The 72,089-nt window shown below is 38.9% G+C and overlaps 1 protein-coding gene across 1 annotated transcript; it reads left to right on the top strand.

Annotated features, from left to right (window-relative positions):
- Window positions 1–11,427: 11,427 nt before the first annotated feature.
- Window positions 11,428–68,380, top strand: LOC122752764 (phosphatidylcholine transfer protein). Its single transcript, XM_043999660.1, has 6 exons — window positions 11,428–11,682; window positions 40,587–40,704; window positions 51,714–51,793; window positions 56,790–56,961; window positions 64,722–64,789; window positions 67,468–68,380. Exons 1-6 carry the CDS (start codon window positions 11,545–11,547, stop codon window positions 67,531–67,533), a joined length of 642 nt encoding a protein of 213 aa, XP_043855595.1. The 5' UTR covers window positions 11,428–11,544; the 3' UTR covers window positions 67,534–68,380.
- The last annotated feature ends 3,709 nt before the right edge of the window (window positions 68,381–72,089 follow it).

Genomic DNA, 72,089 nt, shown 5'->3' with positions numbered 1-72,089 from the left:
TATTCTATATCTGATAAATCCTTTTGCTCATTCCCCTCGGGTCCCTCCTTCTTACCTGCAACCTCTGATGAAGAGGAAAAAATTAAACAGGCTCTGCCACCTAGGAGCTTATATTCTTTTGGAGGAAATGTACATATTTAAGTATGCACAAGATTTGCACAAAATAAGTAGAACATATTTGGGGGGGATGTGAGGAAAGACCTCATGTAGAAGGTGGCATTTAGGTGAAAGTTTAAGAAAACTGGGGATTCTAAGAAATAGGGATGAGGAAAGAGTGAATTCCTGGCATGGGGAATGGCCTGTCCAAAGGCAAAGTGATGAAACAGAGTATAAAATGTAAGGAAATGGGATAGTTTGGCTGGACCATAGAGTATGTGAAAGGAAGGAATCATATTATATTACTATTATTCAATTCAATTTAGTGGACACTTATTAAGCTCATATTATGGTGCCAGGCTCTGTGCTAAGTTCTTGGGACATAAATAAGAAAAAGAAAGACAGTCCCTCAAGGAGCTTACAATCTAATGGAAAAAGACAGCACACCAAAGGAAGCTGAAAAGAGTGAAGGTGATGGAAGGGGATTAGAGAGTACCTGGCTCAGGAGCATGATATGCTGTAGAGTCAAAACCAAGCAGGACTGCTGATGGATAATGGAGCGTTTCCTGGAAAGTTCTGAAAGTTCTGTTGTTCAGTCATTTTTCAATTATGTCTAACTCTTCATAACCCTATTTAGGGTTTTCTTGGCAAAGATACTGGGGTGGTTTGCCATTTCCTTTTCCAGATCATTTTACAACTGAGGAAACTGGAGCAAACAGGGTTAATTAATTTATTTGCCCTGGAGCACACAGCTAGTAAGTGTCTGGGGCCAGACTTGAACTCAGGAAGATGAGTCTTCCTGATTCTAATGCCTGTTACTCCATCCACTGTGCCATCTAGCTGAAAATTCTGAGTCATTTATAAAGGGAAGTTTTGAGAGGGGTTTATTGATTTACCCTCTAGCCTTCTGATCATAAGGGAGAGAAATTGAGGGAGATAAGAAGGTTTTAAGTATCAAAAACAGAATCAGTCTACATAGTAATGAAATTTCAGGCAATGAATGTATCCTGGAGGAGGCAGGATGTTCCCTAGAGAGAAGCTCATGGAAATTAGAGATTTCATGCCAGAAAGGTACTTGTAGATAGGTAAATATATAACTATGTGGGGTGCCAATTCAGAGATTCTGTAATCTATGATCTGAAAAGCAGTCAGCTCCTTGCAGAGAGCAAGAAGAATTACAGATAGACAACTTGATTGTACTTGTATGCATAAAGTATGATAAGGATTAAAGACCTCAAGTGGATTTTATGGATCCTACATGAAGAATTTATGGGAGGGTGTGGGCAAGAACCAGACAGGATAAGAAGGCACAATGAGTCACAACCTGTACTGCTAGATAATATCATGAATCCAAAAAAGTATAAAAGTATGATCATTAACCACTCTTCCCTTAAAATCTCTAAAATGTAGACTCATGAAGTCACCTTTAAAACACTATCTTTTAAAATTAAAATTTGATGTCCTTTGTAAAATGCTCTTGTAATATTGGAGGGAATATGGGAAAAATAAGACATTAATACACTGTTGGTAGAGTTGTGAACCGATCCAACCATTCTATAGAGCAATTTGGAACTATGCCCAAAGGGCTATAAAGCCATACATATCCTTTGATCTAGCAATATACCTAGGTCTGTATCTGAGAAGAGATTTTTTAAAAAGTCATGAAGGGGTTTCAATATTTAATAACTATTTTTTGTTTTTAATTTAAGGAAATTAATTTATATTACATGCAAAAAATCAAATCTTGTAAATGGAAAAAATAAAGAAAAAATAATTTTCAAGAAGTTATCAAAACATAGTGACTTTTGGCCCACCCTGAACAAAAACATTTATAGCAATCTTTTCTAGTGGAAAAAAAGTGGAAATGGTGGGGATGCTCATCAGTTGGGGAATGGCTGAACAAATTGTGGTATGTGATTATGGAACACTATTGTGCTATAAGAAATGATGAGCAGGATGCTTTTAGAAAAATGTGGAAAGATTTATATGAGCTGATACAAAGTGAAATGTACTGTATACAAAGTAACAGCAATATTGTAAGATGATCAGCTGTGAATGACTTAGCTATTCTCAGCAATACAATGATTCAAGATGACTCTGAAGTACTTATGATGAAAAATGCTCTCCATCCCTTTGGATTGAAGCATACTTTTTTTTAAAAAACTTTATTTTCCTTCAGTTCTTTTTGTCTGTATTTCCTTTTACAACATGACTAATATAGAAATGTTTTGCCTGATTACACATGTATAACCTATATCAAATTGCCTGCCTTCTCAATGGGAAGGGGGAGAGAAGGGAGAGAATTTGGAATTCAAAGCTTTAAAAATGAATATTAAAATCGTTTTTATATGTAATGGGGAAAAACAGAATACTAAATAAATAAAATGCTCTTGTAAAATCCTATGATCTCATAAATGGGTCCTCTAATGGTGTAACTTACAACCCATACATACCTGTTCATGCTGGGGCACTGCTGTGGGAGTTAAAGTTTTAAGTATAAAGAACTGAATCAGTCTACATAGTAATGAAGTTTCAGGTGATCAGCTTATCCTGGAGGAGGCAGGATGTTCCCTACAGAGAAGCTGATGGAAATTAGGGGCTTAATGCTATAAAGGTGTTTTGGAGATAGTTAAGTATGTGACTGTGTGGGGTGACAATTCAGAGATTCTGTAATCCATGATCTGAAAAGGAGTCAGCTCCTTGCAGATATCAAGAAGAATTACAGATAGACAACTTGAATATATAAATGTCTTTCTATATTCATCACAGCAGCTCGTCCAATGTGCCAATCTATCAATTTACCTTTATAAAAGCACCTACTGTGTGCTAGGTACTGTGCTAAGTGCTGGGGATCCCAAAAGAGACAAAAGATAGTCCCTGCTTTCAAGAAGCTGACAATGTCATGGGTGAGACAACATGCAAATAGATACATATACAAAATAAGATTTATACAGGATAAATAGGAAATAATTAAAAGAGGGAGAACATTGGAATAAAGAATAGTTAGGGAAAGCTTCCTATAGATGATAGGATTTTAGTTGCAATTTAAGGGAAGCCAGGGCAGTCAGTAGTCAGAGTGGAGGAGGAAGAACATTTTAGACAGTCAGAAAAAAAAGTTCAGAGCCTCAAAATGAAGTGTCTTGTTTGTGGAACAGCTAGCAGGCCAGTGTCACTGGATCAAAGAGTACAATGTATTGGGGAGTAAGATGCAAGAATAGTGGAAAGGTAGAAGGGGCTAGGTTAGGAAGGACTTTGAATATCAAACAGAGAATTTTATATTTGCTCCTGGAGGCAACAGAAAGACGTTGGGGTTTATTGAGTGGGGAGTGTGGGCGGGGTGGTAACATGATCAGATTTGAGTGTTAGAGGCAGCTAGTTGGTGCAGTGGATAAAGCACCAGCCCTGGATTCAGGAGGACCTGAGTTCAAATGAGGCCTCAGACACTTAACACTTACTATTTGTGTGACCCTGGGCAAGTCACTTAACCCCAATTGCCTCACCAAAAAACAAAAACAAAAAACAAAACAAAAACAACAAAAAGACTTGAGTGTTAGGAAAATCACTTTAGTGGCTGCATGGAAGATGGATTGGAGTGGGCAGTCTTGAAGCATACAGACCCACCAGCAAGTTATTGCAATAATCAAGGCATGAGGTGCTGAGGGCCTGCACTAGAATGGTGACAGTGTCAGAGAAGAGAAGGGGGCATATTGGAGAGATGTTGCAAAGCTGAAATCCAAAGGCCTTGGCAATAGTTTGGATATGGAGGGTGAGAAATAGTGAGGAATCCAGGATGACTCCTAGGTTGCAAGGCTGAGGGATTGATAAGATGTTGCTGCCTTCTACAGTAAAAGAGAAGTGTTTAGGGGGGAAAATACTAAGTTCTGTTTTGGACAATTTAAGATATCTACTGGAATCCAGTTTGAGTTGTCTGAAAGGCAGTTGGAGATGTGAGATTGGAGATAAGCAGAGAGATTGGGGCAAGCAAGATAGACTTGAGAATCATCAACATAGAGATGGTAATTAAATCCATGGGAGCTGATTGGATGAAGTAGTAAAGAGTGATAAAAGAAGAGGACAGAGGACAGAACCCCGAGGAACGTCTAGGGTTAGAGGGCATGGTCTGGAAGAGGAGCCAGCAAAGGAGACAGAGAAAGAGCAGTCAGATAGGTAGAAAGAAAACCAGGAGAGGGTGGTGTCCCAAAAACCTAGAGAGTATCAAAGAGGAAAGAGTGATCAACAGTGTCAAAGGTTGCAGAGAGATCATGGAGAATGAGGACTGAGAAAAGGCCACTGGATTTGGCAACTTAGAAATCATTAGTAACTTTGGAGAGAGTAGTTTCCATATAATGATATGGTTGGAAACCAGATTATAATGGGCTGAGAGTGAGAGGAAAAAAAAAGTGGAGGCATCTATTGTAAATGGTCTTTCTGAGGAGTTTAGCTTAGGAGATATAGGATGATAGTTAGTAGAGATGGAAAGATCAAGTGAAGTTTTTTTTCCTAGCATAGGGAAGACATGGGCATGTTTGTAAGCAGTAAGAAATGTTCAGTCAAGAGGGAAAGATCGAAAATAAGTGAAAAAGTGTTGGAAGAGATGGAATGGAATGAGATCCCTTGAACAAGTAGAGAGGTTAGCCTTGATAAGGAGTAAGGCCACTTCTTCATGTGATACAGGGGTAAAGGAAGAAAAAGTGGCAGAAAGCATCTGAATGATAGGACATGAAGAAGAAAAGAGGGAGGTCATGGGGAATAGCTTCATTTTTTCTGTAAAAGTGGAGGCAAGGTTCTTAGCTGAGAGAATGGGAAGGGGTGGTGGGAGGAGGAACTACCAGGGTCCTTGAATTATCTTCACATGGTAAGAAATAACAATGGAAAATCCAAATTATCCACTGGTCATCCCTCACTCATCATGTGATCAACCCATCCTTTTTTTCATTTCTAATAGTACATTCCTTAGATGACATCCTTCTCATGAATTCTTAGTAATTTCTTTCTTTTTTTTTTTAAATTTTTGAAGGGCAATGAGGGTTAAGTGACTTGCCCAGGGTCACACAGCTAAGTGTCAAGTGTCTGAGGCTGGATTTGAACTCAGGTCCTCATGAATCCAAGGCCAGTGCTTTATCCATTGTGCCACCTAGCTGCCCCAGTAATTTCTTATTTGTAATATGTTGCAACCTCTTCATGCTCCCCTTATCCTTTGCATTTTAGGCATATAATCAAACACTCCAATCTGATCTATTTAAAGAAGTTATTGTTACCAAGCAATGGTAAGTAGGTAGATGGAAGAAATGACAAAGTCCTACTTTTATACCACATCAGTGGTGTGAAGGTTGGCTTTTGAAAACTATGTAACTGGAGCATAAGTTCTATCATACTGGAAAAACTTTGGATACAAGCTTGTTAAGACATTGGTTCTTCATTTTTTTAGGACCAGCCTAGGTAAGGATAGAGAACTCCATCATCAGGAGGCTAGACATTTGGATGATAAACCTTTTGGCCATAGCAACTCATGAAGCAGAGAAAAAAATAGAAAATGGCTCTTAAGTCATGTTTGATCTCCTTCTGTTTCTCCTTCTGATGGTAGTAGAGTGGTAGGGAAAAGAGGGAAGAGGGTATAAAGAATCATATGGGTTTTAGGCTATCTAGAAACATTAACTTAACTATGTATATGTACCGTAAATGTGAATATCTTGTCAAATAACCAACAAGCATACATGTGATTGGAGGAGCAAAGTTGCATCAGTTGACATTTTTGCTCATTTAACCACTAGATGGTGCTGATAACTACTCAAAGGAAAGTCCAAGGCTCTCTCCAGTGGCTTGCTCATCTCCACCCCCCCCCCCCCCCCCCGCGGCCATGGGTCATATGTGCTGAGTAAGAGTCAAGTTATTCTTGGTTATACCTCATCTCCTCATCTCCTCCTCTTTCTGTGGGACAGCACCACTGCTGTCTAGAGAGTTTGTGGATTTTTGTATCTATCCAACCCAAACTATCTCTGAGCCACATCCAGTTGCTAAGCATTATATGTTCGGTATGACAGCTAGGGGGTGTAGTGGGTAGAGTGCCAGGCCTGGAGTCAGGAAGACTTATCTTCCTGAGTTCAAATCTAGCCTCAGTAATGACCATGGGCAAATCACTTAACCTTATTTACCTCAGTTTTCTTATCTGTAAAATGAGCTGGAGAATATGAATAGTAAACCATTCTAGTATCTCTGTAAAGAAAACCTCAAATGGCATGGTCATGAAGAGTCAGAAATGACTAAAAAAAATTTACTGAAATGTGTTAGAAACTGTTAGTATTGACAATACAAATGCAAACAGAAAGACAATCCTTACACTCAAAGAGCTTACATTCTAATAAAGAAAGAAAATACATAAAAAGAAGCTGAAAAGTCATGGAGGGGAATGATAGAGAAAATCCTGAAGAGTCAAGAGCGCAGCCAGAAGGGGAGTGACAACTTGGTTGTTGTGGGTGTCCTTCTTAAAATGGAAACTCTAAGAGGAACCAGACAATCAGAGGGAGAGACTGGAGGGTTGGAGGCACGGAGTGAGCTTCCAGGTTGAAGAGGTTACAGAGGCATTGTAAGGAAAGTTTGAGAGTCAGAAGCACAACTTGGAGAGGAATAAAGACATGCTGCCAATATCCCCCCAAAACTTCTCCCATGGCTGTCAGTGCCAAAGGACTCTCCGTAGAAATCTGCTTTTCTTCTGGTAATCATTATAGACTTAGAGTTAGTCACTTTATTTCTCGGTGTGTTTGTTCCATAGCACATGGAACAAATTAAAAATTATCTGGTACTTTTGATCTTTTTTTTTATTTTTAAAGTTAAAAAAAGGTTCTGTGCTCATTCCTTCAGTTTATATAAAACTCTTCATTGAAGAAGATGGGAGTTCTCAGGAAATAAATATCATGAAATGCAGGAATGTAACAATAACTAGGCAGAGAAAGACTCTTTGCAGATAGGACAGGCCCACCCCCAACCAAATGCTGATACTTTTTAGTTCTCTTTCTAATCTCTTTAATCCATTCCTTATCTTGTGACTCCCTTTTTAGCAAAGGCTCAGAGATCCTGAGCATTTCCACCTCCCCAGAGGCATGTACTGGTTTATTTGTTTTCTTAGACAATTAAAATGACTTTTTTGGTCATTTTAAATACTGCATTGACACTTTTTTTAAAACTACTTTCATGTCCAAATATAACTATCTTTCCTTCTGTACTTAGTGATCTGGGGTATATGAGGGTATTCCGGAAGACTAGGACTTTTGAAATGAGAACTTGCAAAGCCCTTTACAAGGCTTCTCATCCACCTTTGGTGACCATTTGATTCATCCAATTCTCACCTGGGGCTCCTAGAAGCTATAGTATGCACTGTGGCCTCACCCCAGTAAAACCATTTTTGCAAATAGCCTAAACCAGGTGGAGAGTAACCCAGAGGCATCAAACCTGTTGGTGAGTTAGAGGGATGTCTACCCCTGTAGAATGGGTGGATGAGAACAATTTGTTCCAATAGCCATGAAGGTGGCTAAAGCAGTCATTGTGGAGCTCCTAAAGCTTGGTCAGACATTGAAGATGCTAAGATCATCCACTGCATACCAGGCCATTGCCAATCACCCTGACTTTTGTTTTGCCACTGGACTTCAATGACTCTGGAAGAGAGAGTGAAGCTGATAACATTGTGCAGGTTTGCTTCACTTAAATCCAATTCACACATTAGTTAAGACATCACCCAGTGGTGACATCGATCCTCTTCTAAAATGAAGGACAAACAACAATTTAGTAATCTATACTTTGTAATAATGATTTAATTTTTTCAAATGTATTTTATTGGTGCCTTTTGTTTTTACATCAGAGTTATTTCCACATATCCCCTCTCACAATTGATGTCTCAGGTTTTTTTTGTTGTTGTTGTTGTTTTTTTGTGTTTTTTTTTTTTTTCAGGACAATGAGGGTTAAGTGACTTGCCTATGGTTACACAGCTAGTAAGTGTCAAGTGTCTGAGGCTAGATTTGAACTCAGGTCCTCCTGAATCCAGGGCCAGTGTTTTATCCCCTGTGCCACCTAGCTGCCTCCCTGATGTCTCAGTTTTAACAAAGAAAAATAATTAAGCAATGAAAAGTGTCTACATCTGACAATGCATGTCTATATCTCTTTTTATCAGTTCATGCTTTTACCATGCTTCTCTAAAGCCTGTACAATCATTATTTCTTTATAGTGTCAAAATATTCAATTATATCTATGTACCATAGTTTGTCAAGCTATTTTGTTTCAGTTCTTTTCTACTGAAAAAAATAGTATTTTGCTGTACATGTGGCCTTTCTTTTATATTTTTTGGGGGAGATCAACCTCTGGGTCAAAGCAAATGAACAGTTAGTAACATTCTTTTTTTTCTTTTCTTTTTACTTTATGGAATAAAATAAGCATTTCCATAGCATAGTACAATTAAAAAAGATGATTATACATGAAACTGCAAATATACTATACACAACTTGCTATTCCTTTCAAATATATGACAAAATTATCATGTAAATTTCTTTTGTTCTTCCTTCCCTCTCCCACCCTAGAGATGGTTACCATTAGACACAAATAGGGATACACAGATATATAATATGTTAACTTATTCTAGATACACTTCCATTTATTAGTTCTTTCTCTGGATGCACATAGCATCTTTCTTTATATGTCTTTTATAGTTAATTTGGGTATTTATAATAGACAAAATAATTTATTTGTTCAACCTTCTCAAAACAATATTGCTGTTAATGTATACAATGTTCTCTTGGTTCTGCTCATTTCAGTCTTCATTATTTTGTGCAAGTCTTTCTTTTTTTCATCCCTGCCAATTAGGTGGGTATTAAATATAACCTCAGAATCTTTATTTACTTTTCTCTTATAAGTAATGTGGAGCAATCTTTCATGTGGTGATCAAGGGTTTTTGTTTTGCATGTGTGGTGTTTTTTTTTTTGGTGAGGCAATTAGGGCTAAATGACTTGCCCAGGGTCACACAGTTCTAAGTGTTAAGTGTCTAAAGCCATATTTTAACTCAGGTCCTCCTGAATCCAGGGCCGGTGCTCGATCCACTGCACCACCTAGCTGCCCCCTGCATGTTTTTTTTTTTTTGAGAACTTTTTGTTCATATCCTGTTGAGTACTTCTCCATTGAGGAATTAGACACACACACATTTGTGCTAGTTCCCAATATATCTTAGACATTCTAACATTATCAGAGATCATAGAATGATAGCTTTAGAACTACAAAGGAGTTCAGAGACCATCTAGTCAAACCCTTTCATTTTATTGAGACCCAAGTAGGTTAAGTTGGATTGTCCACACAGGTAATAAGTTTTAGAGATAGAATTGGAATTCAGTCTTCTGACTTAAAACTTCAGAGGTCTTCTTACTTTAGAGACAATGCTCTTTCTTTGTTTTGTTTAAGTGACTTGTCCAGAGTCACACAGCTAGTAAGTGTCAAGTGTCCGAGGTCGAATTTGAACTCAGGTCCTCCTGAATCTAGGGCCAGTGCTTTATCCACTGTGCCACCTAGCTGTCCCAAGACAGTGTTCTTTCTACTCTACCATACTGAGATATCTGATGCAAAGATTGATCCCACCCTATCTAATATACTCTGGGACCTTCCCTATCTACTCCTCCCATTCTACCATCAATACATGAATAGGGAAGAAAGAGAAGGATGCAAAGGAGGGGTTATTGCCTGGTTTTCTCATTATCTACTCATCCTTCTAGACCTCTTCATTTTCTCCTTCCTTCTTTTGGGTCCTCTTCTCTCTAGACTTTCCTCTTCTCCTTGCTAGTCTTCCCACTCAACCACTTTCCATCCTCCTGTATTGATTCCTCACTTCTCTAATGTTCTCTCAGTACACACTCTCTTCTCCCTCCTACTGTCTCTCTTCTCCTCTTTGTATCCATTCCTTTTCTCGAGTTCTCTTTCCTCTTCCTTTCTCAAACCATACTTGCCTTTCCTCTAACCCTTTCTTTCTTCCTGCCCCTTCTCCTTCCCTTTCTCTAAACCTCCCCATTCTCACTCCTTCATTATCCCTCTTTCCCTCCATTATTTTCTTTATCTCTCTTTCCCATCCCTCTATTCTCCCTTTTTATCTATTCCCTCTTTCTCCATTCATCATCCTATCCCTCCTTTCTCCCTTGTTCATTCTTTACTTTTACTCCCTCTATGTCTCACATTCATTTTCTTTCTCACTCTCCCTTTCCTTCCTCTCCCCAACACTTGGTCTCCTTATTTCTCTCTCCTGTCTCTGATCCTTCCATTCTCTTTTTCTGCCCCACCTCCTTCTACTTGGTTCCTTTCTCTTTCAACCCTCCCCTTTCTCCTTTGTCACAGCTCCTCTCTCTGGGTCCTCCTCCTTTTTCTGTTTTACTTTCTACTCTGCTATCCTTTCTTTCCTTCTCTTCTTCCTTAGTTGCCTCTTCCTCTACCTCCAACCTAGCTCTCTATCCCTCTTTTTCCCTGTCCCTTCCCTCTCCTTCCCTTTATTCTTTTTTCTCTGACCTTGATTCCCCCATTTCCCATTCTCTCTCTGGTCTTCCTTCCACTTTCTCAATTTCTTCCCTTCCTTTTTTTTTTGAGGGCCAATGAGGGTTAAGTGACTTGCCCAAGGTTACACAGCTACTGTCAAGTGTCTGAGGTCGCATTTGAACTCAAGTCCTCCTGAATCCAGGGCTGGTGTTTTATCTATTTTGGCACCTAGCTGCCCTCCATCTCTTCCCTTTTAGTACGTCCTCTCCTCTATCCCTAGTTTCATCCCCTATCTCCTTCTTCTTTCTCTGTCTCTTCTCTTTTTCTGTCTCATATTTCTTCTTCCTCTTTTGGTCTTTTTGTTGTTCCCTCTAGACTTCTCCCTCTCTCTGTCTCTCCATTCCTTTTTTCCTATCCATGGCGTAATGGATAGAGCACTAGACTTAAAATCAGAAAGACCTGAGTTCAAATATCGCCTCAGACACTAGCTGAGTGTGACTATGCACAACTCAGCCTCTAACTACTTCAATTTTCTCATCTGCAAAATGAAGATAATAATAATCCTACCTCCCAGGGTAATTATGAGTATAAAATGAGATAATATTTGTAAAATGTTTTGCAAACCTAAAAACACTATATAAATGCAAGCTGTTTATTATTATTGTTGTTGTTGTTGTTAATTACCACCCCTCTCTCTAGGTAATTTCCTCATCTCTGTCCCTCCCACTTCTTTTCTACTCAAGGCCCTTCCTTTCCGTACTCTTTAACCCTCCCCTTGGCCTTTTCGGTCCCTCCCAGGTTTTCCCCCAGGCCCTCCCCCTTCCCTTCTTCTCCCATAGCTCCTTCTCAGCCCCGCCCCTCAGAGGCTGAGGTCTGCTCATCTCTCTACTTCCCTCCCTCTCCCTCTCTCTCCCGCCCGCTTCCCTCCCACCTGGGCCTCAGTGATACACTGACAGGATGGAGAAAGCGGATGACTTCTTGGAGGAGGAGTTCCGGAAGGCCTGCGCTGAGCTGGAGGCCCCGGCTCCTGCAGGCAAGGTCTGGGAGTCATTGGTGGAGTCAGAGGGCTTCAGCATCTACGGGCTGCTAGACGAGGTAGGGACTGGGGCGGGGTGAATCTGAGACCCTAACTGTGGATCCGGTAGGGAAGAGGAGGGCGGGCGCTGATTGGTCAGGGAGACAAGCCTTAGCTGCTACCCTGAGGGGGGCCGGCTTCACCAAGGGGGTGTGCGTGTACGAGCATGATAAAGGACTGACAGGAACTGGCTGGGCAGGGAGATATGTCATTTATATATAGATATGTCATATATTGTGTAAGAGAAAGAGGTCAAGACTCAGAGTCCTCTGTGACTCAAGTGGGGGAGGGCAGCAGGAGAGTTATCTAGGGACTGGTTGTGGATAGAGATTGAATTCTGTGCGTGTGCGTCTGTGAGCGCGCGTGCATTGGAGTGGAGACTACGATGAAAAATGAAATTAGAGGTGTAGAGGAAGAGGTCAGGGACTGGGGGCTGGGTTATAGCCGGTTCCTTTCTCCTGACAAAGGTCATTACTAGCCATCTTTGTGACCTTAAGCAAACCACTTCCCTTCCCTGAGCTGCAGTTTCCTCTTCTATAAAATGAAAGAAACCAAGTCCTTCAGGATCTTAAAGGTCCCTTCTGACTGTAGTAGTCTGTGGTTCTGTGACTTGGTTTGTTCGCTAATTGACCATCATAGGTGCTTATAGGCATTTTCCGTGTTGGTTGTATTTCCGAAGTTTAGATGGAGAGATTAGCTGATGAAATGGGCACGGTAGAATTGGGAAAGGCAGAGTGATGTAGTGGAGAGAGTCAAAAGACTTGGGTCTCAGCTTTGCTAATCATTTATTTGTGACCTTAGGTAAGACATCTCTCATCTATTCTTCCTAATTTCTCCTTCTATAAAAGTAGAGACTTGAATTAGATGATTTCCAAGATCCTTTGCAATTCAAAACAATAGATGTTGTAGGGGCTTGGGAAAACAGGTACCCTAGCAAGTGCATTGTTAATGAAGCCCTGAATTGGACCAGCCCTACTCTAAAGCAATTTGGAATTAAGCCCAGAAAGTTACAACTGTGTGTATACTTTGACCCAACTACAATAGAACAGTGATAGACTTTTGCCGCCAAGAGAAAGAGATCAAAGAAAGCGAAAAGGGATCTATATGTTAAAAACATTTATAGTGATTAACTAAAATTGAAAAGAAAGAGGGTGGCCTCCTTTGGAGAACAGTTAGGCAATTTGAATGTAATGAAATATTATTGTGCCTTAATTAATGATGACATGTGAAGTTTCAGAGGAAAAAGATTTTTATGAATTGATGCAAAGCAAAATGAGCAGAACTTGGAGAACAATTTACATAATGATAACAATATTAGAGAGAAAAACACCTTTGAAAAACTTTAGAAAGTTGATCAATGCAATGATAAACCACAAGTGCAAAAGAATGAAGATGAAACATACTACTGATTTACTAGGTGTTGACTTATCATCATCATCATCACCACCACCACCACCATCATCATTTTTTGTGCAGGGCAATGAGGGTTAAGTGACTTGTCCGGGGTCACACAGCTAGTAAGTGTCAAGTGTCTGAGGCCAGATTTGAACTGAGGTCCTCCTGAATCCAGGGCCTGTGCTTTATCCACTGCGCTAACTAGCTGCCCCCTGGAGTTAACATTATTGATTATGACTAATATGGGATTTTATCTTTCTAGACTATGTTGATATGTGTGAGCAATTTGATCTTCTGTGTTTTTCTTTTTAAAAATTTGATCAATTAAGAGAGGAAATACTAAAAGGAAGATTAATTTTTAAAAAATTACTTGAAAAATAAAAATAATAAACTAAAAACAAAGATCCTTCTGAATTCTACCATTCTATGGTCACACAGGTTTTAGTAAATATTTTGTTTATTTGACCTGACATCTAATTTGGTATTAATAACTAGGTCACAGGGTGGTCCTGAGCAACAAATGAGATAACATATTTTAAGAACTTTTCAGATGCCAAATACAAATGAGAGGCATGGTGTGATGGAGCATGGTGTATGGAACATCTTGTTATTGTTATTTAGTTTTCAAATAGGACCATGACAGATGTCATGACTTGAAATTAATTGGATTTATGTGAGAAAGGTCTGTGCAAAATCACTATCCTCACTTTCTCTTCTGGATACATCTGGGTCCAGTGGCAAGATATATTATCAGGACAGCTGGAGATGGCCCAGAATGTTTAAAGGCAATTGGAGTTAAGTGACTTGCCCAGGGTCACACAGCTAGTAAGTGTCTGAGGTTGATTTGAATTCAGGTCCTCCCAACTTCAGGGCCAGTGCTTTTATCCTGTGCCACCTAGCAACCCCTATGGAACATGATGTATGGTGTAATAAAACATGAATGAAACTTGGTGTCAGGAGAACTGTATTTAAATCCAGGTGCAGATACCTACTAGTATATATAAATGTTGTTGCTAAAATTTCTAAGGCTTATGAAGGAAAAGAAACAGCAAAGTCTCCAAGCCATAGAAAATAGCTTTATTGAGAGAGTCTGTCTCACAATAAAGCCAGTCAGTCAAAGATAGGACCTGAAAGACCCTGAGCTCTACAGGTCTCTGACTTTTATACCCCTAGGTGGCTTAAATGCTTATATATCTTACTACATATCTTTTTTTTTTTTTCTGGGGCAATGAAGGTTAAGTGATTTGCCCAGGGTCACACAGCTAGTAAGTATCAAATGTCTTAATCTGGATTTGAATTTAGGTCCTCCTGAATCCAGGGCCAGTGCTTTATCCACTGTGTCACTTAGCTGCCCCCATACCTTACTATTTTAAGACATTAACACCTCCCATTTTATCTACATCACAAGGTCAAATGGTACAGGTCATACATTCAGTTGAGATTCTGACATTCTTACAGATGTTCTTTAATGTTAATGGACAGGGAGGTCCTCAGTTTTGGACAGAAAGGTCATGTCCTTTCAGCTGATTGGTTGACCATCTAGGACATCAGTTTAGGAACCATATACATGATGAGGCGTCCTGGTCAGTCATGATCTCAAATGAACTGATTGGTCCACTTCAGATTGAGGAATACTATCTTTAGAAGTTGTGGTTAACCACAAGGTACCACCATGAATACAGTAAAAGGGATTTAGTTATTCAGAACATGAGCAAGTTCATAATTCATTGATACCTGAAAACACATTACTGCATGAGCTTAAGCTACTAAGAGTATATAAAGAATAATTATATAATACCTATGTTCTAAGCTCTAAGTAACTAAAGAACAGTAAATTTAGAGTAAATCACTATTTGTAGTTTATTATACTGATTGCTATCACAGTTAAATCTCTTATATTTAAGGGGTGGGGAAAATCTCACTCACATTACTATGGGCAAACCTCAGTGTCTACATCTGCAAAATGGTAATATTATCATATGAAAGCTATTCAAAGCTTTGATTTAAGGGTTATTAAAGATGTTATTATTTGGGGACTTTTAAAATTTTATGCCATTAAACAACTCAGAGACAACCATTTGCTATAAGAGGCATAGTTATCTCAGCTAGCAATCATAATCTAATCCAGGGGGCCGCTAGGTGGTGCAGTGGATAAAGCACTGGCCCTGGATTCAGGAGTACCTGAGTTCAAATCCAGCCTCAGACACTTGACACTTACTAGCTGTGTGACCCTGGGCAAGTCACTTAACCCCCATTGCCCTGCAAAAAAAAAAAATTAAAATTAAATTAAAATCATAATCTAATCCATCTGTTTAAATTACAGAACACCTATATTTAAATGCATTAATTCCAGTTCCAAACAGGGTAAAAGTAATATTCATCGGTTTATACTAATCACCAATTTTTAGCAACATTAATGCCCTAGAGTTGCAAACAGGGTAAAAGAAATACCCAAGAGATCAACGAAAAAGCTTTAAAGCCCATTTTCAGGACCCCACCATCCTGAGACTACCGGGCCTCAACAAAACCCCCACATTCATAGCTAGACTGCAACTCACATAGTGCTCTAAAGAATAACTCTCCAAACAATACTTGAGAAACGCAGGGCAGCCATTATGTTAATTTTCTAGATGATTTTCTAGCTTTAGCTCAGCAATGGGGGGAGGGGCGGGTTGAATTCTAATTGCTTACTACTTGTATTACAATTCCACTGGGCCTCAGTTTCCTCGTCTGTAAAATGAGGTAGAAGGAAAATAGCCTCTGAGGTTGCTTCCAGCTTTAGACCTATGATCTAGTTAATCTTAAGGGTATTAGAAAGAGAATGTTTTTTCTTCTAGAAGTATTTTGAATGCTTTGGTAAAAACTCTGGTTGTTACCAGAGTGCAGAATTACTTTACTGGAATCTTAGAGGATATTTTCACCACTTTGAACTGATATCCTAGAGGGCTCTGATTAAAACTGATTTTCCTTTATCAATTATTTGATTTTTCTACAGATAGATGTTTCATTTTTCAGCCTCAAGAAAATTTAATTCAACATGCATTTATCAATTGTCTACTTAAAGGCACATTCCTTGGAGTTAGGGACTATTTTATCTATCTATCTATCTATCTATCTATCTATCTATCTATCTATCTATCTATCCATCTATTCATTCATCCATTTATGTATTTATTTGTTCATTCATCCATCCATTTGTTTGTTGGTTTATTTGTTTATTGTGTCCCCAGCTTAGCCCAATGACTGATAACTAAAAGTTGCTTAATAAATGTCTGTGGCTTGAATGGTTCTGTTCTAGGCACTGTGGTAGGGATTGGGACCACAAACATAAAAATTAATCAGTTTTTTACTTTAAGGAGTTCATGCTTTATCAGCCCTGTAAAAATATTTTTCTTGTTTAACAGAAAAGGTTAATATTCTGTGTATGTATGTGTAAAACAAGGTAATGTGAAGTAGAATCCAATGAGTGATCCAAAGTGCTTTAGGACAATTTGAGATTAATTACTGTTCTTTAAATTTGAAGGCCATTTCATCACTTCCAAGTTCACTTGCTATATTGTAAATGCTCCTATCCTTCCATCTTATAAACTAATCTAGATTGAAGACTTTGCCACTAAAATCTAGGTAATTAAAATTTATAGATTTCCCTGATCTCCCACCAAAGTAATGCTGTGAAAACGGAAAGGATAAGAATGTCGCAGTATATGCATTTAGTTCTTGTTTCTGGGGAAGTTAGTGAATCACTTAAGCTTGAAATTCTGAGTTAAAGTAGGACCAAAGCTAATAATGTGTCTGCCTAGTTTATCATTAATATGGTATATTCCTGGAAACATAGGGCCACAGGGCTACTAAAGGAGAGACAAATGGGCTCAGACTGGAACAATGGGAACTTTAGCCAGCTCCCTGCTGATTATTATTGGGATTGGGAATTTGAGTTCCAACTGTACTTCTAGCCTAGGTAAGACAGAGGGACACCCAGTTGGAGAAAATAAACAAAGAAAGAAATTTAGTTAGTCCGACATCCTTTATTTATTTAATTTTTAATTTTGTTTTTGGGTGGAGCAATGAGGGTTAAGTGACTTTACAGGGTCACACAGCTAGTGTCAAGTGTTTGAGGCCGGATTCGAACTCAGGTCCTCCTGAATCCAGGGCCAGTGCTTTATCCACTGCACCACCTAGCTGTCCCCGACATGACTTATTCTTGATGAAGCCATGCTAGAACTAAATTATATCCTTTCTAGATGTTCACTCATCTACATTTTAATACTGTTATATAGTATGTAATTTCACTAGAAATCAAAGTCAAGCTCACTGGCCCACTTGCTTCCATTTTTAGAAAATTTTTACTTCTCTTAATGTTACTGCCCTTTGCTGTTAGATCAGAGGGGAAAATAGATTTACTTCTTGCTTTTCACTCCAATTCTTTTTTAGAGGATTTTCTTATTCCTTGGAACAGTGCCATAACTAAGTCATGAAATGTGGCTCTTTGCTTTTGACTTCTTATCTCTATTGCTTAACATCACCATCAAATGTTATATTTACTCACTCCCCTCCACCAGTGGTAGATTATATTATCTTTGAAGATGCAAGTTTCAAACCTTAATCAGTGTGCACAAATGCTTTTCCCCTGTTCTTGAAGAACTTACAGTCTACTTGAGATAATTAGACATTGTTGAAAATTTAATAGAGTTTTTGTACCTATCCTCCTACAAGATAATAAACAGGTTAGGGACGTCAATAATATCTCCTAATATTTGTTCATCCAGATCAGAGAAGGCTATTTCTGCCTCTCCTACCAGAAGCAGGTACCTCACAGAAAATCAGATTAGAGAATGGAGAGGAAAAATATAATAACAATTTATTTTGTCCCAGGAAGAAAGAACCATGATCATGTGGAGATCCCCCTCCTCAGAAGGGAATTCAGAGACCCCTTCTTTCTAAGGGTTTTTAAGGTTTCTTCGCTCACAGGTTACAGAATAACTTCATTAGTATGATACAAATCAACCCAAAGCAAAGGCAGTTTAACAATTTCAGTTATAACAAGTATGGAGAAATACAGAAACATCTTGATAAGATTACAGGATTCTAAAAACGGGTTTGGCAAGGATGAGGACGCCCAGATTTCTCCGTAAGATAGGGACTTAACTATCTTGAGGGAAAGAAGTCACCAGGTAGGGACTTTTATCAGCTAGCTATCTGGGTTCAGTTTGAAGTTCAGTTGAAGGGCAATTTGCTCCTGTTAACCTAGGGTTTCATAAAAAATACTTTTGGATAATAAGGCACCTCCATCAAATCCAGGTGATCCGTATATTCATATTAACAATATACATTTGGGGAAAATACAAAATAAAACCATGTGTTAAAAGAGATTTTTGAACAGAGTACTCTAGAAGTTCCAAGGAGAAGATAATTTCCTGCTAGGGAAAACTTCATTGAAGAGGTAACATTTCATCTTATTCTTGTAGGACAGGTAAGATTTCAACAGTTAGAGGTATGATAGTTTGGAGGAAGATATTCCGGATATAGAAGACAACATGAGCTGTTTCTCAGAGATGAGGAAACCTTTTTAGGGGATGGTGGGTAGTTTAGTTTGGCTAGGGAAAGTAGAGTCTGTAATGGGAGAATAATGTGATAAAGCTACATTATAACTGTCTTATAAGCTCCTGGTGTCAGAGATAAAACTATGTTTTTGGTAGAGTATGATTTTGGCTCACAGAATATTGTTACTATTTAAGAACTGATGATGAAATGAGTAGAAATGTATACTTATTTTACAACTTTGGGGGACATAGATACCATGACAACAATGTAAATGGAAAGAACAACTGTCATAAAATATCCAAAAAATGGATGTTGTAAAATCATAAAGAAGCAAGCTTGGCCCCAAAGAAGAGATTGGAGAAGACCTATCTTCCCACTCCTTTTCAGAGGCAGGGGGTTCACAGATATGGAACACTGTATACAATGTCATTTTTTTCAATGTATTGGTTGGTTTTTTGCTGACTTCTACCTCTTCTTACTATTTTTCTTTTTAAAAGTCTTTGCTATAAGACATAGCTTCCTGGAAAGGTAAGAAGATGGGACTAAAGGGAAGTTGAGGCAATCAATTGAAATTTATTTTAAAAAGGGAAAACCAGTATCCCCTTTCAAATAAAATCTGTTGCTTATAATGATTGGAGTGATGCCACTTGCTGGAGACTTACTGTAGAAAAGCTCCAAAATGAGGAGAAGGCCTCTGAGGGCAAGGTCATGCGGCTTTTCTTTGGTGTCAGGAAGTGACATTTGCTTGTGGGAGGAAGAGGGGTTGAGGCTGGCTCTCTTGCTCTCTTTCACCAGGACTCTCGTGGAGAGTGGAGCAAAACTCCCCAAGATAGATGAATCTAGGTCTTTCTCTATTTACCAAATTCTTATTCTCCTTAATAAATGTTTAAAAGTCTAAACTCTTGCTAAAGCTTATCATTTATTGGTGACCACTCATTAGATTTTAGATAGTATAGCTAGAATTTTAGGCCTTTACATGCTCAAGTTGTGTCTGACTCTTCATTAACCCTTTTGACTTTTTCTTTCTTTCTTTCTTTTTTTTTTTTGGCAAAGATGTAGTTTGTCATTTCCTTCTTCAGTTCATTTTATAGATGATGGAACTAAAGCAAGTAGGGTTAAGTGACTTGCCCACGGTCACACAGCTAGTAAGTATCTGAGGCCAGATTTGAACTTGGGTCTTCCTGACTCCAAGTCCAGTGCTTTATCCATTGTGCCATCTTGCTGCCCCTTCAAATAAATAGGCAGCCATGGCTTCCTAATAAAGTGTTCCTAGAGCATCTTCATTCTCTGGTCTACCTCTCTTTGATGCAGGGTTAGAAATTACAGTAGGATGCATAGAACACTGTATTGGCCACCAGGCTACCTAGATTCTAGTTCAAAAGAGCAAATTACTTCACTTCTCTTGTCTTTATTTAGATTGTTTGTAAAATGGAGTTGGATCATATGATGGCTTAAAGTTCTTTCCAGACATAATAGTTTCTGGATTTGCATGTGCCCTTAAGTAGTCTACCTGAGCCAATTATTAATAATGCTTTCCAATTCTCCACCCTTCACCTCTGGAGTGGCTCCCCTCTACAAAACTTTCTTCAATGGCTCCCCATTGCCTCTCAGATAAAATGCAAAATCTCCAGCCAGGCCACTTAAAATCCTCCAGAGTAAGACTTATTTTTGTATGTATATTCCTCCTTGTATAATGTAAATTCCTTGAGAGCAGAGAGACTGTTTCTGGGGGTTTATTTGTTTGTTTTATATCTCCAATACTAGGGAAGTAACATAGTATAGTGGATAGAGAGCTGGCCTTGAAGCTGGGAAGGGTGGTGGAACCTTAGTTGAAGGCCCACCTCTGAAACATACTGGTTATGTGTTTCTGGGCAAGTCTCAGTGCTATAGGCAACTCTCTTTCCCCCCCTTTAAGTAGTATTTTATTTTTTCCATTTACATGTAAAGACAAATTTTTTTTTTTTGGCATGGAGCAATGGGAGTTAAGTGACTTGCCCAGGGTCACACAGCTAGTAAGTGTCAAGTGTCTGAGGCCGGATTTGAACTCAGGTCCTTCTGAATCCAGGGCTGGTGCTCTATTCTCTGTGCCACCTAGCTGCCCCCGTAAAGACAATTTTTAACATTCACTTTTCATAAAATGTCCTGCATCAATAAAATCACAGGTCAGTCCCTATCCCTATTTCCAGAACACCTGGTCAGTACTTAATACATATTTGTAAAATTTAATTACTTCCTATTCTTTTTCTTATTGCACAGTGCCTTTATCTCTACTGTAAGTTAAAAAGACTTGTGAGGGGAAGCTAGATGGTGCAGTGGATAGAGCACCAGCCCTGGATTTAGGAGGACCTGAGTTCAAATCCGGCCTCAGACACTTAACAATTACTAGCTGTGTGACCCTAGGCAAGGCTCTTAACCCCCAATTGCCTCACAGGAAAAAAAAAAAAAGACTTGTGGGTTAGTCTGAGAATCCAACCACTGTGTGATACTATTTCTTTAGAAAGCTGTTTTCCCTCTGTTCCAAACAACCAATTTGTAAATGAACTTTTAAAATCCAACCCATCTATAAACTGAGAATAGCTTGTTCATGTTTCCCCTTCTCAGTCACATTATATGTGCCTTTAGGGCAGTGAATAACAATGTTTTACTAATCTTTGTATCTTTTTCAATGTCTTAACACAGTACCTTGCCCAGATGAGGTCTGTAAAACATATTTATTGATGAATTGCCATGAAAGAACAGTTAGATTCTGGCTGAATTTCAGTTATCATTAGGATGTATTTGCCATAGGTAGAGATAACAACTCACTTTAAAAGCTTTCTCCAACAGCTGAACACATGACATGTGGCTGCACAAGGCTTTTTAGAGAGTCTGAAGTACTGTGCTAGGAGAAACATATTGTTGTTTTGATCCCAAGATCAAAAGTATTATTATGTCCTTTGAAAGAATTAAAATCCTAGCAGAGCACAGAAACATAGGAGGATTCTCTAACCCATCAGATGTATATGTAGGTGTCTCTTGGGGTTCTGTCTTTGGTTTCCTTTTCTGCTCCCTCTATACTACTTCTCTCCATCTCATCTGCTCCCATGGTTTTAATTACTATCTCTATTCTAATGATTCTCAAGTCTACATTGCCTGCCCTGAGTTCTCTGCTGACCTCCAATCCCACATCTCCAATTGCCTTTCAGACCTTTAAAACTTGATGTCTGGTAGACATCTTAAAATCAATATGTCCAAAATAGAACATCCTTTTTAGAACATATTTCCTCATTAGTCATGTTGTGAAAAAAAAAAATCAGAACAAAAGGAAAAAAAAAACCCCAAAAGTGAAAATAGTATGCCTCAATCTGTATTCAAATTCCATAGTTCTTTTTCTGCACATGGAGAGAATTTTTCTTTCTTTTTTTTTTAAATAGAATTTTATTTTCCAAAATATATGTAAAAACAAAATTTTAACATCAATTTTAAAAAACTTTGCATTCCAACTTCTCTTCCCCCTGCTCCATTCGCACCCCTCACCCACAAGAACTCAAGCAATTCAAAATAAGTTATATATGAGTAGTCATGGAAAAATTCCCATATTAGCTAGTTGTGAGAGAAAACAGTCAAAAACCCCCAAAATTTCAGATTAAGAAATTGTCAAAGAGGAAAAGAAAAAAATGTTAAAATGTTTTTCCATCTGTTTTCAGGTACTATCAGTTCTTTCTCTGCAGATGGGCTGCAATCTTCATAAGTCCTTCAGGGTTATATTGGATCATTGCCTTGCTGAAAATAACCACATGCTTCCCAGCAGATCATCCCCCACTATTGCTGTTATTTTGTATACAGTACCTTTCACTCTGCTTCAGTTCATATAGGTCTTTCCAGGTTTTTCTGATAGTATCCTGTTCATCATAACCTGTATATAGTACCTTAAGCTTGACAGAGAATTTTCTTCATAAAAGCCCAGCAAAGTAGGTACCATACATTTTGCCATTATAATCAATCATCATAACTATTTCCCTCCATCCCACTGTCTTCCCATGACATTTACTCTCTCTTCTTTTTACCTATTCCTCCTCAGAAGTGTTTTACTTCTGACTATCCTTTCCCTCACTCTGCACTCCCTTTTTTCACCCTTTCTTCCTTATCTTCTTCCCCTCCTATTTTCCTGCAGGGTTAAATAGATTGCTATTCCCAATTGGGTATGAAAGTTATCCCCTCCATGAGTCCACTCCAATGAGATCAGGGTCCCTGAGCTAATTCTTTGTTCTAAATTGTTCTTCCTCCCTCCCTCCTCAACCGTCCCTATGAGATCAAGCAATTCAATATGTCATACTGGTGCAGTAATGCAGAACATCTTCATCTTCCTTGAAAGTGTTTTGCTTTTTACTGCTCTCTCTCCCAATCTGCCCTTTCGTTCTTCCCCTCTTTCCCCCTCCCCTTTTCTCCCTACCCCCCTCCCCTCAGGGCAAAAATATATTACTATACCTACTTGAGTATGTATGTTAGTCCTTCTTTGAGCCAATTCTGATGATATTAAGGTTCACTCACTCCCCAACTCCTTCCCCCTCTTATACTCTCCTCCATAAGCTTTTTTCTTGTTTCCTTCATGTTAACTACCTCTCCCCAGACCATCTCTCCCCTTCTCCCTCCCCCAGTTTATTCCTCCTACACCTCAACCCTATTTTAATGATGTCATCATGGATAAGTTAGGTGACCCAGTGGACAAAGCACCAGCCCTGGACCCAGGAGGCTCTAAGCCCAAATCCAGCCCCAGACATAAGACACCCCACCCTGTCTGCCCCACAAAGAACAAAACATAAATGCTTTACAGATATAATCCCTTCATATTCAGTTCACCCCTGTTTTCTGTGAATTGCTTACTGAGATAGTTCTTATGATTTCAAAGTATTATCTTCCCATTTAGGAATGTTAACAGTTTAATCTTTTAATGTCCCTCATGAAGTCTTTTTCCTGTTTACCTTTTTATGCTTCTCCAGGGTCTTGTATCTGAAAGTCAAATTTTCTATTCAGTTCAGGTCTTTTCATCACAAATGCTTGAAAGACCTCTTTCTCATTGAAATCCCATTTTTGCCTCTGAAAGATTATACTCAGTTTTGCTGGGTATGTGATTTTTGGTTGAAGTCCCATTTCCTTTGCCCTCTGAAATATCATATTCCATGCCCTTTGGTCCTTTAACGTAGAGGCTGCTAGATCTTGCTTTATCCTTAATGGAGCTCCACAGTATTTGAATTCCTTTTTTCTAGCTGCTTGCAGTATTTCCTCCTTGACCTGGGAGTTCTGGAATTTGGCTATAATATTCCTGGAGGTTTTCCTTTTGGGATCTCTTTCAGGAGGTGATCGGTGGATTCTTTCAATTTCTATTTTAGCTTATGCTTCTAGAATATCAGGGCAATTTTCCCTCACAATCTCTTGGAGGATGGTGGCTAAGCTTTTGTTTTGGTCATGGTTTTCAGGTAGTCCAATGATTTTCAAATGATCTCTCCTAGATTTATTTTCTAGGTCAGCTGTTTTTCCAAGGAGATATTTCACATTGCCCTCTATTTTTTCATTCAATTGGATTTGCTTTACTGTGTCTTGGTTTCTCATAAGGTCACTAGCTTCCATTTGTTCAAACCTAATTCTTAGGCAGTTATTTTCATCAGACAGTTTTTAATCTCCTTTTCCATTTGGCTTTTCAAACTGTTGACTTTTTTCTCATGACTCTCCTGCATCGCTCTCATTTCCCTTTCCATTCTTTCCTCCTTTTCTCTACATCTTCTTTCTATTTCTCCTACTTTCTCTTCAAAGTCCCTTTTGAGAGCTTCCATGGCCAGAGACCAGTTCATATTTTGATTGGAAGCTTTGGATGTTGGAGCTTTGACCCTGTTATTATCTTCTTTTTCTGAGGTTGCATTGTGGTCTACCTTACCCCCAAAAGAAGTTTTCGATGGTTTTCTGCTTTCTCTGCCTATTCATCCTGGCTTACTATTTCTTGACTTTTAACTCCTTCTTAAAGTGTGGCTCTGCTTCCAGGACACACTGTTCAAGCTACAGTATGGCCGGGGCGATGGTTTGGCTTCTTCTCAGCCTGCCTGGTCTCGCTTTCATTTGAATTTAAATGCTCCACTGGGGGACTGGGTCAGGGGGGCGGGGGAGGGTTGGGGCTGCTTCTTGGCTCTGCTCCTGTTCTCAGCTTCAGAGGGTCCCAGGTGTTTGGGGTTGAGGGGGTGCAGGTTTTAATCTCACCTGGCTTGTTCTTAGGTCCAGAGATAACTTCAGGCCTATTTACTAAGAAACCAACCAGCAAAGCTTTCTGTGGTGTGGTTCTCAGCTTCAATGAGACTGCTCCCCTGCTCCCCTCCCCCACCTGGGCCTTCAGCTGCTCAGGATTTCTTCCTGGTTGCCTGCTGGGGTGGGACAGTCGAATCCTTCCCCCCACTCCACTGGTACCCCTGCATTTACCCCCCAGGACAGCTGTTCAGCCTGACCGCACACTTGGTTCCAGAAGATGCCTGTGCTGCAGCCGATTTAGAGGCACTGGGGCAAATTCCTCGGGTGGGTATCTGGTGTGTCGGCCGACTGCAGGGTTAGGCTTTATTTGTGGCCCAGCACGGCTCCTTGAAATCTATCTATAGCTGGAGAAAACTCTCAGCCAGTATTTTTGTGTGTTTTTCTGCCCTGAGGGTTATTCTATTGCTATTTTGGGGGCGATTATATCAGAACCCCCGTGCATTCAATGTCCCTCCTCCACTATCTTGGCTCCACCCCCCAGAGCATTTTTCATCATGAGTCTTTTGGAATTGCCTTGAATCATTGTACTGTTGAGAAGAGCGCTATCATAGTTGATCATCACACAATGTTGTTGTTACTCTGTATAATGTTCTCCTTGTTCTGCTCACTTCACTCAGAATCAGTTCATGTAAGTCTTTCCAGGTTTTTCTGAAATCTGCCTGCTCATCATTTCTTAGCACAATAGTATTCTATTACATTCATATACCACAACTTGTTCAACCATTCTCTAATTCAAGACATCCCCTCAATGTCTAATTCTTTGCCACCACAAAAAGAACTGCTATAAATATTTTTGTGCATTTGGGTCCTTTTCCCTTTTTTTATGATTTCTTCAGAAAATAGACCTAGTAATAGTATTGCTAGGTCAAAGGGCATAGTTTTATTGTCCTTTGGGAATAGTTCCAAATTGTTCTCCAGAATGGCCAGATCAGTTTACAGCTCTACCAACAATGCATTAGTGTTCCAGTTTTCCCGCATTTTCTCCCACATTTATCATTTTTCTTTTTTGGCATATTAGCCAATATGATAGGTATAAGGTGGGACCTCAGAGTTGTTTTATTTGCATTTCTCTAATTAATAGTGATTCAGAACATTTAAAAATATCACTATAGCTTTAATTTCATCTGAAAACTGCCTGCAGAATTTATTATCTTTCCACCTCAACCCTTCCCTTTTACAATGGAGGGCAACATCTTCCCAGTTCCTCAGGCTTGTAACTTAGGAGTCATCCTGGATTCCTCACTATCTCTCATCTTCCCAACCCCCACTCCCATAAGCTGTTGTCAAGGCCTTTGGATTTCACCTTTGCAACATCTCTTGAATATGCTCCCTTCTTTCCTCTGACAGTGTCACCACTGTAGTACAGGTTTTTATCATCTCATTCCTTGATTATTGCAATAACTTGCTGGTGGGTCTGCCTGTTTCAATATACCCCCTACTCCAATTCATCTTCCATTCAGCCACTGATGCAATTTTCCTAAAATGTAGATCCAATCATGTAGCCCCAACTCCCCTGCCCCCAATTCAGTAAACTCTAGTGTCTCCAGGAGCAAATAAAAATGGCTGTTTGGCATTCAAAGCTCTTCATAACATAGTCCTCTCCTTACTTGTACCTTACTCCCCAAGATATATTCTTCCTTCAAGTGTCTCTTACCTCCTGCCTGTTCTGCAAATAAGACACTCCATCTCTTGACTCTGAGCATTTTCTCTAGCTGTCTCCCATTCCTAGAAGGCTCTCCTTCCCCTGCTGGGATTACTAATCTCCCTGGAGTCCTGTAGGTCCTAACTAAAATCCTACCTTTTATAGGAAGCTTTCCCTAATCCCTCTTAATTCTAGTTCTGTCTTTCTTTTAATTATTTCCTGTATTTTTTTTTATATATTTGCACATTGTCTCTTCCATTAGACTGTAAACTCCTTGAGGGCAGGGACTATCTTTTGTTCATTTTGTATTTCCAGAACATAGCACAGTTCCTAGCACATAGTAGGTTCTTAATAAATCTTTATTGATAGATTGAAAGTATTAAGAAGAGTTGAGAGTTATTTAAGTATTACATGTTTTGTTTGGGGTATGAATGTGGTTTTAAATATTGATACATTTTTATCTTGACATAACAGATATTTCCCAAATACTTTACAAAATACTTTCCCCCCAACCTAAGCAGTTAAATGACTGATTATTAACAGAAAGGAGAGATAGATCATGTAACTTTGCCATAGGATACAAAACTATCTATTTATATTTATTAGAGGGTTTGTTTGTTGGGTTTTGCCTTACCATGTTTACTTTATTTACATTGTTACAGTCATTTTGGACTTTGCTTTCTTCACTCTATATCATTTTATACAAATTACTAATGTCGCTCTGAATTCCCCAATTTTTTCTTTTGTATGGTGCAGTTACATTTCTATATGAGTATTTGTTTATCAATCCCCAATTAGTAAGTACATATTTTGTATCTTAAATTTTGTTATTACAAACAATACTGCTATGATCATTTTTGTATACAACAATCTTGCTCTATTGATTATCTCCACATATTTAGCCCAATGATGGCATTCAGGAATTTTTGTGTAATTAGTAATTGATTTCCAGAATAGTTGAACCTATTCACAAATCTATCAGCAATAAATTAGCAAGTTTATCTTCCTCAGGTTCTCTAATAATGAATTTTTTCTATCTTTTAGCATCTTTGCTAGTTGATAGCTATGTAGAAGTAACTTAGTGTTATGCATGAATTTATTATGTATGTGTATTCATGTATGTATTTGTATATGGTATGAATATGCTCTGTCTCATTCTTTGAGAGCTGGTCAGGCTACAATACCACCTCAGTATTCTTGAGTACTTAGAGGAGTTTGTGTGTATCTTTTTTCTTTATTGACAACGATTCAAGCCCCTCCTGACTGTGTTCCTCCCTTACTACCCAGACTATTAGGGGCTAGTGACTGTTGCCCCAGTTGCATTTAAGTATTTAAGATGAAGTATTTTCCCTCCTTTTTTTTTTTTTTTTACAAAGAAATACTTCAAAGTTGTGTTCAGAACACATTTACAGATACAGGGTGGGCCAAAAGTTAAGATATTTTAGTAACTTTTTGAAAATTATTTTTTCTTTTTTTGCCATTTATGAGATTCAATTTTTCACACATAATATGAATTCATTTCCTATATATACTGTATATTATGCTATGGTATTGTAAATTAAAACCAAAAGCTAAATGAGTTATTAAATATTGAAACCTTTTTGTGACTTTTGGCCCACCCTGTATTTTCCCCAATACCTCTGGGATTTATTCATAACTCAGTTCTTATATAATATCAGTTCTAGATGTTCAAGTCCTAGTTTCAGCTATCAGTAGCTTGGGTCCCAAGATCACTCCTTTCTCCTTGGGGCACCAGAGATGGGTTGGCTGCAAAACCTGACCAGGACTCCAGCTTCTAGAATTCCCACCTCATTCTCCTGAGCTCCAGATTAATCTCCTTTACCTATAGCAGAAAAGAACAATGGCAGAGTCAAAGGACTAAAGCCCTTTCATGGATGAATTAGTGCCTTTCTCTTCACAGTATTATCCTTCATTGAACTCTGTGAGCAAGGGAGACACCCCAAGAATGTGCTGAGATGAATGAGGTGAAGAGAGATGATGGAAGCCTACTAACATCTTTTAAATCCCTCCCCATTCATAGCACAAGGAGCCCACTAAGAACACATAGAATGGCTGGCCAACCTTGGATTTGTCCAAAGTATCTCCATTCCACATAGTTGAGAGTTTTTGAAATAAGTTCCTCAACTCTTCCTTTTGAAGATGTCATCCCAGTACCTTTGTAAATATGCCAGACTCAGTTATATATGTATATATGTTTGTATTTATTATGTATACATTGATGTGTATATATACCTGCATATATATATATACATATATATACATATATACCAATATATTTATAGATATAACTATATGCCTACATTTATATATGTATATGCATATATAGAGAGACAGACAGACAGAGACAAAGAGGGACAGAGGACAGAGAGATAGACAGAACAGACAGCAAAAATAGACACAGCAACATGGTGTAGTGGTTAGAGTTGGCTTTGAAGCCAGGAGAACTTGAGTTCAAATCCCACCTTTGATAAGTAATGATTGTGTAACCCTGGGCAAGTTACTTGACTTGTAAGCATTCTAGACAACTCTTTAAGGATAAAAGTCACAAATAAAGTGCCAGCCTTCTGTAAGGGCCAAATTTAGTATGGAGAGAGTTAATTGGGTGGCTCACTGTAATATTGGGGTAAGAAAAGAGATTAATAGCCTCTTTATAAAAAAAACAAAACAAGTTTTATTAATGGGAACAAATTTTAAACACAAGTGAGGTTAATAGAGCTAGGGACAATGAGAAAGGGAATACGGGAAGGAAAAAGTACAACCTGCTTCCCAGATGATTGGAATCTAAATCTTTGGGGCAAAAAAGGCCCCAGGCACCCCAGATGGGACCTGCCTCGAGCCCAGCTAGCTCCAAAGAGCTAGCCTCACCTCAACAACACAAACTCACCACTACCCAGAATCCACAGTTCCAAGGAGAACCAGCTATGCAGTGTTCCCAAGGCCTGGTCCGAAGGTCCACCACACCAGCATATCACTCCCTTTCACGTGCACAAGAGTGAGCTCTCTCCTCCCCAGCTTCATCCTGAAAACCTCTGCGAAACTAGAAAACAGGGCCGACCACACACAGCCCCAAGGTAATTGGCTGGCAACTTTGATTGAGAAAACTAACAGATGGCTCTACAGCTGTGAGTTGGCCAGCTTCTGGATGCTAAAGTCACCTGGCTGCCCCCATTATAATTTGGCCAGGCCTCTGTAGGTGTGCGGGTGTCTGGCGTGAGGTCAGCATGCAGGCACACATTGGGGTTTCTAATTTTAGCCAAAGATGGTGTCATAGAAACCCCAAATCACAATTAATTCCTTACACTGCCTTGGAGGGATGTTTCTTCACCTGGGAACTTCCTATATCCATGAAATCCCAGGTCCAGTTCCTATTCCACATATATGTGTGTGTATATACATATATGTATGTATATTAGAGACTTTCTCTTTTCCTCTAAGTATGATTTAAGTCATCAATGAAAACCTCTTGTAATTCTTTCTTATTAGTGGTCTTTGGATTATAAAGGTATTTCACTCACCATTGCCTCTCTAATTTACAAATTCTAGAATACTTGTACTTTCCCACTACGAAGTACTCTCTGACTTTGAGAGTACTTGGTTCTCATTGTTGAAGCAGTTGCTAATTATTTGGCCAAACTTGGTACTGAATCTAGCTGGCTCAGGATATGAAAACGGCTTCTTTTGAACATTCTGCAGGGCTGAATTCTTAGTGTATTAGACTAAAAAGGAAGCAGAGATCTTTCATGAGAGTGACAGGTCCCCCCCCCCCCCGCCCAATGTTGGGGGGAGGGAGAGAAAAATAAATGCTTGTTAATTAAAAAAAAATTAAAAGGGAAGAAAGAAAAGTAAGAAGTAATGACATTTGAAATCATAAGTATCCTCTTTTTTTTTTCAAGACCAACTCCCTAATGCTCTTAATTAGTTGTTATTTCTGTGTGAACCCTCATCAGATGAATGGAGGTGACAGTTTTCCCTGGCAGAGAAGAAAAAAGGATGAATTAGAAGTATTTATAGTGAGCTGCAGTAAAACCCTTGAATATGGCTTTGAGCTGTATTAATATTATAATAGTTATTTCCATGAAAAGTTAAAAATTCAATACAGTAATTTGCCTTTTCTGTTTAGGAAATATTGGATGCTGTCTTTTGTGAATTATTTGAATAACGTTTAGATTTTTGCCTTTTTAAAAAATCCAGATGTCTGGTATCATGCATACACTGACTAAATTCTGTTTCCATCTTTTCTTTTTTTTATTGCTTTAATCCAAGATGTGAGGGGAGAAACAGTATTTTCCCAGGGACTGCTTCTATATCTCCCGTGTAGTTGGACTTAAAATTCAAGGTCACTGAAAAGGAAAATATTCAGGAGGAAAACCACTTGCATTTGTGTGGGCTGTCTTGACAGTAATTCAAATAATGAAGTTCTTGCAAAGATGAATTTGGGGGCAACAGAGGCCAGAGTAGAAAAGGTTGTGAAAAGCTGCAGTTTGCTCTTTTGCTAGATAACTATCATCCTGTTCAACATTTAGCTATGACACATCTGACATTGAACAGCTCTCAGTTTTCTCAATATGGATTAGCCACTTAATGTATATGTTGAAGCTCAGCCTGGCTTCCTTTCTTCCTACCACCCAGCAGTTTTCTGGCTTCCCTTGCTTTGATTAGTTCTCAGGGATAGGAATAGGATTAGAGGTTGGACCTTGGATTTCATTGGCTTAGGGATTTTCCAGGTGGAGAAATTCCCTTGACCAATGCAGCTTTCCTGCAAATTAAAGCCTTAGAAAGTTACCTAGAACACAGAAGTTGTGACTTGCCCAGGATTACTAAGACAATATTTGTCAGAAACAGGTTTTGAAGTACAGTATTTCTAGCTTCTTAGGCCAACTCTCTATGTATTAGACCACAATGCTTCTCAATGAGCACTAATTTAAGTAGGAAATATTTAATAAAGATAAACTTTCTCCCTACCCTATGATATAATCCATTCTAACGATAACTAGGAATGATTGTTTTGATTATTCATTGTTCTTCCATTATTCACTTCACCGGCCCCTTCATGATCCCGAATGATGATAAACAGTCAGTTCTCAGAGTAAGTCATTTTCCTTCCCACTATTGCTCTTATCTGAAGAGGTTCCATTTCCTCCAAAAATTTCTTTCCTGAGAGGAATAAATTAGAAAAGACAGCTTGATCACTTAGATTCCTGGGAAAGGTGATGTTGGGATAAAGTGGGGAGGACGGGGAAGATTTCTCTCCCTTGGGAAATAAAACAAGACCTTAATGGCCATCTATACATTCATCAGGGTGGTCTGTTTCTTTTGAGGGGGGCGGGGTTGGTCACCCTGCTGATGCATTTCCCAGTAATTTATAGATTTGGAAGGATTGTCATGCAGACATAGCAGAATAGAGATCAGTTCTCACAAAATAGGCTGGGGGTGGTGGTGGAGGTGAGCTAGTGGGAACAGTGGGTATGGGAATGAGGGTTGATGTGGGTGTTCTTGGCCAACCAGTCACCTTTCTTCTGATTTCAGGCTCAGATTGTTTGGTCCTGCCAGTCATTGGGAACAATCGAATCAGTGAATTTTTTTTCCTTCTCTCTTCACAGAAATGGCACAAATTCTCGAGAATAGGTTAGTTTAAGGAAAGGACAGTGTCTGTAAATATGTCCCCAGCCATTTGAATAACAATTCTAGCGTATTGCAATTTATAGAGTTATTTAGGGTTTGCCAAGCACTTTTCTTAGGTTATTTTAATCAGTCCGCAGAACAACCCTGTGAGATGTGACTGTGTTTGTGTTTTATTTTTATTGTTCTCTGAGGTACCACTTCACACCTATCAGATTGGCTAATATGACAGAATGGAAATGAGAAATGTTGGAGGGGATGTGGAAAAATTGGGACACTAATGCTCTGTTGATGAAGTTGTGAATTGCACCAACCACTTGGGAGAGCAATTTAGAACTATACCCAAAGGGCTATGAAACTGCACATACCTTTTGACTTGGGCAATACCACTACTAAAACTGCATCTCAAAGAGATCAAAGAAAAAGGGAAAAGTCATAGGTACATATATGTATATATATATATATATATACACACACACACGCAATATACATATACATATGCATACACACACATATACACACACACACATATATCAGTTGTATTCTTGTGTTGGCAAAGCATTGGAAATTGAAGGGATGCACTTGAGTTAGAGAATGATTAAATAAATTGTAGCATATGATTGTGATGGAATATCATTGTACTATAAGAAATGATGAGCAGGATGGTTTCAGAAAAACCTGGGAAGACTTACATGAACTGATTCTGAGTGAAGTGAGCAGAACCAGGAGACCATTGTACACAGTAATGGAGATAATATATGACAATCAACTATGAATGGTGGCTATTCTTAGCAATACAATAATTATGAAGAAAAATGTTATCCACCTCCATAGAAAGAACTGATGGAGTCTGAATGCAGACCAAAGCATAATGTAAAAAAAAAAACACTTTATTTTTTCCTTCTTTTTGGTCTGTTCTCTTTTGCAACATGGCTAATATGGAAATGTTTTTTTCATGACTTCATATGTGTAATTTATCTGAAATTGTTTACCTTCTCAAGGAAGGGGAAAGGTAAGAAGGAAGAGAGGGAATTTGGAACTCAAAAATTATAAAAAATGAGTGTTAAAATTGTTTTTATATATACTTGAGAAAAATAAAATAAAAACATTAAGAAATAGTTTTGTTATTGCTTTCTTTTTTGTTGTTGTTGTCACTCTTTTGGAAACTCCTTCCATCAATGCAAATCAGTTAAGGCACTGAGAAATTAAGTGACTTGTCCAGGATCACATAGCTAGTTTATCAGAGGTAGGATTTAAACCCAGGTCTTTCTAACTCCAAAGCTGACCCTTGATACTGTCTCCTGCTATGATATTTATCATCTTCATTTTACAGATGAGCAAAATGTGGCTGATTGAGCTTAAATGACTTGCCTGGAGTCACATAACTGGTAAATGCAGTTAGGTGGCACAGTGGAAAGAGTTCTGGGCCCAGAGTCAGCAAGACCTGGATTCAGATTCCACCTCTGACACTTAGTAGTCTTGTGACTGTGGGAAAGTCACTTAACCTTTGTTTACCTCAGTTTACTCATCTGCAAAATGGGGATAATGATAGCACCTACCTCTCAGAGTTATAAAGGTCATATGAGATAATTTTCGTGAATCACTTGGCACAATCCTTGACACTTAGTAGGCAGTATATAAATGTTAGGTATTCTTAGATTACATATCTGAGGGTAATAATTTGTTGACTGTATAGGACATTTTCTAAAAGGGAGTATTCATAACTTTGGGGCTGTCCGAACCCATGAAAAGGTAACAAACAACGCAAAGCTATTGGACAAAATAAGTCATATGGATGCTCTGGAAGCGTAATGGGGGACTGACATATACACAGAACACCTCTGATACTATTTCCCATTTGGATGAGGCTGGGGAGCCTGCTCTGAGAGAGTCATAATGTATAACAGAAGTGTCTTGGAGAGTGTTTGATTTTACAAATTTGTGGATTAGCTGTGCCATTGCTATAGATTCATTCATCCATTCAATAAAGACCTATTAAGTGTCTGATTTTCAGTGCTAGGTGGTGGGGAAGATACAAAGATAAATAAGGCATGGCCCTTTCACAATTACAAGTTGCCTAGTTACCCCAATTGATGTTTTTTTAATAAAATTGTGGCCTTGGTTGTAGAAGGGGTATAGAGGTTGGGAATACTGAGGTACAAGTTACTTTCTGTCTGATACTCCTTGGAGACAGAACAAGCACAAAAGTATTTGCGGATCCCAAGTATTGAATTGGATTTAACTAGACATTGAAGTTTGGATCCCGTGCTCAATGGCAGGGACTGGATTAAGGTCCTTAATTCATGCTGCTTCTTTTCAGTCCAGAGACATTTAGCTTTCTGTTCTGTGTCTTTTACTAGTCCAAGTCTCTAGAAACTTGGAAAAGCTCCAGAAGAGAATAATAGAGATGACTCTTGTCCTGCTAGTGGAATAGAAATTAGTTGTTCTGAGACAAAGGGAATTCAATTAAGGTTTCCTGGGCTATCAGCAGGATTAGAGAAGTATGATTCACTGCTAACATAAATTCAAATAAACCATTTAAATGGAAGGAAATCAGCAGTGACATTCCTTTTTCTGGGAGCAGCAGAGGATTATTTGTAAGGGGGGTAAGGGGTGTGAATGCCTAAATCAAATCAGATTACATTATAAGAAGGTGTCAACTTTTTCTGAATTAGTTCCCTTTTAGGACTATCATGTGTAAACCTAGCAATAAAATTTATCTAAGTAATTGCTAAGCCACCATTACAAATGAATCTTACAAGTGCTGTCTTTCAGTGGCTTAGACAGGATAAGGGTATTTTACTTCATGCCAAATAATGATTTTTTTTTGGGGGGGGGAATCAATCAGGAATAAGTGACTTGCCCAGGATCACACAGCTAGTAAGTGTCTGAAGCTGGGTTTGAAATCAGGTCTTCCTGACTCCAAGGCCAATGAGTCCACTGTGCCACCTAGCTGTCCCTAATAATTTTTTTTAAAAATCTGCTATATTTGTGACAGGTCCCATGTGCATGGAGATGGGAGATGTAAATAAAGACTTTTTAAAATTGAGAAGTGTGGTCTAATGAATCAAAAAAGACTTGTATTGGGGCAGCTAGGTGGTGCAGTGGATAGAGCACCAGCCCTGGATTCAGGAGGACCTGAGTTTAAATCCCAAATCCGGCCTCAGACACTTAACACTTACTAGCTGTGTGACCCTGGGCAAGTCACTTAACCCCAATTGCCCTGCAAAAAAAAAAAAAAAAAGACTTGGATCAAGTCCTACTGGCTATGTGATTCTGGGCCAGTCACTCAATTAGTACTTTTGAACCCAGGCTTTTCTAACCCCCAATTCTGCTCTCTAGCCATCTATGTACTCTCTCTCTAACTCACTTAATCTCTGTGTCCCAGGCAACTCTCTAAAACTACGCGTGAGAGAGGATGCTGACTTGCACATTCATAGACGGTGTCTCCTCGTCTGGGACTTCCTTATGCCAATTCAATCACAAGTCCTGACCCTATCCCTAAATTTAAAATTATGAGGCCTTAGGGAAAGCACTGGTGAGCTAGATGGGATGATGGATAGAGCATGAGGCTTGGGAGCAGGAAGAGTTGTCTTCCTGAATTCCAATCAGGTTTCTAACTGTATGGTCTTGGACAAGTCACTTAACTCTGTTTACCTCAGTTTCTTCATCTGTAAAATTGAGTTGGAGAAGGAAATGTCAAAACACTCCTGTATCTTTGCCAGGAAAACTCCAAAAAGGGCCACAGAGAGTCAGAAAGGACTGAAAAATGACTGAACAAAATGAAAGCACTTTCCCATATGTTTTTTCATTTTTGTCTCAACATAAACTTCTGTAGTATGTAATGTGTTATCTCCATTTTGCAGATGAAGAAACTGAGACTCAGAACATGATTATCAAGTGCCTGCTATGTGCAAGATACCTTGTTAGGCTGCTGGGAATACAAAGATGATTAAAAATTATCCCTGGCCTCAAAGAGCTCGTTTCCACTTGCAATGAACTGAAAAATAAATAGGATTTCAGCTGAAAGAGCCTCCTATAGTTTTAGGGCTCTTGGATAATTCATATCCAGGACAGTGGGTCATGATGTCAGCTGTCAGGATTCAAGTTTTGGCCTATGTATCTCTTAAGTGAAATTTTAAAATTATTTCTTATTTTTTAATGTTGTTTGGAAACCTGACTAGAAATGAGCACAACATGCTGCTTGTTTACATTAAAACCTTTAACTCACTAGCTGTGTGACCCTGGGCAAGTCACTTAACCTTGATTGCTTCAAAAAAACCCCAACCAACAACAAACCTTTAGCTAAGAGATGTGGCCTACAAAATTTTTGTCATAAGTCATTCACTTATGACCTAAAGGAATGCAGGAGAAAGTAGAGGCAGTCAAGTGGCAAAATTTATAGACCACTGTACTTGAGGTCAGAAAGACCTGAGTTAAAAACCTGCCTTTAGGTACTTTCTGTGTGACCTTATACATGTCACTTAACTACTACCAGCCTTTGTTACCTTATCTGCAAAATGAAGCTAAGAATCGCATCTACCTCACTGGATTGTTTGTGAGGATCAAATGAGAGAATCAATGTAATGTGCCTTATAAACCATAAATTGCTATGTTAATGTTACTTATTATTTCTCCTAGGCAGATCAAAAAAGTTATATTGGATTATAACTTTGGGGAAACATTTAATGTTTGGTAATGGGAAGAGGGAGAGGGATCCAGAGGGGGTTATCCATATGGCAAAGCCCCTAGTGAGGCCTGTTTCCCTGATGTTTTCTTGGTATCAAAAATTCCCCATTGAATTCTGAGACTATTTCTCTCTTTCTGTTCCCATCTATCCCTCCAACCTCCATTTCCCACCTCCAACACACATTGTAAATTTAGTGTGGTTTATGAGTGTGTGCAAGGTATTTTGGAGATATTAAAGGAGGCAACAAGCATTTACTAGGTGCCAGGTATTGTGCTAAGTGCAGGAAAAATAAATATAAGCAAAAAGAAAATCCCTGCCTTCAAGGAGCTTACATTCCAATGGGGGCAGACAATATAAGAAAAGGAGCAGTAAAGGGGATGGTGGTGAAGATAGGTTGGGGGTAAAGGGAACTGGGGATGATGCATTTTGTTGAAGTTTGAAAAATCTACCTAGAGGGGAATAAAGGTTGGCCCATCACCTTGGGCCCCTCCCCAAAATGGAGATCCAGGGAAGAACTCATCCATGAATATAAGCAAAAGGGGGTGGGCCCAACAGAGAGATATTCCAGGGTAAGCCTACAGCTGGGGCATGGTGTTGAAATCTGGAAAGACAGAAACACGTCTGGGATATATTAAATGTTATATTGAACATTGTTCTCCTATTAAGAACATACTTCCTGGAGCAGAGACCTTTAAAGGATAAAGACTTCTTTTTGTTTTGTTTTTGTGGGGCGATGAGTGTTAAGTGACTTGCCTAGGGTCACTCAGCTAGTAAGTGTCAAGTGTCTAATTTGAACTTAGGTCCTCCTGAATCCAGGGTTGGTGCTTTATTCACTGCACAACCTAGCTGTCCCCAAGACATCTTTTAAACAGCAAAAACTTCGAAGATCTTCATTCTCCATCCCCCACCCCCAGTAGTTATACAATTAGTCTCCATTGATTGAAGAGATGCATAGTGACAAATGCTTGGTGCACAGATGGTTTCCCTGACCCTTGGAAAGAAATCTGAGTGGTGTGTGTATGTGCGTGCATGTGTGTGTGTGTGTGTGTGTGTGTGTGTGTGTGTGTGTGTGTGTGCATGTGTGTGTGTTGATGGTGGAAAGTGGTCAATGCCCTACTGGTTGGAAGCCATTGCCCTAAAGGGAGTTTTCTCTGACTCAGTGGTGGCATAATTGAAACTCTTATAAACTCTTTATATACTAAGGTACATGTGTATATTTATCTATGTCATATGTAATGATATCAATATTGATATTAGTCTAGATTAATATGTGTATATATGTACATATATAAATGTCTTTGTGCCTTTATAAGAATTCTCAAATCTTTTTTTCTGCACATATATCCATCTCCTGATTATATTGTGTATTCTGAAAGGCAGGGACTATGTATGGTAGACTGGTTAGAGACCTAGATTTGCTGTCTGGAAGTCCTGAGCTCAACTCCTACCTGAGACACTAACCAGCTGTAGGTTCCTGGTCCAGTTGTTTCACCTTTCAGAATTTCAGTTTCCTCATATGTCAAATGGAGATAATAGTAATAGTAATGTGGTGGGAGTTAAATGAAACAATTCACATCAAGTACTTTGCAAAGCTTCAATTTGCGGAAGAGCAGATCTGTGATTTTTCAATAAATCAATAAATTAGCCAACAAATACTTATTAAATGCTTATGTTCCAAGCAGTATACTAGGCACTAAGGTTTTTGTTTTGTTTTGTTTTGTTTTGTTTTGTTTTTTGCAGGGCAATGAGGGTTAAGTGACTTGCCCAGGGTTACACAGTTAGTTAAGTGTCAAGTGTCTGAGGCTAGATTTGAACTCAGGTCCTCCTGAATCCAAGGCCAGTGCTTTATGCACTGCCTCACCTAGCTGTCCCCTAGGCACTAAGTTTTACAAATAAAATGAAAGAAACAAGGAAGCTTATATTCTAAATGGAAAGCTAATAAGGTATTTCCTCTATCAGTGGAGATCAACACCTTCTCTTTAACTTATATGTGGGGGAGTGTGCACCCCAGGCTCATGAAGATGTTCTTTAGCTACTATTCTTACTACTCTATTTCTAGAAATTCATGTTCATTTGAGCTAATTACATCCCCTTAACCATTGAAAGTAAATACATTCCTGGGGTTTAAACACTGTAATTTTATGTGTGAAGACCCAGAGAGTTCCCTGACCCTAGGGGGTCACATTCCCTTACACAACATAACCTGTGATAGCAAGTTTGGGAATTCAGAGCAAGGGAGCTACATATGGATTTAAGGACCTGTTCTAAGAATTCTGAGAACTCACAGGGGTATAGTCTCTGCAAACTGAGAATCACTAGACTAATCCAAACTCCATCATTTAAAAAATAATGAAACTGGGACTCAGAGAGGGGGATTGACTTGCCCTGGGGACCAAAGCTGTTTGTTACAAGCCAGGTCTCTTGCCTTCCACTCCATTGTTTTTTCCAGTACATTTCCCTGCCTTCTTATTGAAGGAATTCTATTACCCTGTTTCTCTCTACCTCATCCATTGAATAGCAGCATCTGTAAATAACATGGCCTACTAATAAATCCTTTTCAATGGAGATTAGGTTTCTATTAGTTAGAAGTGTAAATCCATGAGGATGCCAGAAAGGGAGAGATCAGGAACTATACAATATTGGACAGAAAGTACAATATGCTGGACAGCTGATTCAGGAGGACTTGGATATTGACAGATACAACCCACGAAATGTTAAATACAGTTAATCTCACATGGTTAAATACAGGAAGCTTGAAGAGTTCTTTTTTTCAGGGTAGCTAGGTAGGGCAGTGAATATAGCTTTGAGGCTGGAGTTAGGAAGTCCTGAATTCAAATATGGATTTAGACACAGCTGTGTGACCTTGGGCAAGTCACTTAACCTTTATTTGCTTTAGTTCAGCTACAAAATGAAGATAATAATAGTACCCATCTTCCAGGGTTGTGGTGAGGATTAAATAAGATAATCTTTGAAAAATGTTTAGTATAGTGCCTGGCAATAGTATGTGCTAAATAAATATTAGCTAGTTCTCTACTCCCCTCCTTTGTTTATAAATTCTTTGATGGCAGAGACCATCTTTTGCTTCTTTTTGAATCCCTAGCACTTATGTGTGGCACATAGTAGGCACTTAATACATGATATTGATTGCTGCCCCAAAGCATATAAAATATTGATACTCTAAGCCCTCTCATTAACAAAACTAGTTTGAATGATTTGCAACCAACATTTTGGACTTCAGTGCCATAGGATACAGACAATTTGATGTAGAAGGGCAGGGCTTGGGGTTATGTAAAATAAAGTACTGGCTTCATCTGTTTCACAATTGCCTGAACTAAGTTTCCTTCTAGTTGCCTCTTAGCCATTTAGAAGGCTGTTTTATCAGTTTGGGAAGCTTCCCTGCCACTGAGCCCTATTTCACATAAGCTGGATGGTCTATGGCCACTAACAGGCCTGATCCCACTGCTCATTGGCATGGAGGCACTAATCTGTTCTCTTTCTGATGTTTCCCCCTCTTCAGTCAGCCTGGTAGCAACACTCCTCTCCCAACCACTGCTTTTGGCAGATCACCATAATGAACTTAGCTTGGATAGCAGATCAATACTACAGCTCAGAACTTCTGAACTCAAGTGATCCATCCACCTCAGTCTCCCCAATATCAGGGATCACAGATGTGTGGCACCATGCCTGCTAGAAAGTATTTTGGTAGTGGCATTCTGATCATTTATTTTGTTTGTTTTTAACAGCAAACAGGACTCTATGAGTATAAAGCTTTTGGTGACTTCAAGGATTGCTTGCCAGCCCTGTGTGCAGATGTCTATATGGACTTAGAATATAGAAAGCAATGGGACTCATATGTTAAAGGTGAGTGGGGCACTCAGTTTACTTTAAAACCACTGTAAAAATAGTTTACTCTCCATTAACCACACCAATGAAAGCAAAGTTTTCTGTATATTATCCACAATGACATATCAATCCAAGAACTATTTATGTTTCCCTAGGGAATCCAGTATATTTGATTTTTGAGGGGTGAGATATAGTTGTGGATTCAGCTTTTTGTCTGGCTCAAGTTTATATTAAAATGAATTATGTATTCTCTGAGGGCATGCTGCTTATTAAGGAATGGGAAGGGAGAGGAGAGAAGGAATATGGAGTTAGGGAGGAAACAAATATCCTATGCTATGATCTGGATTGAAAAATTCCTTTTGAGAACCTACAAAGTTTTGGGTTTGGGGCTGGAATTAAAAGACAAAAGAAAACAGAAAAAGTCTCCACACTCATAGTGCCTATATTCTCCTAGAGGGATGATCCAAATGCAGATAATTGAGGAGTGTTTATTATTTTTATTATCTTTATTTATTTCTTATCTTTATTTGACTAGATCCACATTCTTCACCCCCACTCCTACCTGGGGATCCTTCCCAATGGTTCTTTCCTCTTTTCTCCTCCCTTTCCTTTCTTTCTTAGAAATTATAGATACAGGTATGCCTTCTTTTATGTAGCAGGAATGATTCTGTGTATAAATTGAATTAAATTTTAGGGACTCTGGGTAGTTTCCTACATAAAGAAAAGTCATAGTGAAACTTTCTATAAACCAAGTAAATTGCCCTCTGGTTCATATTCTCATCTGGGTTTTCTGGATTTCCATGTGGCAGGTATGTTGAAGAGGCAGGGCATACTTGTACACTGTCCATATTCCTGAGCCAGGGTCCTTCCATTCCTTGGTGTTGGCTTGGAGTGAGCATTGTATTGTTTAGGAAGTGTGTAGGTGACTATTTCCCAACAATTGAAGAGTCAGAGGTATAAAGGATGCTTTAATGGTTTGGTATGGCCCTTTTCCCTAGCTTGTGTGTTTCCAAACATGATAAAGTTTAAAAGTATGATCTTGTTCCCTGACTCCTAAATTATGAGTCACCATGAAATGGACTAACAGTTAAGGCATTAGATCAGAGAAACTGATTTGCCATTAGCTCAGAGACTGTATTATTTCAACCTAAATTACAATAGGTAATTATTAAATCTTAAACAGTTTTTTACTCAAATTCTTGAGCTGGGAATGACGGACTGAAGGGTGGCTTTAAGATTGCCTGGTAATTCTTAAATTATCTCTCCTTGATCTATTTTCCAGGTCAGTTATTTTCCCAATGAGATATTCCACATTTTCATCTTCTTTTCTTTTCTTTTCTTTTCTTTTCTTTTCTTTTCTTTTCTTTTCTTTTCTTTTCTTTTCTTCTCTCTCTCTCTCTCTTTTTCTCTCTCTTTCTTTCGCTGGGCAATGAGGGTTAAGTGACTTGCCCAGGGTCACACAGCTAGTAAGTGTCAAGTGTCTGAGGTAGGCTTTGAACTCAGGCCCTTCTGAATCCAGGGCCGGCACTTTATCCACTCCGCCACCTAGCTGCCCCTCACATTTTCTTCTATTTTTCATTCTTTTGACTTTGTTTTATTGTTTTTCGATGTCTCATGGAGTCATTAGCTTCTACTTGCCCATTTTCAATTTTTAAGGAATTATTTTCTTCAGTGAAGTTTTGTACATCTTTTCCCATTTGGTTGATTCTGCTTTTTAAGGAGTTCTTTTCTTGACAGAATTTTTATAACCCCTTTTTCTATTAGGTGAACTCTGCTTTTTAAGGAATTATTATCTTAAGTGAATTTTTGTGCCTTTTTAACCATTTGGCCATTTCTGTTTTTTTTAAAGCAAGAATCAAATTCTCTTTTCATAATTTTCTTGCATCACTCTCAGTTCTTTTTACCAATTTTGTTCTACCTCTCTTATTTGTTTTAAAATCCTTTTTGACCTCTTTCATGAATTCACATTTTTTCTTTGATCTTTGCTTATAGCTATTTTGACATCAATGTCTTCTTTTGAGTTTGTGTCTTGATCTTTCCAATCACCATAGTAGCTTTTTGTGGTCAGGTGTTTTTTTGTTTGTTTGTGGTGGTGGTGGTGAGTTGTTGTTGCTGTTGTTTGCTCATTTTCCCAGAAAATTTTTCGACTTTTAACTTTATGTTAAAGTTGTGGTCTACTCCCAGGTTATAGGGAACATTGTCCTAAGCTTCAGGGTTTTCATTTATTTATTTTTTGTGTGTGCTTCTGTTTTCAGAGATAGTTCTGGGAGTTTGTAAATTTTTGGTGCTTCTAAGGTGATATGATCCTAGGAGAAATGTGGTCACTGCTTTGCTTGTCTGTGCTCTGGTCTTTATTCAGAAAGGGATGTTGATCTCCTGGAGCTACAAGTTCTAGTGCTCTTCTTTGCCCTGGAATTGCAACCCAGAACTGCATGTAGCAATGCAACAGGGTCTTGCACCCAGTGCCAGAAAAGGGTCCTATGTAATCTCTTTTCTGACTAATTCTCTGACTACTATCTCTGGACTGAGAGCTCTTGAAGCTGCTGCTACTACTGTTGTAGTTCCTACTGCATACACTCAGTGCTGGGCTGATTCCTACCTCAGTGTCACAGACCCACAGATCTCTCCTGCTGACCTCCTAAGTTGTCTTGGCCTGGAAAAATCTCTCACCCCAACTGTTTTGCTGGCTATTCTACTTCAGAATTTTACTTGGGGCATTAAAGTTATATGGAGGGGAATGATGGGAGAATTCAGCTGAGTTGCTGTTTGTACTCTAGCATCTTGGCTCCACCTCCACTTTTTCTTAAAGGATAAGTATATCTTTTTGTTTGTATTTAAGCAACTCTTCCCATCTTATCTTTTTTTAATCATAAAAGTATTTTATTATTTCCTAGTTACATATAGAAATAGTTTTCAACATTTGTTTTTATAAGATTTCTAGTTTCAAATTTTTCTCCCTCACTCCCCCCTCCCCAAGACAGCAAGCAAAATAGGTTATATATGTACAATGACATTAAACATATTTCTGCTTTAGTCATGCTGTGAAAGAAGAATCAGAGCAAAAGGGAAAAACCTCAAAAGAAGAAAAACAAAAAAGTAGAAATAGTTTGGTTCAATCTGAATCTAGCTTCCACAGTGCCTTTTTTTTCTGAATTTGGAGAGCATTTTCCATCATGAGTACCTTGGAATTATCTTTGACCATTGTATTGCTGAGAAGAGTCAAGTCTATCACAGTTGATCAATACACAATGTTGTTGATACTGTGTACAATGTTTTCCTGGTTCTGCGCACTTCATTCAGAATCAGTTCATATAAGTCCTTCCAGGTTTCTCTGAAATCTGCCTGCTCATTGTTTCTTAAAGCACAATGGTATTCCATTACATTCGTATAACACAACTTTTTCAGCCATCCTCAATTGATGGCCATCCCCTCAATTCCCAATTCCTTGCCATCACAAAAAGAGCAGCTATAAATATTTTTGTACATGTGGGTCCTTTTCCCTTTTTTAGGATCTCTTTGGGAAAAAGACCTAATAGTGGTATTCCTGGGTCAAAGGGTATGCACAGCTTTATAGCCCTTTGGGCCTAGTTCCAAATTGCTCTCCAGAATGGTTAGATCAGTTCACAGCTCCACCAACAATGCATTAGTGTTCCAATTTTTCCATAGCTTCTCCAACATTTATTATTTTCCTTTTTTGTCATATTAGTCAATCTGATAGGTGTCAGGTGGTACTTCAGAATTGATTTAATTTGTATTTCTCTAATCAATAGTAATTTAGAGCATTTTTTCATATGGCAATAAATAGCTTTGATTTCTTCATCAGAAAACTGCCTATTCATATCCTGTGACCATTTCTCAATTGGGAAATTACTTGGATTCTTAAAAATTTGATTTAGTTACCAATATATTTTAGAAATGAGGACTTTGTCAGAAATGCTGGCTGCAAAAATTGTTTTGCAGATTTCTTCCTCCCTTCTGATTTTAGATGCATTGCTTCTGTTTGTACAAAACCTTTTTAATTTAATGTAATCAAAATCATCCATTTTGCATTTCATAATATTCTCTATCTCTTGTTTGGTCATAAAATGTTCCCCTTTCCATAAATCTGAGAGGTAAACTATTCCTTCCTCTTCTAATTTACCTATGGTATCACCTTTTATGTCTAAATCAGGTACCCATTTTGACCTTATTTTAGTATAAGGTGTAATATGTTGGTCTATGCCTAGTTTCTGCTATACTATCTTCTAGTTTTCCCAGCAGTTTTTGTCAAATAATGAGTTCCTATCCCAGCAGCTAGAGTCTTTGGTTTATTAAACAGGACATTACTAAAGTCATTTACTACTGTGTCTCCTGTGCCTAACCTATTCCCTTGATCCACCACTCTATTTCTTAGCCAGTACCAAATAGTTTTGATGACTGCTGCTTTATAGTAAAGCTTCAGATTTGGTACAGACAGCCCACCTATCTTATCTTTAAAGCCCATTTCAATGAATGAATTAATCAACAAGTATTTATATTTAAACACATAGTATATGTGTTTAAACATATGATGTACCAGAAAACTTAAGTGCTAGAGATACACAGTTCCTGTTTGCCAAGGTATAGCAGGGGAAATAAAATATACACATGTGCAGTAGCTGTATATGATGGATACAAAGTAGATACAAGGTTATTTTAGAAGGGAATTTACAAGCCTCAGTAGGGACCTGAAAAGGTCTCCTTTAGAAGCTGGTGCTTGAGCTAAGTCTGAAAGCAAACCAGGGATTGTAAGAGGCAGCTTTGAGTGGAGAGAGGATTTCAGGCACAGGGGATAGATAACTCAAAGGCTTGGAGACAGGAGATCTGTAGGAATAGCATGGAGGCCAATAAGACTGGATTCCAAAGTATTTGAAGGGTAATAATGCACGGTATGGTTTAGGTTGTGAAAGGCTTTAAATGTCAGAATGTGAAGTTTATATCTGATGCAGGAAGTCACAGGAATTTATTGAGTAGGGAAGTGACATGATTCAACCAGAACTTTAGGAATATGGCTTGAGTAGTAGTGTGGAAGGTAGATTGGAGAAGGGAAAGACTTGAGGCAGGGAGACCAATTAGGATGCTATTACAATCATCCAGGCAGGAGGTGATGAAGACCTGAGCTAGAGTGGTGCCTGTGTGGGTAGAAAGAAGGGTATATAGGCAAGAAATTGTTAGAGATAGAAATTATAAGATTCTGGCGAGTGATTGAATATGTGGGATGAGAAAGAGTGGGGAATCAAGGATGCTGCCAAGAGGTCAGAAGCAGTGTGCAGAGGATTTAGAAGAGATCAAGAGAAATGGAGGCCTTGGGTGTAGATGACTTGTCTGAGGAGTTTAGGTGAGAAAGTGAACAGGAAATATAAGACGATAGTTAATGAGGATGGTAGGATCTAGTAAGGATTTTTTTTTTAAGGATAGGTATGTTTGTAGGCAGCAGGAAAAGAATTGACAGATAGAGATTGGAGATTACTGAGTGAATAGGATGATAGTTGGAAGAGTAACCTGCTGGAGAAGATGGGAGGAGATAGGATCAAAGATTCATATGGAGGGTTTGGACTTGGCAAAGGCGAGAGCCGATTCTTCCTCAGAAAGTGTAATAAAAGGAAAAGTAGATTGAGATGACTGATGTGAGATGAATGTGAGATGAGAGGAAGTGAAGAAGGAACTCAAGCCACATGACCTTAATTTTCTTAGTGAAATATGAGTTAAGGCCCTTAACTGAGAGTGGCTGGAGGAGGCTTGAGGAAAGAAGTTTCAGAAAAGTTGGTGTGAATTAGTGGGATGGAGAATCAGTTAGGAGGATAACATTCATTCAGAGAAGTTAAAGGATTGCCTTGCTAGAGTAAGGTCTGATTAAGTGACTTGCCTGTGTCCCAAGGGTGACCAGGAGTAGTATAGTAGTAAAGTCTAGTAGTATATTTCAACCCAAGTCCTGACATCTTTGTGACTCCAAATCCCAATTCCTTCCCACAATACCACTCTGCCAAGCATGGGCTGTGTACCTTCCCTCTATGACTGTTATGTACCTTCTTACCTCTGCCTCTGAGAATCCTTAGGTTGCTGAAGGTTCAGTTCAGGGGCCTCTTCCTCTGGGCAGCCTTTTGGAACCTTAATGGTTGTTAGTTTCCTCTCCCTTCTCAAATAAGCATTGATGTAGTTATGTTTATCGGTTACATTACATCTTTCAGGATGAAAGCTCTTTGAGAGCAGAAAAACTTTGTATCTCCAGCATATAGAATGGTCCCACATAAAAAGAGAGGGAGACAGGGGCAGTATCTGTGATTTCATTGGTGCAAGGATCTCTGGGGAAAGGAAATTCCCTCTACCAAAGCAAGTTTGCATCTCCCCTGTAACTCAAATTCTTAGAAAGTGGGAGTTGGTAGGGGGTTCTGACTGGTTCAAAATAAAGGCTCAATATATTTTTTATTCAACCAAATTGAAGGAACAACCAGTTTCTAGTCCCTGGAAAGTATAATGAACAAAGTTGTCTTTTTTCTGGTCTTTCCTCTCATAACAATTCTTTAAAAAGTTGCTCATTTGGGAATAACACACACACTCAAGTGGGTATAGTAATATATCTTGCCCTGCAGGAAAGTGGGAGAGGAAGGGGATAAAGGGGGAGAGGTGAAGGAAGGGAGGGCAGATTGGAGGAGGGGGCAGTAAAGAACAAAACACCTTTGAGGAGGGATAGGGTGAAAGAAGATAGAAAATAGAGTAAATGTCAAGGAGAGGGAATAGAATGGAGGGCAATACAATTAGCAATAGTAATTGTGAAAGAAATGATGAGCAGCATGCTATCAGGACATATGAAAAATGTAATCCATCTACAAAGAAAGAACTAATGGTATCTGAATACAGACTGAAGCATATTTTTTTTGCTAGTTCTTCTTTCTAAAGGTATTTTGTCTGTTTTCTTTCACAACCTGACTAAGGTGGAGATGTTTATCATGACTGTACATATGTAACTTATATTGAATTGTTTGATTTCATAGGGTGGGGAGGGAGGGAGGAAGAAAAATTGGAACACAAAGTTTAAAAAAATCAATGTGAAAAAATTTATTTGTTACATGTAACTTGGGGAAAATTCTAAATTAATAAATAAAAAGAAAAAAGTCGCTCATTTTAATTAAATCAGTATAAAAAGGAATCCTTGGAAGTAATAGTGTAATTATTATCATCACTTTCACTTTTAAGCACCAACAAAACAGGTCTCCTCTAGCACATTCTATTTAAATTTAAAAATTCTTGACTGCTCAGGTTCAGAGAGGATGGGATTTGCAGTGGTGTAGCTTGTTGAAATAATGGATTCTTGGAGAACTGAAATGAGGACGTGAGTAGAACAAAATACAGATTGGCCTCAGTCCACTAGATATTTTGGGTAGAAATGCAACTGTTTTCAACTGGTGTCCAGATAATGGGAAACTGAGCTGAGTAATTTGCTTATTCCAAATTTGACTTTTAGCTCACTTGGTGGCATATATATCATCCCACTTCTAACATTACCTGTGTGATTATGAGTAAGTCACTTAACTACTCTGAACCTCAGTTTCCTCATCTGTAAAATGGGAGTGGGGAACTAGAGACCTCTGACATCTCTCCCAGCTCTGAGTCTCTGATCCTGTGACTCTATTGTCTTTGAGATCTCATCCAGCTCTAGGTCTTTGGTTATGTTGACAACTTGGACCTTCCTTTCAAGATTATACTCTAAAAAGATACATACTTGTATATCTGGGGTCCTTTCAAAAACATGTAAAAGAAGTGAATTGTTATTTGTCCCCAGAATTTCTTTAAAATATATTATGTGCATGTTTTGGGCGGGGGGACAGCTATATGGCACAGTGGATAGAGAACTGGCCCCGGATTCAGGAGGACCTGAGTTCAAATCCAACCTCAGACACATGACACTTACTAGCTGTGTGACCCTGGACAAGTCACTTAGCCCTCATTGCCCTGAAAAAAAAACCCTAAAAAACAAATAAAATATATTATATATTCCTTTCTCTTCTCAGCCTTTTATCTGTTGATGCTCTACTTTCTTCTTCAGAGATGACATTTCCTCATGCAGGGTCTTTTTAGGTCTTTTGCTCTGTATGGTAGCAGGTCTGTTCCCCTGCTTTGCTCCCTCCTCCTTTTCCCACCTACTGGTGCTACCTTGTTCACTTTCCATCAGCTTCTCTCTCTCATTCCATGCCCCCAAATAGTCCTTGTTCTTATATTTTCCTTAAAATAGCCCTCAAGTTCTCCTGGACCCTTATAAAAGAGTTTTTGAATAGATGGCAAATTTGGGGCAGGTTGGCATAGTGGAAAGAGAGCTGGACTTGAAACTAGGAAGACTTGGGTTCAAGTCCTGATTCTGACGCATACTAGCTGTGTGATCCTGAGTGAGTCATTTAGCCTCTGTGTGCCCCTGGAAAATTCTCTGAGATTATAAATTACAAAGCTAGTGTTGTTGATCTACATTGGTAGAGAGGGGTCTCCTGGTGAATAGTTCTGTATACCAATGAAATCACAGGTTTGGGCCAAACAAAAACAAAAAACAACAAAACCCACAACCTTATGAAAAACTCACATGTAACTATTATATACTTACCATGTAATATTGTTTATTAGAGCTTTCTTTGTATCATGTTCCCTTAATAAAGTGTCAGCTCCCTGGGGGGTGGCAAGGTGGCACAGTGGATTAAGCACCGGCCATGGATTCAGGAGGACTTAAATTCAAATCTGGCTTCACACACTTTACAATTACTAGCTGTGTGACCCTGAACAAGCCATTTAACTCTCATTGCTCCACTTCCCCCCCCCAAAAAAAAAGAGAAGAAAAGAAAAATAAAGTGTCATCTCCCAATCTTGAGGTCCCTGAAGATAGGAACCCAATGTCTATCTCTTTACCTCCTCTTTCTTTCGTCAAAGCCATAATATTGTATATCTACCACAATATTCTACACACAGTAGATACTTAATAAATGTTTATTGAATGAGTAATCAAACTGTTGGCTGTACTTAATCTTTCTAGTGAATACTCTTACCACCTGAGTGACCTTTGGCAAGTCATTTTTTTTTTTTTTGCGGGGCAATGAGATTTAAGTGACTTGCCCAGGGTCACACAGCTAGTAAGTGTCAAGTGTCTGAGGCTGGATTTGAACTCAGGTCCTCCTGAATCCAGGGCCATTGCTTTATCCACTGCATCACCTAGCTGCCCTGGGCAAGTTACTCTTAACCTCTTCTTGCCTCAGTTTCCTCATATGTAAAATGAGGATAAGAATAGTATCTTTGTACCAGGGTTGTTGTGAGGATCAAATGAGATAACTGGAAAGTGCTTAACATGGTGATCCTCATATATTAAGTATAAAAAAAATAGTTATTACTATTACTAGTACTATCCTCAAGGGATTGTGGACTGCTTGGCATCTCAGTCCCCTACCTGAAAAGTGACATATAGCTCCACTTTGAGAAAAGACAAACATAAACATAACCACCAAACACTGTGCCTCCTCTCCCTATAGTGCTATGGCCTGCAGTTTTTGTAGCACCATCTAGTCCCTTAAAATATGAGGACAAGGGTTCTGTTTCTGATGAACTTTGCTCCAATGGGAGAATGTATTTTCAGCTGAACATCTGTCTTTCTGTCTGTCTGGCTTTATCTCTCTGGAACTTTGAGGGCCTCTGCTTCATATTCACACTCTCAACTACTAGAGTCGCTCATTATTTTGTCAGCATAACCAAAATGCCCACAAACGTGCCTATCTGAAAATATTTACTAATTGGTCTCTCCCAAGGGATGGCAAGCATTTATATGCAAGTGAAAGACTGTTAAATGTTTGAACTGAAGGGAAGAAAAACTCCCCAAAGTAAAAACATTGATGCTCTGGTGACCTCTGGTGGAAAACATGACTTTTTTAAATAGTAGGAAAAAAAAAAACCTTTAATAACAAAATACAATTCTAGTTTTTCATTTCTGGAGTAGTATCCCAGGTTGGAAAGTGGGCCTGCAGCATCAAAGTTGGTCAAGTCTTGTTGTTGGGGGTTTTCCTGGGGAGGGAAGGGGGATGAGAGAGAGGGTGGTCTGGATCAATGAGTTCATTGGTGTGGAGAAATCCCAGTGTGGACATTATCTCTTTCAGTAAATCAATAAGCATTTATTAAACATCTACTATAAGCCACATCAGAAATTCATCTACCACAGACAGTCTTAGAGAAACTATACTGGGCACTGAGAAGTTAAATGACTTTTACATACTTTATTTTTAGGATAATTTCTTCTCTCCACCCACCTCATCCCATCCTTGTTGGTACCTGTTCTCTGCTTGTGGAATTGATTCAGTGCTTTCTGGGGTTCCACAGTCATAGATCATTAAATAGTGTTGGAAAAAACCTTTAAGATCTCTAGGACACACTCTCACCTTGACACTTCCAAGTACTGCCTTCTCCAGGAGGTAGATGCATATTTGAATGCTTCTCTCTTTTATTATTTATTATACCACGCAATGTATTATATTTGGTGTCAGAAGATTTCCATTTGAATCTGGGCTCCTACCATACAGTAGTTGTATGACCTGGGACAAGTTCCTTCATTTCTGTGAACTTCCCTTTCCTTCTCTTTCTTTCTTCCTTCCTTTCTTCCTTTCTTCCTTCCTTCCTTCCTTCCTTCCTTCCTTCCTTCCTTCCTTCCTTCCTTCCTTCCTTCTTTCTTTCTTTCTTTCTTTCTTTCTTTCTTTCTTTTTAAGTGAGGCAATTGGGGTTAAGTGACTTGCCCAGGGTCACACAGCTAGTAAGTGTTAAGTGTCTGAGTCCAGATTTGAACTTAGGTACTCCTGACTCCAGGGCCGGTGCTCTATCCACTGCACCACCTAGCTGCCCCTTCTTCTCTTTCAAAGGAAGGAGTTGAACTAGGATATTTCTAAGGTCTCCATTCTGAAGGCTTGGAATCTCATAATTTTTATACCTCTGCTAATTGGAAAATGAGACCAAAGACTATTCTTAATTTGTTTTCTTCCTTTCCTGTCTCACAGAACTCTATGAAAGGAATATCCGTGGGAAGTTGGTGGTCTACTGGGAAGTGAAATATCCCTTCCCCATGTACAACAGAGATGTATCCTTTTAAATGGAGCTGCCAGACATGCTCATTTTCTGAGCTGTTTATGAGTTCTTTTGGAATCATCAGATGCAGTTGTGCCTTTGGGGATTTCTCAGGTATACTTGACATTTCTTTCCATCCTTCCAGAAAGGCAGATTCTGAAGCCCTGGAAGATAGAAGCTTTTGTTTTTGTCTTTCTACAGCCTGGAAAGGTGGCTTAATGTGTGGAGAGTTGGCTTGGGTTCAAGTATCCCCCCCCCATCCTTTCTGGGTAGCATTGGTCAAGTCATTTAAATCTCTATGTACCTCCAGACAGTCCCTTCAGATCATAAATTCCTGAACAGCTACTGATTTGCTTTGGCAGAGAATTTCTTTAACTGGAAGTTTTCTATACCAATAAAAATCACAGGTGGGGACAAAAAAAAAAGACAATCCCTATCAACTTGCATGGTTCCTTTCACATTTATTGTTGTTAGTCAGTCATTCAATTGTTCCTGACTCTTTGTGAACCTGTAGACAACATCATACAAATACTGTCCATAGGGTTGTCTTGACAAAGATACTGCAGTTGCTTGCCATTTTCTACTTCAGTGGATTAAGACAAACAGAGGTTAAGCAACTTATCCAGAGTCACACAGCAAGTAGTAAGTGAGGTCAGATTTTAATTCATGACTTCCTGACTCTAGGCCCAACACTGAGCCACCTAGCTGCTTCCATGGCAAACAGAGGTTAAATGACTTGCCCAGGGTCACATGGCTAGGAAGTATCTAAGGACATATTTGAACTCAGGTCTTCCTGATTCCAGTCCTAGTGCTCTATCTGCTGAGCCACCTACCTGCCCCACCTCATTTCACTTAGTAGTCAATGTATATATTGCATTGAGGGTGCCTCTGCTGAAACTATTATAAATCTCGTGTCTGGAAAAATCAGTAAGTGACCTGGTACTAACCCAGAAGATCTCTAGCTTCAGCCTCTGGGTAATAACTAGAATTGGTTTCTAAGAAGCTTTCTCACAGGATTCATGCCCCTTTCACTCTGCTTGTTTTTTTTTTCCTTTGTGTTCCCTCAGCACTTATTCATTCATTCATTTGTTCAACAGTCAATAACTATGTATTAAGCATCTAGGAATGTGCCAAGGATTCTGCTTGTACTTATGGATACAAGTCAATATCGATGTTTCTTGAGAGTGAAGACTATTTCATTTTTGTCTTTGTATTTCTACCACCTGGAATTGCATCTTGCCCATAGTAGGTTCTTCAAAAATGAATTGAATTTTGTCCTGAATAGGATGACAATGATCAGTGAATCAGCAAGCAAGTTTTAAGCACTTGTCCTATGGCAGGTACTATGCTAGGTACTAGAGATACAAAGGAAAAAAAGAAGCAGTCCCTGCTCTCAAGTAGCTTACAGTCTTTTTTTTGGGGGGTGGTAGATTTTTATATACATACACACACACATACATACATACATACATACATACATACCACATATATATACACATAAATACACACACATACGTATATATATGTAAATACAAAATACCTATAAAGTATTTTCCGTATGGCTTGGGGAAGGCACTAATAGCTAAAGGGATAAAGAAAGACTTCAGTTAAAAAGGTGGTGCTTTATCTGAGCTTTAAAGGAAACCCTGGGCAGAAGGAAAGAGGAAGTATATCCCAGGCATGGGGGACAACTTGTACAAAGTCATAGAGATGGGAGATAGAAAATCACGTGTGAAGAACAGCTAGCAGGCTAGTTTGGCTGGGAGTGGAGGGGAGTAATGTATAGTAAGATTGGGAGGGTAGGTTGGAATCTTGTTATGATTGCTTTAAATGTCAACTGAAAGAGAGCTGACATTTATTTAAACTTTTCAGTTTACATAGCTGTTTGCATAAACTATCTCTAGTTTATCCTCACAACAGCCTTATTATAGGTGGTACAGGTATTTTCATTTTACAGATGAGGAAACTGAGGCACCAAGAGGTAAAGGACTTTTCTGAGGAGACATACCAAAAAGGGATGAGAGCAACATTCAAATCCAGGTTTTCTGATTTCAAATATAGTGCTGCTCTTGTCACCAGGTAAAATTATTTACCACTGTGCACGTGTCTTGTCTCCCTAGCATAAACTATAAATTTCTTGAGGGCAGATATCATCTTCATCATAATTCCATTCAACAAAGAGTTGATAACCACCCATAAGGCACAAGGCACTGTGCCAGGTACTAGGAATAAAAAGACAAAAACTAGAAGGCTCCCTGCCCTACTGGTATTACAAAGCACTTCATTGTTGACAAAGATTTTTACACTGATTATCTCATTCAGTCCTCACACTGAACTTGTGAAGCAGGTGTTACTAGTTGACAGCTATTTCTTGGCACCTCCTTAAAGTCAATGGGTAGGGCAGTTCCTTAGTAAAAGGCTTAATGAGGGAATGAATGGACAAAAGAGTGTGCAGTGAGATTCTGTGTCATTAGTGGCAAGCTGCCCTATAAAAGGCTTTCTCATTCTTGGTGAATAAACAGGGAATACAGATAGAAAATTTGTTTTTTCATTCATTAACCTTTCTCTGTGTATAGGGTCCAGTCCTTGATGGTTAGGGCTTTATAAATATACAGAGGAGGGGAATAAGGATTTATTACATACCTAATATGTGCCAGACACTGTGCTAAGTGCTTTACAAATATTATTTTATTTGATCCTCACAAGAACTCTGTTAGGTAGGTGCTATTCTGATTACCTCCAGCAGTTAGGTGGTACATTGGATAGAGTATTGGATCTGGAGTAAGGAAGACTCATCTCCCTGAGTTCAAATATAGCCTCAGATACTTCCTAGCTGTGTGACCCTGGGCAAGTCACTTAACCTTGTTTGCTTCAGTTCCTCATGTATAAAATGAGTTAGAAAAGGATATGGCAAACCACACCAGTATGTTTGCCAAGAAAACCCCAGATTAGGTCATGAAGAGTCAGATACCAATGAAACGACTGAACAACAATTCTGATCTCCATTTTATAGTTGGGGAAACCAAAGAAGACAGGTTTCTGTGCCCAGGAGCACAGAACTACTGTCTGAGGCCAGATTTGAACTTAGGACTTGCTAACCCCAGGTCCAGTGCTCTATTCACTGTGTTGCCCAGATGAGGGGGTAAACAAGCAACTATTAAGTGCTTACTATTTTCCAGACTTTAAATTTGCAAAGCAAGACAAAATCACAGTCCGTGACTTAAAGGAGCTCATATTCTAAGGAGGCAGGCAACATGCAAAGAAATGTACACACAAGATATATACATTCTATTGTAATCTCAGAGGAAAGATCCTGGGGTGGGGTTGGGGAGAGTACTAGGAATGGCCTCTTGGGGAAGATGGACTTTGAGGTGAGTCTTCAAGGATAGTAGAGAAGCTAGGAGGTGAAGATGTGGAGGTGGGAAAACATTACAGGCATTGGGAACAGCTAGTGTAAATGTGTGGAGATGGGAGATGGAGGATCATATGTGAGGAATGGCAAGTAGACTGGTATAGGTGGATTGTTCCAAATTCCAATCCGGCCTCTGGCACTTGATACTTACTAGCTGTGTGACCCTGGGCAAGTCACTTAACCCCTATTGCCCTGCAAAACAAGGAAAAAAAAACAAATTTAATTGGTAAATCTTAAAATCACATCAAGGTTAAGATCCATATGGGACATCAAGGTTAAGAAGCCAGGAAAGGTAGAAAGGATTCAGGTTGAGGAAGACTTTAAATGGCAGATAGAGGATTTTGTATTTGATTATTCAGCTATCTGGAAGCCACAGGAGTTTATTGAGTGTAAGTGGTGGGGGTGGAATGGACATGGTCAGAGCCATGCTCTAAGAAAATCACTTTGGCAGCTAAGTGTGTGTGTGGGGGGATTATAGTGAAGAGAGACTTAAGGCAGGGAAATTGATTAGAGGTCAGGATAACAGACTAGGTGAAGGGCAAGGGGAGCATGAACTAGGGTAGTAGCTGTGTGGATGGACAAAAGGGGATGGATGTCAGAGATACTGTAGGATAAAAAAAATGACAAGAGTTGGCAACACATTGGATATGTGGGGCGAGGGTAAAAGAAGAGTACCGGATGACACCAAGGAAGAAGTTCCTCCTAATCCCCAACCAGAATTTAAAAAATCATGAATATTTATTGAATATCTGCTGTGTGCTGGGCAGCTAGGTCGTGCAGTGGATAGAGCACTCCATCTAAAGTCAGGAAGCCCAACTTTGTGAGTTCAAATCTGGCCTCAGATATTTATTAGATGTGTGACCATGGGCAAACTGTTTAACTTTGTTTGCCTTAGTTCCTCATCTGTAAAACGAGCTGGAGAAAGAAATGGCAAACAACTCTAATATCTTTGACAAGAAAGCCCCATGTCAGGTCACGGGGAATCAGACATAACTGAAAAATGACTGAACAACAACAAACAAATGTGCAGAGCACTGGATCAGGCTTGCAAGGGATTACAAAAAATGAATGAGGCACCATCCTTGCCCTGAACAGCTTCTACTGTACTTGGGGAGGTAAGTTATAGATGTAAAACAATAATTAATATAAGGAACTGTGTCTGGAGCATTAAAATGCACTAGCTTTGGAGTCCAAAGACCTTGGTTCTGATATCAGCATTGTTCTTATCTCCCATGTGTTCTTGGGCAAAGTATTTCCCCCTCCAGGCCTCTGCTTACGGTTTGCGGAGCCCCAGGCCAGTGCACACGGAGGCATAAAAACCTCAAATAACAATTAATTCTTTACACTAAAAAATAAAAAAAATAAATTTAAAAAATGGTTGGACTACATTACATTCTAAGGTTCATTCTTGTCTTAAGTTTTTGTGCCACATACCAAATGAGGGATATAGAAAATAATTACAGGCCAGTGATGTGATCTCTTGCCTGCTTGGATTTGATATGTAGAACTTTAGGAGGTCTGAGTGTTGTCTATAGACTTTCCATTATCATGTATTTGCAAAACTAGAAAGGATGCTTCTCCTTAACCTGGGACACAGTATGTGTATATTCGGGACCGGAGAGACCTGGATTTAAATGGGCGGTCAGTCCATGTGATACTGGCTAAGAGCTTCTCCGTGCCTGAAATTCCAAAGAAGGATGGTGTCATCCGGGTCAGCGATTATAGGCAAAGCCTTGTGATCGAAAGTGATGGCAAGAAGGGGTGCAAAGGTAAAAACTTCAGGTTTTTCACATGCAACAGCTGCCGTGGTCAGTGTTAGAATGAGGCATTTGTTTCCTAGTTATATGCCCTTGTGATGAACTGAAAATAGAGTAAAGCTTACAGGGCTTTCTATTAAAAATATTTTTTTTCACTTAACAAAAATGTACCTTCTGTCCCTCCCATCTATGCCCCTGTAGAAAAAAAAAAGAAAGAAAGAAAAACAAAACCCTTGTAACACTCCAGTACTTTCCAAATACTCTTTTTGTTTGGTCTAAAACTATGATTTCATCAGTGTAGTGAATTCTCTTTACTGACACAGATAGGCAAGTCATTTTTTATAAGTCTTAGAGAATGGCCTGAGGGTATTGAGAGTTTATATGCATGGACAAATCATACATTAGCCACTTTTTAAAGGTTTATTAATTGATGTGTCAGGGGCATCACTTAAATCCAGCTCTTTCTTACTCGGGAGCCAGTCTCCTATACACTATAATCATGCCATTATTCAAATTCAAATAGTATATGAAGAAGAACCCATCCCTATGAAGTTCAGCAATGTTTCTGAACCCAAGGGAATGTTAAATTTTTTTCTTTCAGGCTGTGTTCATTCAATATCAGTTCTTTCTCTGGAGGTGGATAGTATGCTTTATCATTAGTCCTTTGGGATTGTCTCGGATCATTGTATTACTGAGAGTAGTTAAGTCATTCACAATTTCTCATAGAACACTAATGCTGTCACTGTGCACAATGTTCTCTTGGTTCTGCTCACTTCACTATACATCAGTTCATATAAGCCTTTCCAGGTTTTTCTGAAATGATCCTGCTTGTCATTTCCCACAGCACGATAATATTCCACCACAATCACACACCATAACTTTTTCAGTCATTCGCCAACTGATGGACATTCCCTTGTTCTCCAATTCTTAGTCACCACAAAGAGTTGCTACAAATATTTTTTGTACGTTTTTTTCTCTTCTCTTTTTAGTTACTATTGTTAACTGTTTTCCTCCATCCTATTCCCTTCCCCATGATATTTACTCTATTATCTATATTTTTTCACCCTATCCCTCATCAAAAGGGATTTGCTTCTGATTGCCCCCTCCCCCACTCTGCCCTCCCTTCTTTCACCCCTCTTTTTTTTTTTTTTTTTTGGTGAGGCAATTGGAGTTAAGTGACTTTCCAAGGGTCACACAGCTAGTAAGTGTTAGGCATCTGAGGCCTGATTTGAACTCAGGTCCTCCTGAATCCAGAGCCAGTGCTCTATCCACCTGGCTGTTCCTCACCCCTCCCTTCTTATCCCCTTCCCCTCCTACTTTCCTGCAGGGTTAGATGGATTACTCTACCCAATTGAGTGTGTATGTTAATCCCCCCTTGAGCCAACTCTGATGAGATTAAGGTCTTTGATCCTATTCTGATGAGTGTAAGGCTCATTCATTGCCCATTTTAGATAGATTACTCCAACCAAATGACTGTGTATGTTAATCCCTCCTTGAGCCAACTCTGATGAGATTAAGGTCTCTGAGCCAATTCTGATGAGTGTGAGGTTTATTCACTGCCCCACTCCTCTCTCATCTCCCCCCCCCTCCACTTCATAAGCCCTCTTTTGTTTCTTTCATGTAGGATTTCTTTTTTTTTCTTTTTTTTTTTTTTAGTGAGGCATTGGGGTTAAGTGACTTGCCCAGGGTCTCACAGCTAGTAAGTGTTAAGTGTCTGAGGCCGGATTTGAACCCAGGTACTCCTGACTCCAGGGCTGGTGCTCTATCCACTGCGCCACCTAACTGCCCCTCATGTAGGATTTCACCCCATTCTATCTCTCCCCTTCCCCCTCTCCCAGTGCATTCCTCTCACCCCTCAATTTTACCCTAAAGATGTCATCATGAGGCAGCTAGGTGACACAGTGGACACAGCTCCCACCCTGGACCCAGGAGGATCCGAGCTCAAATCCAGCCCCAGTCACAAGACACTCACCCACTGCTCATCCCCAGGCATGTCACCCAACTCCGCCCCCCCCAAAAGATAAAAAATAAATGCTTTACAAATATCATTCCTTCATAATCAATTCCCACCTGTGCCCTCTGTCTAAATTTATTTATTCCCTAATACTGAGAAATTTCTTATGAGTTAGATGTATCATCTTACCAAATAGGAATGTAAGCAGTTTAACCTTTTAACATCCCTCTTAATTTCTTTTTCCTGTTTACCTTTTTATGCTTCTCCAGGGTCTTGTATTTGAAAGTCAAATTTTCCATTCAGTTCAGGTTTTTTCATCACAAATCTCTGAAAGTCCTCTTTTTCACTGAAGTCACATTTTTCCTCTGAAAGATTTTACACAGTTTTGCTGAATAGGTGATTCTTGGTTATAATCCCAATTCCTTTGCCCTCTGGAATATCATATTCCATACCCTCCAATCCTTTAATGTAGAAGCTGATAGATCTTGTGTTATCCTGACTATGGCTCTACAATACTTGAATTGTTTAATTCTGGCTTCTTACAATACTTTCTCTTTGACCTGGGAGGTCTGGAATTTGGCTATGATATTCCTGAGAGTTTTCCTTTTGGGATCTCTTTCAGGTGGTGATTGGTGGACTCTTTCGATTTCTATTTTACCTTCTGCTTCTAGAATATCAGGGAAATTTCCCTGACCATCTCCTGAAAGATGATATGTAAGCTCTTTCCTTGATCATGATTTTCAGGTAGTCCAATAATTTTCAAATGATCTCTCCTGGCTCTATTTTCCAGGTCAGCTGTTTTTCCAAGGAGATATTTCACATTGCCCTCTACTTTTTATTCATTTGGATTTGCTTTATTATGTCTTGATTTCTCATAAAGTCATTTGTTACTTTTTGCTCAATACTAATTTTTAAGCAATGATTTTCTTCAGAGAGCTTTTTTACCTCTTTTTCCATTTGGCCAATTTGTCTTTTCAAGTTGTTGACTTTTTTTTCATGACCCTCCTTCATCACTCTCATTTCTCTTTCCATTTTTTCCTCTACCTCTCTTACTTTATCTTCAAAGTCCTTTTTGAGTACTTCTATGACCTGAGACCAATTCATATTTTTCTTGGAAGCTTTGGATGTAGGAGCCCTGACATTGCTATCCTCTTGTGAGGGTGCACCTCAATCTTCCTTGTCACTAAAGAAACTTTCTATGGTCCTTATGTTTCCCTGTCTGCTCATCTTGACAGTCTTTTACTTGACTTTTAACTCTTTCTTAGAGTGGGGCACTACTTCCAGGATGTATGGTCCCAAGCTTCAGGGGGTCTAAGGTGGTGTTTAAGGAGAGGCAGTTTCTTCACTCACCTGGCCTGTTCTCTGGTCTATAGATAACCCCAGGCCAACTTGCTAATTAACCAGGCAACAAAACTTTATGTACTTTGGTCGTTAGCTTGGACAAGCCTGCTCCTCTCCACTGCCTGGACCACAAGCCTACTTCCTGGTTTCCAGCAGGGGTGAAAAAACCAAGTTCTGCCTCAGCACCAGCAGAGGCCCCTATAATCTCCTTTCCTGCCAACCACTCAGCCCTCTCACCAGACCATGAGCTTAGTTCCAGACAACACTGACACTACAGCTGATTCAGAGGCTCCAAGGGTCTCTTTCTATGGTGAGGTCTGCCTGGGACTGGATCTGTGTCAGCATGACTGTGGGGTTGGACTCTACTCCTGCCCTAGCACAGTAGCCCCCTCCTGTAGACTTTCTAAGCTGTCTTTGAGTCTAAAATAATCTCAGCCCATTCTTTTGTGGGTTCTTCTGCTCCTGGAATTGTCCTATGGCATTATTTGGAGGTTTTTAGGAGTGATAATATCATGAGTTCTGAGAGCTTACTGCCTTTCCTCTAGCATCTTGGCTCCACCCTGGAAAATGCCTGCTAAATTCTTTTCTTACAAACAGGTGAACATATTTGTGAGCTGTGATTTTTTTTTCCCTCAGTGTGAGAACTCCTCACAATGCAGATTTCTACTCATTCCTAATTTTAGGAGATAATATTTTAGAATTGCCTGAGAGATTCCAAGAGTCTAAGTGACTCGGTTAAAAAGCTAATAAGCTTCAGAGATCATAGCTAGAATGTACACAGCACCCTATGGTTTGCAAAGCACTGCAACATAACATATGTTATCTCATCTGTGATGGTATTTGAACTCAGTTCTAGCTTACTTCAGGGCTGGCACTTGAGCTGCTACAACATGTTGTCTCCTGGCTTCAGAAGGTTATCATTTTCTACCTCTTATACTAGATATGACCATTTCTTTCTTTCTTTCTTTCTTTCTTTCTTTCTTTCTTTCTTTCTTTCTTTCTTTCTTTCTTTCTTTCTTTCTTTCTTTCTTTCTTTCTTTCTTTCTTTCTTTCTTTCTTTCCTTCCTTCCTTCCTTCCTTCCTTTCCTTCCTTTCCTTCTGTCCATCCATCATTCCTGCCTTCCTTCCTTTCTTTCTTTCTGGGCAATGAGGGTTAAGTGACTGCACAGGGTCACACAGCTAGTAAGTATCAAGTGTCTGAGGCTGAATTTGAACTCAGGTCCTCTTGAATCCAGGACCAGTGCTTTATCTACTGCGCCACCTAGCAGTCCCCTAGATCTTGCCATTTATGTTCTTTTTGAAGTTTTCTTTTATTTTCAAATGAACTTAATCAACAAATATGAATATTTCAAAATACCATAAAAACAAAGGAGATTATGATAAAACTGTGAACTTCTGTTACCTACTTCTTTTAAGTGCCTATTAAATATAACATACAGTAAAAACAAAATTAATGTGTAGAACCCCTTTGGAATTTCTTTGGTTTTAATGGTGTATTTTATATGTTGTATTGATGTCCTTCATCCCCCCACCTCTCCCCAGTCATATAGTGAAGCAAAGCAAATAAACACATTGGTCATGTCTGAAAATGTATGTCTTAATCTGCACCCTAATCTACCATCTTCTGTCAAGAGCTACATTTATTTATTTATTTAGATGTTCATCCATTTATTTAATTTTGTGTTTACTTTTTAAATCTCTTTATTTATTTATTTAAACTAGTTGTTTATTTATTTTTTGTTTGTTTGTTTATTTTTGTGGGGCAATGAGGGTTAAGTTACTTGCCCAGGGTCATACAGCTAGTAAGTATGAAGTGTCTGAGGTCATATTTGAACTCAGTTCCTCCTGAATCTAGGGTCAGTGCTTTATCCACTGTACCACCTAGCTGCCCCTATATGACATTTATAAATGTGCATCATACATATCATTAGGATGTATATGTAGAGAGTTTTATTTTATTTTTTAGGATGAACATATATTAAATAGTCAGCCATAGAAGACATTGCCTTTATTCATTAAACAATCTAAAACTTAAACTTAATTTTTAAAAATTGACAATTAAATTTTGCTTTAAAACTTCCTTGTTGGGGGCAGCTAGGTAGCACAGCGGATAAAGCCCCAGCCCTGGATTCAGGAGGACCTTGGCTCAAATCTGACCTCAGACACTTGACACTTACTAGCTGTGTGACCCTGGGCAAGTCACTTAACCCTCATTGCCTGGCAAAAAAAACCCAAAATAAAACAAAAACAAAAACTTCATTGTTGTTGTTCAGTCATTTTCATGTCTGACTCTTTGTTACCCCATTTGGAGTTTTGTTTTCAAAGACACTGAAGTAGTTTGCCATTTCCTTCTCCAACTCATTTTACAGATGAGGAAACTGAGGCAGACAGGGTTAAGTGACTTGCCTAGGGTCACACAGTTGGTAAATGTCTGATGCCAAATTTGAACTCAGGAAGATGAGTTTTAGAGGGAGTTAGGTGGTGCAGTGGGTAGAGCACCAGGCCTGGAGTCAGGTAGACCTGATCTAGTCTAACTCCTTCTTTGTACAGAGTAGGAAGCTGAGACCTACAAAGGTAAAGTGACTTTCCCAAGGTCACATAAGCAGTAAATAGTGTTGCTGGAATTCAGACCCAGGGTCTCTGACTCAAGGTCTACTTTGTAATTTTTGCTGCTATATGAAATCACTACCAGATTTTAGCTCCAGCATGGCCTACCTAAAGACCCAGACTAGGACTGTTTCTAGTTCTGCTGGCCTCATTCCTCAGGTCCTAGAGTGAAGATAAAACTATTAAGGGGATGTTAATTAGGATTATGCTGGATTTTCCAAAATGTTATTGATTGACTGTAATATTGATTACAGCATGGTATACTGTAGGAATTCTTTTTTAAATTCTTTTTTAAAATTTTTATTTATTCATCTATCTATCTATTTATTTTTTTACTATAGGAATTCTTAACTTTTTTTTGTGTCCTGGACCCTCTTGGTTGTCTGATGAAGCCTCTAAACTGCTTTTCAGTGTGATGTTGCTAAATATATGAAATAAAATACATAGGATTATAGAGGAAATCAATTATATTGAAACATAGTTTTCTACACATCTATATCTGTCTGTCAGGCAGCTGGGTAGCTACAGAGCTGGGCCTGAAGTCAGGAAGACTCATTTACTGAGTTCAAATCCAGCCTCAGACACTTACTAGTTGTGTAACCCTGGACAAGTCACTTTACCCTGTTTGCTTCAGTTTCCTTATCTGTAAAATGAACTGGGTACGCCAGTATCTTTGTCAGTAAACCCTGAATGGGGTCACAAACAACATGCAGCCTCTTAGTGTCTGAGGCACCTCTGGTACTTTGTTTCAGATTAGTCTTCATCAGCCTTGTTGGCAGGAGCTGAGACCTAATTAAACCACACTAATGAAATCAGAAATCCAAACCAGATTGAACTAATGACGATTTTTTTTCATTTGTTTGTTTTTGTTTTTGTTGAACTAATGATTTTTTTTGTCCGTTTTTGTTTTGCAAGGCGAGGTGATTGAATCTGTGGGTTTATTAGCTAAGGGACTGTTTAGGGTTAAAATTCTAGCTAGTCTGTCTAAAATATCTAATGAGTGGTCGCCAATAAATTACAAGCCTTAGCAAGAGTTAGACTTTTTTTTTTTTTTTTAGTGAGGCAATTGGGGTTAAGTGACTTGCCCAGGGTCACACAGCTAGTAAGTGTTAAGTGTCTCTGAGGCCGGATTTGAACTCAGGTACTCCTGACTCCAGGGCCGGTGCTCTATCCACTGCGCCACCTAGCTGCCCCAAGAGTTAGACTTTTAAGAATTTATTAAGGAGAATAAGAATTTGATAAAGAGAGAAGAAAAGGCCTAGATTCCTATCTATTAAAGGGAGAGCACATTTCTAGCTCCGCTCTCTACCAGAGTCCACAGGAAAAAGCGTGAGAGCGAGCGCCAGTATCTTCCTTCCTCCTCCCACTAGCCCGCGTCACTTCCTGATGCCAAAGAAAAGACTCCTGGTCTTGCCCTCAAAGACCTTCGCTTCATGGGCGGAACTCTTCTACAGTAAGTCTCCAGCAGGTGGGGTCATTCCAATCGTTACAGGACCTCCCCTTGAGGAACCTATCTCTATCAAGATAGATCTGCATTTCTTCATCTGTTTTGAAACTTAAATTCTTAGGGAATTACCTGGTATTATGGAGTGATGAAGTGATTTTTCCAGGGCCACATGCCAGTATGTATCAGAGGTAGGACCCAGGTCTTGCTGATTCTGACACCATTTATAAAGAATAAATATGGGAAAAACTATGGGGGAGTAATCTCCATCTCTAGATGCTCCCTTCCTTTGCAATATTGGTGCCCATTCTGGATAGTCATATCACAGGTTTTCTTTTTCTTTTTTTCTGTATTTTCTTGTATTTTTTTTTTTTGTCTTTCTGAATTGTTCTTTTTATTTCCTTCCCCTTCCCCCTATCCCTGCAGTTTCCATGTTCTACCATGATAACCCTGGAGGCATGATTCCATCTTGGCTTGTCAACTGGGCAGCAAAGGTGAGCCCCTGAGATGCTGGAGGGAAAATGTTCAACAAAAACCAGCAGTCTTTGAAACCTGAGAAAAGTGGTCATCTTCCACTAAGGGACACCTTTCTGTGGAAGTGTCCCCCGTTTTGAGTAACTAGGGTCAGAGAACAAGTTGGTGGCTGCTGGAGTGTGTGTGTGTGTGTGTGTGTGTGTGTGTTTGCACTTGTGCACATGTGTGGGAGCATTAGGACAGGTCACAATCAGTTCAATTAAAAAAAAAACATTTAATTGCCTTCTGTGTGCTAAGCACTGTGCTAAGTGGTGGGGATAAAAATTAAAAAAAAAAAATAGTCCCTGCTGCTGTTGCTTTTGTGAGACCAGAATCAGGGCCAAACTCATTTAGGGCATTATTAGAGATGTATTCAGGGTTGGAGAATAGGATGTAACACTTTGAATTGCAAGAAGATGTAAACAATAACACAAAATAGTAGGAGGCTTTAATCTCTCTGTCTCTTCCTCTCTTTCTGTCTCTTCCTCTCTCTCTTCCCTTCTGTCTCTGTCTCTCATCCCTCTCTCTTCCTCTCTCTTCCCCCTCCTACATGGGATGAGTCTCAGCAACAGGGAAGGAGAGTGATATAGGGAAAAAGTCAATGTAACAACAAAATAACAAAAATTATTTTGAAACATTAAAATAGCTTTGATTTAAAAAAGAGGAACAAAACACACATATGTATATGTGTATATGTCTATACATACATATTCATATATGCATACTCATACACATATACATACACATACACATGTATATACATATACAATTTGTATATCTTTGCACGCACACACCTCTATACTAACAAAATCAACAAACCTTTAGCTAACCTAATCCGAAGAAGAGAAGAAAATCTAAGTAATAAAATAAAAATTGACCAGGTAAAATCAGTGAAAAAATTTAAATATAATTTAACCAATTATATGCCATTTATGCTTTTATAACCAAGAATTTAGGGGAAATAGATTACTGAAAAATATAAAATATTCAAATTAACAAAATCAAAAACTGAGAAACAGCCCAATTTCAGAAAGTGAAATTGAATAAACCATAAATTAACTACCCAGAAGGTGTGTGTGTGGAGGGGTGGGGAGAGTAGGATATTACAATAGAACTCTAGTACAAATATTTTAACAAGTAATTTCTATCATATGTTTAAAGAACCGTCAATATCCATGTTACAAACTTATTCTAAATAACTGAAAAAGTACTAATAACTAACAATTGGTGATATCCCCAGCCTTCTTTTTAGGAAACAAGACCCTAATAACTAAACTTGGAAGAGATAAAGCAGAGTACTATAGACCAGTGGTTCTTAAGCTTTTTGGACTCGATACTCTTTTACATTCTTTTTTTTTTTTTTAAAGCAAGGCAATTGGGGTTAAGTGACTTGCCCAGGGTCACACAGCTAGTAAGTGTTAAGTGTCTGAGGCCGGATTTGAACTCAGGTACTCCTGATTCCAAGGCTGGTGCTCTATCCACTACGCCACCTAGCTGCCCCTACTCTTTTACATTCTTAAAAATTTTTGAGGACTGGGGCAGCTAGGTGGCATAGTGAATAGAGTACCAGCCCTGAAGTCAGGAGGACCTGAGTTCAAATCCAGCCTCAGATGCTTGATACTAGCTGTGTGACCCTGGGCAAGTCACTTAACCCCAATTGCCTCACCAAAAACTAAAAATAAATAAATAAATAAATAATTGTTGAGGACCCTAAAAGTTTTTGTTCACGTGGGTTATACTCATTGATATTTACCATATTAGAGATTAAAGAAACTGTATTATTATGAAAATAGTTTTGACCTCACAGTCACCCTTAAAGGCTCTTGGGAGCCTAACCCCACCAACCAGGGTCTCTGGACCATACTTTGAGAATCACTGCTTATAGACCAATATCACTAAGGAATTTTTTTCAGCAATGTTTATTAAAATTCTAGCAAGAGGATGACAGCATATATCCAACTTCCTCAATATAAAACAAACAAACAAAAGAACCTCACTATAATAAAATTAGACTTAAACCAGGTATGTGAATACTGTTCAACATTAGGAAAACAACTAGCACAATTAATTCAATTTAAAACAGTAATCATAATGAAAATGATAATTTGGTGGAAATAGTCATGCTTTTCAAAATGTATTTATTGGATGCAATTAGATAACGCCATCAGCCTATGGATTGATGCCAACAAATTAGGCTGGACAGTCCGTATAATACTTAACTAATAGATAAGTTTGCTACAGTTTAGGTGCATGTTGCTCCCTTCCGAAGTTTCACCAACTGAGTCTTATCCTTAGGACTATAAGGTCATAACCTTGGAGCTGGAAGGGGTCTTATAAGTTATTCAGTCCACCTCTATCATTTTAAAGATGAGGAAATGGAAGCTCTGGGAGTTTTTGTTTTGTCTGACATCACACAATAGTATTAAGTAATGGAGCAGTGATTCCAACCCAGGTCCTCTGACTCCACGTCTATGTTCTTTCCATTGTGCTGTTACCATTTTCTGTAGCCATGTTCTGTTGAAATGTCCCCAGGGTCCTACTAGGAATTTTTGCTTTACACGGCCTTTGGGTCTCTTTTATAAAAATCAGAAGAATTATATGGGAAATTAGGCTTGTTTTCTGAGAATGTGAAATTGATGAGTTTAATTTTCTTTTACAGAATGGAGTTCCAAACTTCTTGAAAGACATCCAGAAAGCCTGTCAAAACTACCATAAGAAAATCTAGAAGGAGGCAGCTTTAGTCCCATTTCCATGAACACTGACCACTCAGTGGTCAGGTCCTGGTGACACCAAGTCAACCTTTGCTATTTTCCTTCTCTTCCAGAAAACTGAAAGCACTCTCCAGCATGTCTTCCCTATTCATGCTAGTCTTACGCCTGACTTACAATACTAACTTCCTTTCCCACTCTCCCCACCCTAGCAACAATTCCCCTCTCCCACAGTTGAATCTAGGTCAGATCAGGAAAACTCTGCTTGTTTATATTTCAAAAGGAAAGTCTTTACTAGGGAACACAATTGGTCTATTGTGCCCTTTAGAAAGGAAGAAAACAAATCAGAAAAGAAAAAAACCCAGTATCCACACCAACTTCTGTCTCAGGAGTTAGCTTCTTGCTGAGCAATAAGGACTGGGGGGAAGATTCATTACATTCAAAATTATCTTTCCTTAAGGAATCTTGCCACTTAGCTTACCCTTAGGACCACTTAGATCTATGGCCTGGCTGGCTTTAGGCTTTTTATCTCAGGGAACCTACCAGAGTTGGCTGCTCTTCCTCTCACCAGAAAACCTTATGAACTCTGATTTGACCAACCTGTGCCTCAAATTTGGATCCCATCAGAACTATACCCAGTTATTGGAGAGTGAGGCAGAAAGATAGCAGCAGCCTTGGTGATTTTCTCAGGGGCAATAGCTACCCAACATATGATGGTAAAGGACCCAGATTGTTGCACATAGAAATCCAGGGTTGTCTTGTTCAGAATTACAGGATAAAGACTGCCACAATACCTCAGATCGTGTGTTTCTTCTGTGTGAAAGGGAATTGATTCTTTGAGGCTTGAATAAAAACAAACAAACAAAAACACTTGCCCTTTTTTTTCTGGGAGTGACTTATTGCTTTTGCTTTTATCTATGTGGGTCTCTTTACATGAATGAAACAATTCATCCAACAATATGGCCATTAGGTGAGGCTGCAGGACCCCAAAAGGGAGTTGAGTTAAATGCATTCCAAAAACCTACTTTGAATCAATGATTTGAAACCCTGGCCTCTGTGCACCTTGGGTGAAATTGATTTTAGTTACAAGGCTCATTACTCACACATTATAATTCCCAGAATTTGATTCTGCTCATGAGCAAGTTTTTTATAAACTGAATAAAAAGCATGTCCGGTACTTAGCTCAGTATTAGGCACATAGTCAGTGCTTAATAAATATTGATTGATTGATTGATTATTTTGCAATATGGCTGGCCTTTTCATTTTTTTTTCCATTTGGAAAAAAATGAAATCTCAATGGAAGATGCCTTCCAGATCAGTGAGAAATTTCATGTACCAAAGGGCCATGTTCAGTTCTGAAGCATTGGACTTGGCAGTTTTTGAACAGAGAATCACCCTGCAGGAATGTAATATAAATCATCTTTGTTTTGTTTGGCTTTACTTCATTTTGTTTTTTAATTATTTCTTTAGTTTGTTTTCACATCATTATCCCCACTTAGTTTCTATGCCCACACACACCCCCTCCACCATTGAACCCTCTTTTGTATAAAAAATTCTGAGTAATCTAATAGAGAGACCTTACCTAACAGACATAATCCATATTCCATATTCCTGACCTAATTCACTACTTATAGTCTTATTCGAGAACAAAGGACAAACAACAATAAGAACAAGTCTCTCTGGAGAGGAAGGAAGTGGGTCATCCCCAGTTCTCTAGGACTGAGATCATTTCTTAAAAGTAATCATATTTCTTTTCATATCATACTGTGCTATCATATCACATCACATCTTATCTCATATCATCTCACATCATACTCTGATAACAGTTCTACTGTTGTCCTTTTCCTGATTATGGCCATGATGAATATTGTTTTCATTGCTTTGCTTGTTTTGCTTTATACAAGTTTTCCCATAAAGACATCTCCAGAAGGGTGACAATCAGTCAACACATATGTATTAAATACTTACCATGTGCAAAGCCTGATGCCAGGATCTGAGGAAGCAAAGACAACACAAAAAATACCAGTGACTCCCCTCAAGGAGCTTGAATTCTAATGGCGAAGACAACACAAACACATCTTAGTATATGCAGAATGAATACACTCAAGGTATACATTGAGAACAGCATATTTCTGGGAAAATACTTTGACAAAAAAGGGGCAGAAATCCTTATAATATGAGGGGAGATAGTGGGTTTTAAAAATGCATTTGTGTATCTTGACTGGCATGTTTCAAAGAACCTCAGTTGAGTCATATCTTCATGTGGGAAGGGGGTAGTATGCCAAACATATGGGAGAGACCAGAGACATAAATATGACTGGTGCTTTTTGGCCCTGTGCTGCAGTGTTAAGGTATGTTTTCTATGGAAGGGTAAAATATCATAGGATTTAGAATGTGTGGAAATCTCAGAGATCATTGAATTTAATCCTTCAGAGACAGCTAGGTGATAATAAATACAACACTGGACCTGGAGTCAGGAAGACCTGAGTTTAACTCTGGTGTCAGACACTAGCTGTGTGACCCTGGGCAAATTACTTACTCTATGCCTGTGTTTATGGGCAGCTGGATGGTACAGGGCATAGAACACCGGGCCTGCAGTCAGTAAGACTCATCTTTGTGAGTTCAAATCCAGCTTCAGATACTTATTAGCTGTGTTACCCTGGGGATGTCACTTAACACTATTTGCCTCAGTTTCCTCATCTGTAAAATGAGTTGGAGAAGGAAATGGCAAGCCACTCTAGTATGTCTGCCAAGAAAACCCCAAAATGGGGTCACAAAGAATCAGATATGACTGAACAACAACAATGTTCAGTTTCCTCAACTGTGAGGTAGAGGTGATAATACTTCTCAGGGTTGTTGTGAGGATCAAATGAGATATTCACAAAGCATTTGGTCTAGCACATAGTAGGTTCTTAATAAATGCTTATATCCTTTCTTCTTCATTTTACACAGAAGGAAGCAAGTCTGGAGAAGAAATCTGTTTTGCCCAGCATAATTCAGACTAAATAAATAACAGAACCAGGATTTGAATCTAGGATCTTAATACAGTGCTCTTTATTTTAAATGCTGATTTTTCTCTTGCTACTCATTGGCACATAGGATCATTGATGTAAAAGTTGGATAAGATCTGAGGCCAGCTAACCCATCCAACCCTTTCATTTTACAGTTGAGAAAAGTAATGCCAAAGGATGTTAGTATTGATGGTAATTAATATTGTTAATTAACTTGCATAATCTTGCAGGTAGTGAACATCAGTGGCAGAATTTACACCCCGATTGTCTGACTCCAGTGCCAGTAGTATTTCCATTCTATCATATTGCTTCCTATACCACCTCTACATTTTATTATTTTGTCTGTCACAGGGCTAATGAATTAGAACTTTAAGCAGGAATATGCAGGTAAAAGTTTAACTCTACGTTCCTTTCTCCCCCAAAAGCATGTACAACATACAACTCTAAGTCTGATCTGCATTTATCAGCATTTTCCCATAACTTTGTTAATTATGGATAATCAAGAAAACAGTAAATTGATCCCTGATTTGTAGGGTTTGCTTATATCTGAGGTATAAGTGCTCATACTAAAAACTGAAAAATCCAGACACACCCCTGATTGTAAGCTTCCTTAGGAACCTTAGTCCCTTTAAGAGACCTTAGTCTCTCTTCATTGTATTTGTTTGGTTCTTTCTGATGCTCCATGAGCTTATTTGGGGTTTTCTTGGCAACGATACTAGAGAGATTTGCCATTTTCTTCTCCAGCTCATTTTACAGATAAGGAAACTGAGGCAAACAGGATTCAGTGACTTGTCTAGGGTTTCACAACTAGTAAGTGACTGAGGTCAGCTTTGAACTCAGGAAGATGAGTCTTTCTGGCTCCAGGCCTGGCACTTTACCCACTATGCCATCTTCATTTTATGGACCAGATCACTAGGCCCAGAGAAATTAATTGTAAGGCTTACCCAAGGCCATAAATCAGATTTGAACTCAGCCTTTTCACTGTATCTCACCTTCTTTTTAATCTGGTTTGTTGAGCTTCCATATCTTTAGAGGGGGTTCTTCATAAATACTTGAGAGAAATGTATAAATCTACACTAATCTGGGGTGTCAAACCAAGTTGGGTGGGTACATTAAGCTCAAAGGATCATAGGATCCAGACCTGGATGGAACCTTATAGACCTCCTCTTCTGATCTTATCATTTGACAAACAAAGAAACTGAAGCCCAGAGAGAATTTAAATGACATGGCAAAGCTCTCACAGATCATAAGCAGCAGAATTGGGATTTGAACTCAGGACCTTCAGCTCCAAATCTTGTGTTCTCTCTACTATACCATACTATTTGCCAATGTGTTTATTCCCTGTGGGCTCATATAGTATTAGCCTCATTGTAGAGCCTTCATTCTATAGATTCTGGGTACTTCAGACTCCCATTTATCTTAGCCTGGAGGGTCTTAGGACCAGTAGATGTTAAGTGGTAATATTTCCAATGGTAACTAGGAAGCTATACCACAGCTTCTGTTTTGCTTTCATGGGAATTGGGGCAGGCAGTGCTGGGTACAGTCAACACCATATCAGGGCT

This window comes from Dromiciops gliroides, chromosome 4, assembly GCF_019393635.1.
Source record: "Dromiciops gliroides isolate mDroGli1 chromosome 4, mDroGli1.pri, whole genome shotgun sequence".
Taxonomy (NCBI): domain Eukaryota; kingdom Metazoa; phylum Chordata; class Mammalia; order Microbiotheria; family Microbiotheriidae; genus Dromiciops; species Dromiciops gliroides.
The sequence above is the reverse complement of the archived record's forward strand: the minus strand, read 5'-3'. Positions and strand labels throughout refer to the sequence as shown.

Coding starts and splice junctions, on each gene's coding strand:
- LOC122752764 (XM_043999660.1), top strand. CDS start 11,545: ATGGAGAAAGCGGATGACTTCTTGGAGGAGGAGTTCCGGAAGGCCTGC. Junction 56,962..64,721: donor TGGCAAGAAGGGGTGCAAAG/GTAAAAACTTCA, acceptor CTATCCCTGCAG/TTTCCATGTTCTACCATGAT. Junction 64,790..67,467: donor TTGTCAACTGGGCAGCAAAG/GTGAGCCCCTGA, acceptor TTTCTTTTACAG/AATGGAGTTCCAAACTTCTT.